Source organism: Parasteatoda tepidariorum, chromosome 8, assembly GCF_982258835.1.
Source record: "Parasteatoda tepidariorum strain Cologne lab strain chromosome 8, Ptep-v5.0, whole genome shotgun sequence".
In the NCBI taxonomy this organism is placed as follows: domain Eukaryota; kingdom Metazoa; phylum Arthropoda; class Arachnida; order Araneae; family Theridiidae; genus Parasteatoda; species Parasteatoda tepidariorum.
In genome coordinates this window covers 92,974,231-93,036,552 of record NC_141762.1, presented here as the reverse complement: position 1 = coordinate 93,036,552, position 62,322 = coordinate 92,974,231, and the positions used below count along the sequence as shown (strand labels likewise).

Here is a 62,322-nt window from a genome sequence, read left to right as displayed (position 1 = left end):
GTAATCCGTTATCGAAAAAAATAAACGAAGATTAACAATGAAATCATGCGAATCGGACTCCTCAAAAAGGGGTTACTCAAATGCGTAATAAATAATTTTAATATCGTATAAAAACATTTGATATAAAAACTATTGAGAAATCAATAGCTGCCAACAATTAGACAGAATCATTGCCTTAAAAGTAAATACTCAAATGCAAGATTCGAATTTTCCATATAGTGTGAAATAAATAGAGATATTTAAAAACCAGGTGAAAATCAGTAGTTGCTGAAAAAACAATAGAAACTTTACATTGATTTATGATACTACCGGTGTAAATTAAGCGTGTCAAAAAGTGAATATCTAAATGCATGGTTCAAATATTACGTGTAAATTTCTGTAGAAAAGAAAACTAAATTTAGTATTTACTTTTTAAAAGAAAAATCTTTTCGCAAGAACCCTAACTTTCTGTGACAATGTCGCTGTGATTCTGCAATGGGGATGACCACAATAATAATAAATTATTAAACAATTTCAGCAGCCAATATTACATATACAATATATACAAATAAAATAATGATGTATTAATATCATCAGCCTGACAAATGGCTAATGTATTCCAAATTAAAAATTTGGCTCAGCAATTTGTAAGTGGGCAAACAAAATAGAAGAATCGTATATATTTATATATATTGAACAGAATTCAACGCTAATATTAAAGGAATGATTTTGTGAGGAAAACAGGAATTCTTTGTTAAAACTTTCAATTCTACAAAGTGAAAAAAAATTAATGTATTTAGACTTGTCAATCTGAACTGCAAAGTCTAGGAAAAGGGGGCTGTTGATATTAATAAGACTTTCAGCGAGAAGAGAAAAATTAGTTCACATTAAGCGTGTTCACCTGAGGAAGATTAAGTACATTGTGAAAATTTATACAAGAACGAAACGATCCGTTTTTATTAGCAATAAGATATAAAAAGTATGAAAAATAATAAATATGTATTATGTAATATAGGTAAGAAGCTAAAAACTAATTAAAATGTAATTATTATTTTCTTTTAAGGAAAGGCATTTACATAAAATATGGTTGACATACACATAAAATAAAGAGGAATGATTCTGAGCCAAAAATATGAGATTTAGCAGGATATTCATAGCTGTGAAGATTTAGCAGGATATTCATAGCTGTGAAGATTTAGCAGGATATTCATAAACATCGACACAGCTAAAAAATTTGGTGACTACAATATTTACACTACCATCTGATATTTTAATAATATTTTTGATTAAACAAATAGATTTATCTTTTAATAAGCATACATAATTAGAAAATGAAATCTTTAAAGAAAATTTTTCAAACAGTAACTCTTCATATTGTAAGCCATAACAATTCATCAAAGTCAGACTTATATCCAAGTTCATACATTTCAAAGATATGTAAAATGCATATAGGTGAAATAAAAATGACAATATAACCAATAAGAAGAAAACAAATATTTCAATAAAAAAAAAAACTCTTACTTACTTCAACAATAAATGATTCTTATATCAAGGTTGTAAAATGAAATGAAGACGCTCGCGAAAAATGAATTCTGCGGTTTCGTATTTGGTATCAGGTTTCTGTTTTTGTTGAGTACGGTTAGAATTATAATTATCTAAGAATATTTAAAAATTCAAAATTCCGTATTAATTCAGAATAAAAAATCTGCATCAGAAAAAGAAAATTATATCAGAGTTTAGAATTGTAAATAAAAGATTATCTAAATCCAAAAACTGAAATATCGAAAACTGGATCTGCTTCAGCTATTGAGTACAATTTGAAACGTCTCTTAAGCATTCTACAGACATCCAGTGATCAATGTCTTAAACTTATCCATATCAAATATCCAAAATGTCCATATCTAGGACTTTGATATGCCTGGATATCTCTATAATAACCAAATTACCCTATCCTCCAGATATCCAAAAATGACATCTCGGAGACGTCTAAAATATCCAATTCATGGACTTAGATGTGTTTAGATATCTGTAAGAAGTCTGGAACATATCCGAATATCCACTGGATATTTGGATAGGTAACAGACGTGTTTGGATATCGGTGGCTACCCACACAGCCACAAATATCCACAACACATCTTTGAAATATCTCTTGGATAAAGAAACTGGATATTGCCATATCCATCAGAGATCCCTGAGACGTCTGAATATCCAACAGAAATCCAGGGGTCGCATCTGTGTGATGTCTAGCAGATATTTGGATATTGATGTCTGCTGCACATCCAAGAGACATCCGACAGATATCTTTGGCCTATCATATTTATCCAAGGGATATCTTAAATTAAACATTGATATCTCTCCAACATCGTTCAGATGTCTGTTATATTTAGTTTCTGGATATCCCAAGGATATTCTTTTAGATATCTCAGAGACAACCCTGAATGTCTGAGAGATATATTTCATTTTTGTTTACTAAAGTATTTAAAAAATGCTTATTTACTAAATTTGTATTATTTATTATAAAACGATACAAATTTTTAATTGAGAATTTCTTATTAAATTGATTTATCTTATATTATGAGTATATTTAGATTGTATTTCACGTAAGTTTTGAGAATATTAATAGCAAAATGTAAGGATATATGTAAAATATACTCATAATATCTGATTAACTTTATTTGACAAATTATTTCAGAATTCTAATTTGAAATATTTGTATACTTTAAATAATTTTTTGCTTTGATTGCTGCCTTAAGAAATTTGTTAAAGTTGTAAATTTTATAAAATATTGAATTTAGTAAAATTTTATTAAAATACATTTTTTTCCAAGGTGATTGTAATATTCAGAAAGAGTGTTTTAAATTAGAAACGTAATTACAATTACGGCATAAAAATTGTTATTGGAAGAAAAGAACTGGTTGTATTTGAAAAATGAAGGTTGAAGGAATAATATGAAAATATTTCAAGATTCTGAATTTCTTGAATTATGAAAAAAAAATTTGTAAAACATCAATGATTCATTTTCTAAAATAAAAATAAAAAGTTAAATTAACTTTAAGAAAAGTTTAAATTATTATTATGAGTTTTAATTTAAATTAGAAAAAAAGGATCATTTCTGAAACTGAATTTTTTTTACATTTTCACGCTTATTGAAAAGAATGTTTAATAAATAAGGGTATAAATCGAAACAATCATATATAAATAGTTTATTTACAAAAAAGTAAAATTTACAATTTAAAATTTTTTAATGAAGAAACATTTCTTGCTTTTTGCATGCCGTTTTTCATAAACTTTTCAAGTTCATGGTCTGTTGCTATGTCTTGGATCGAAGGATTTCTCCTCACAGCACCTAAAAATAGAGCAATGGCATAGCATAAGTTTTAGAAATGATTGAAATTAAATATTTATTAATGACATTCAAGAAAACTACCTATTCTTTCCTTAACAGATTTTTTTTACCCCTCAATTCTCCAGCAGAAATTTTTTTTAAATAAAAATAGTCAAAATTTTAAATTTTGTTTCTGTAGTTTAGTTTGTTTACAGAAATGAGTTAAAGTAAAAAATGTGTAAAAAAGTTAAATGTTAACTTTTTAATTGCATACAGAATGATATGATGCACTATTTTGCCACTATAAAGTACACATTAATCTTTTTTATAATCTGGTTAAAAGCAAAAAGCTTGATTTGATTGATAAAAATAGAAGGAATTATGGAGGAGTCTACCAGAAAGAGCATAAAAATCCTTTTAATTTATGCTAAGAAGAAAAAAAAATTCTAAAATGTGTGCTGGTGAAAATAAAAAGACCAGTGGTTAATTTATTGGCATATTAGTTTAAACATTTTTGCTGTAACTGTTCTCCATATTTTTGCTTCTTAAAATTATCCAATCGTACTTTATCATTTAAGGATACAGTAATAATATTTATACAGCATGCATAATCAAATTTTTCAACAAAAAGTGAGCACTCAAAAAATATTTTTTATCACTTTCCAAAAAAATACAGACACATTTTTGAAAACTTAAACTAGTTTCGATTAAATATTGCAAAGAAAATCGTGAATATCACGTTTTTTTGTTTTTGTAATTTACCACAACAATCGCTACACTAAAAAATTTCTTTTTAAAAGATAGAAAATTAAGCACTTTTTACAAACCCACAATAAAATAAAAACACCTTAAATGGCTTTTAAAATATGAAAATAAAAAATAAGCACCTTTAAGCACTTTTTAAAAATGCTAGGCACCCTGTTATGTTAGAAAACGAAGGTAGATTTCATCACATTTTATTACATACCTTGCCTGCTTATATATATCAGATAATTATGTTTCAAATTTAAAAAGTTAAATTTTCTTCTTCTACAAATGCCATGAGTTAGACAATGAACAAAATAATTAAGCAAATTTTTATGAATTGATGTAAATAAGGGCACAATTTGAAAATCAAAAATAAGCACTTTTTAAAAATGCTAGGCACCCTGTTATGATAGGAAACGAAGGTAGATTTCATCACATTCTATATTACATACCTTGCTTGCTTATATATATCAGATAATTATGTTTCAAATTTAAAAAGTTAAATTTTTTTCTTCTACAAATGCCATGAGTCAGACAATGAACAAAATAATTAAGCAAATTTTTATGAATTGATGCATTGTAAATAAGGGCGCATTATTTGAGTGATAGCTCATATGCTTTTGTAATTATTGTTAAATACTAACTCATAAAAAATTTTACTTAAGGAATACAATTTTTTCTTAAGAAAACAAATAGTAAAAAGTGACAGCTATTTTTTTCTTCTTAATTTTATGATTTTTTTTCTTCTCTTCACTTATTTTATAATTTTTTTATAAAATATGTGTGCATATGTACACATATATATATTTCTTTTTTATCACATTAAAATCAACTCATAAATAAAAATGTTTTATACTTCTTATGTCATTTTGATTTATTTAATCAAATCGGTAAATATATGAAATAAATGAAAATTTTGTTGGGAAAGATTTGTAAAATATACTATTTTTAACTTCCAAATTATTTTGTTTAGAAATGGGAGTTTTAACAGTGGTCTGGGGCTAGTATTGGGTCTGGTAACAGGTTTAGATAATATGAATAGGCTTTAACATTCCAAAATTGGTTAAGAACAATTGTATCAAATTGAATGAATGCATATTCAAACTTTACATCTAGATCTGGGCTAGATCCAGTGATGCACTGTAAAATTCTGAGTTAAAAAACTTCATAACAATAACAATATTGAACACTCAGGGTAACACAGGAAAAAACCAAAGGGGGGAAAAAAGTAAGAAAAGAGCAAGGAAGTAAATAATAAAATAGTGAAGTGTGCAGCACTCTGAGGTCGTATCTGAGAAGAACAAATTAGCAATTAAATAACAAAAATTATACATAGTTCATCACATCCTATTTAATTATATACAAACATCGTGTCTTAACTGGTGTATACATACCAGTTAAAATTTGCATTTGGACAAAAAAAAAAATTCTTTAAGTAATAAGTTATTACCATATTCACCCAAAAGTTTTGCTTCATGGCAAATCCAATCTGGAGAAGGTTTAGTTAGCTTCATAACAAGTTTCATTACTTCATACGCTTTTAAAGGAGGCCCACACACATCCCTTTGTTGACAACCAGGTCACTGGCAGAACTGCAACCTCATCAGTCAATAGAAACTTAACAATTGCAAAATTGTTCGGCATTATCTATATAAAGCAAAATTAAAAATACTTTTGAACAGTTACATATTTCAGATATATACACGAAGACAGCAATTACAATTTCAAAAAAAACAAAAAATGAAAATAAAGAAATTCTAAGTTTATGATTTTTTTAAATTAAAAGCTATATATACAATGATAATCCATTGCATTCAAGCAATCATGTCTGTGCATGGAAACATTGTTTTGATACACTTGGTCATTATCCATATAATGCAAAATTAAACATACTTTTGAACATTTACATATTTCATATATATACATGAATAAAGCAATTACAATATTATAAAAAATGAAAAGAAAAAAATTCTAAGTTAAACATTTTTAAAATTAAAAACTATATATACAATGATAATTCCTAACACTCAAGCAATCATTTCAGTGTGTATGGAAATATTGCTTAAGAATTATGATTTTTTTTAAAACATACACATTGCACAAAGATAATATAATGACCACCCCTGTGGCAGAATTTTTTCAAGCTATTTGCAACAAAACTGTCTGGCACTAATAACTTTCTGTAAGATAACTTCAATATAACAAACATATATGTTAGTAATTTAAAAATAACAAAAGAACTGTGTTTCCAAAAAAAATATAATTTTTTTAATTAAACATGTAATAATTTTTTATTCTAATATTATGGGTGTTATTTGCGCATTTTGTTGGAGGGAGGGGATGTCACACAAATTATTTCCTTCTTCGCATTTTGTAAATAATCACCACAATTTAAAAAAATAATGTAATCCGTTATCGAAAAAAATAAACGAAGATTAACAATGAAATCATGCGAATCGGACTCCTCAAAAAGGGGTTACTCAAATGCGTAATAAATAATTTTAATATCGTATAAAAACATTTGATATAAAAACTATTGAGAAATCAATAGCTGCCAACAATTAGACAGAATCATTGCCTTAAAAGTAAATACTCAAATGCAAGATTCGAATTTTCCATATAGTGTGAAATAAATAGAGATATTTAAAAACCAGGTGAAAATCAGTAGTTGCTGAAAAAACAATAGAAACTTTACATTGATTTATGATACTACCGGTGTAAATTAAGCGTGTCAAAAAGTGAATATCTAAATGCATGGTTCAAATATTACGTGTAAATTTCTGTAGAAAAGAAAACTAAATTTAGTATTTACTTTTTAAAAGAAAAATCTTTTCGCAAGAACCCTAACTTTCTGTGACAATGTCGCTGTGATTCTGCAATGGGGATGACCACAATAATAATAAATTATTAAACAATTTCAGCAGCCAATATTACATATACAATATATACAAATAAAATAATGATGTATTAATATCATCAGCCTGACAAATGGCTAATGTATTCCAAATTAAAAATTTGGCTCAGCAATTTGTAAGTGGGCAAACAAAATAGAAGAATCGTATATATTTATATATATTGAACAGAATTCAACGCTAATATTAAAGGAATGATTTTGTGAGGAAAACAGGAATTCTTTGTTAAAACTTTCAATTCTACAAAGTGAAAAAAAATTAATGTATTTAGACTTGTCAATCTGAACTGCAAAGTCTAGGAAAAGGGGGCTGTTGATATTAATAAGACTTTCAGCGAGAAGAGAAAAATTAGTTCACATTAAGCGTGTTCACCTGAGGAAGATTAAGTACATTGTGAAAATTTATACAAGAACGAAACGATCCGTTTTTATTAGCAATAAGATATAAAAAGTATGAAAAATAATAAATATGTATTATGTAATATAGGTAAGAAGCTAAAAACTAATTAAAATGTAATTATTATTTTCTTTTAAGGAAAGGCATTTACATAAAATATGGTTGACATACACATAAAATAAAGAGGAATGATTCTGAGCCAAAAATATGAGATTTAGCAGGATATTCATAGCTGTGAAGATTTAGCAGGATATTCATAAACATCGACACAGCTAAAAAATTTGGTGACTACAATATTTACACTACCATCTGATATTTTAATAATATTTTTGATTAAACAAATAGATTTATCTTTTAATAAGCATACATAATTAGAAAATGAAATCTTTAAAGAAAATTTTTCAAACAGTAACTCTTCATATTGTAAGCCATAACAATTCATCAAAGTCAGACTTATATCCAAGTTCATACATTTCAAAGATATGTAAAATGCATATAGGTGAAATAAAAATGACAATATAACCAATAAGAAGAAAACAAATATTTCAATAAAAAAAAAAACTCTTACTTACTTCAACAATAAATGATTCTTATATCAAGGTTGTAAAATGAAATGAAGACGCTCGCGAAAAATGAATTCTGCGGTTTCGTATTTGGTATCAGGTTTCTGTTTTTGTTGAGTACGGTTAGAATTATAATTATCTAAGAATATTTAAAAATTCAAAATTCCGTATTAATTCAGAATAAAAAATCTGCATCAGAAAAAGAAAATTATATCAGAGTTTAGAATTGTAAATAAAAGATTATCTAAATCCAAAAACTGAAATATCGAAAACTGGATATGCGTCAGCTATTGAGTACGATTTGAAGCATCTCTTAGGCATTCTACAGACATCCAGTGATCCATGTCTTAAACTTATCTATATTAAATATCCAAAATGTCCATATCTAGAACTTAGATATGCCTGGATATCTCTATAATAACCAAATTACCACATCCCTCAGATATCCAAAAATGATATCCCAGAGATGTCTAAAATATCCAACTCATGGACTTAGATGTGTTTAGATATCTGTAAGAAGTCTGGAACATATCCGAATATCCACTGGATATTTGGATAAGTAACAGACGTGTTTGGATATCCCTGGGATAGCGGTGGCTGTGTGGGATGTTTCATTTTAGGAAATAAGAGAAATTTCAGTAATTGTAATTACTCTATTAAATAGGGCTAGGGAAATTTAGCTTTCTCACGAGTTAGCAAAGGGAAAAATGTTAATAAATGCAAATTAAAACTAAAAATAGATTAAGAAACAGGATGTTAATTTTAAAGTGTGAGAAAGAGCATTTCGTTTTGAATAATAACTTAAGAAAAAGATTTATAGAAAAGGAATAACATAAAAAGATTAGTTGCAGCGTTTTATGTTTATATATATATATATATATATATATATATACAGTCGAACCTTGCTAACTCGAACCTCGATTTCACGAATTTTTCGATATCTCGAAGAAAAAAAAATTCCCTTCAAATTTCCTATGCACTCAATGTTTAAAAGAAACTTGATTTCACGAATTTTTTTTTTTCTAATCCCTCGATAACTTGAATTTTTTTCTCCATAAATAGAGTAGATTTTTTTTCTAAAATTAAAAAAATATTCCCTAAAAAATTTAAGAATGGCTGACAAGGCATGGAATGATGTGTCTTCCTTTACGATAATGAATGGTTTCAAGAAGTCTGGATTCATTAAAGATCACGAAAGTAGTCAAACAATCAATATCGTTAATTCCGCTGAAAACTACACCGAAAATGATTGGAACAGATTGACCTGACTCATGAAGCTTAATGGCATGGAATTTCATGACTATGTAAACGTAGATGATGCAGTAACAGTGTGTGGTCAGTGGGATGACAATGATATCATCGCTCAAACGAAAGCTTCTTGTGAACTATCAGAAGAAGAGGATAAGGAAATCGAAGATTTACCGCCGAATGTTAATAACAAACAAGCACTTTCTGCAGTGAACACTGTAAGGAGATTTATTGAGAGGCAGCCGAATATGTCAGAGGAGACATTTAAGGCTATAGTCCACTTAGAAAGTGTTATAGACAAACTTTCTTACACATCTCTAAAGCAAACAACAACTGAATCTATTTTAAATGAAAGTGTAAAAAGTGTTTTTAGAATAAATATGGAATATTAAATCGATAACATGCAATTTTCGATAATTCGAATTTTTTCTCCTCTCCCTTCAAGTTTGACTATATATATATAGTTTAAAATCTCGTGTGATTTAGCTCTTTTAACTACTCAATTATATTCTAGTTTGGCGCTGTATGCGTCTCCAATTCTAGTTCCTGAACCATTATACGTTGCTTTCAACAAATCACTTTTAAAAATATTTTTTCTCCAATCAGTTTCAGATAACATTTCTTTTCTCATTATCATTCTACATGAGAAATAACAGCTGTTTATTGTCAGTTAGTCATTAGTTGAAAAAAACAAACAAAGATTTAATAAAATCAGAAAACAGTTTTATTTCGCAAAGCATCATTGTTTCAGCTCTTTTTCCAAAGGTTTTTTTTAAAAACCATTTGAAATCGTAGAAATGATACAGACTAAACGAAAAATATTTCTACTATGCATTTTTCACACGTTCAGCAATTGCATTTCTTCAAGTAAGACAGTGCTACTAATTTAATTTTTTTAAAAGCATATTTGAATCTATTTTTATTTTACTCTCCTTCTGGCTCTTGTGTTAATCAATTTTAAGTAAATTAATAAATTATTTACTATTTGTATCCACTAACCAAAAAAAAAAAGCATCAAATAATTATTTTATAGTGCCTCTACCTTGTAATTGCTTTATTTTGACTCCTCTTTTCTATACTTGTACCCAAAATACTTTAGATACTTAATGTTTGAATGTTATTTACGTTCCAGGTATACCAGGAGATGGAGCTATGCACAATCCTGATCTTTTTGAAGGAGACATTTTAGGTTTTGATCCTTATGTGAGTTCCAACTTGTATTTTAATTCGTACTGTAATGACTGACTCCTCACTGTTTCCCAGTTAAAATATAACTATGATAATCGTGACATCGCTCAAAAGGACGTGTGCATAATGCATGTGATTTAAGCAAATCACTAAAAAAAGGGTGTAACAAATATTATATTTAAAACGTAAAGTAAAATTTGTTACACCATTCAGCGTGACTGAATTGAACTCTACATTCCATTTCTATAACAAAATATCGATGTTTTTTTCGTTTATTATATAAATATATACATAAAAACTTTTGTATTCATATTTACCACACCTTTTTACATTTTTTTTTTTACGGCCGTTGAACAGCCGACCCAATTTTTGGGCTTACGACAACTGATGTTCAACTACGTAACCTTGTAATTTTGAGCCCAATCCAAAGAAGACAGGGAAACTCCTGGATCAAGTATTGGAAGAAATTTTTTTTTGATGGAACTCCCCGCATTTGCGCTACATGGAGAGGAAGACTACGAAAACCCTTTACGGTTAGCCTGACGGCAAGGGGACTCTAATCCACCATGATCCGTCTACCACTGAGGATCTTTCACGTCAGCACTGTGGTCGGTGCAAGCCGGGTGCGAAATTCGTATCGACCAGCCATCTCTGGGATTCGAACCCGGTTTATCTTATTGGAAGGCGAACGCTCTTTCCCCTGAGCCATCGTGGCTCACCTTTTTACATTACAAAAAAAAAAAAAAAATGGAAGCATTAAAAAATTATGCGATTTTTAAAGCTTTCTATGCTGTTGCTTGGCCAGGTTCGTTGAATTGTCTGTCGCCGATCCATGGTACTAACATAGACTTTCTACTGTTCGATTAGCGAATCAGGGATTTTAACAGACATAAGGTATTCCATGTGCTGAATATGATAGTTTCCAAACATATCTGAAAAATAAATTGAGCATTTTAGGCACACTGAATCATGAAAAAACTTATTCTTGTTGCATTTTCTTGTACAGTGAACCTACGTTTCCTTTCAGGATAAAAATGCAGTTGTTGAAAAACACAGGATTTGGCCGAATGGAAAGATTCCATACATAATAGATTTCGCTTTGAGTAAGAATGATTTTTAATTCTTCATTTTTCTGACACAAAACAATTGGTGCTGTGCAAAGAATTAATAAACATTTATCATCAAGACCGGTTTACGTGACCGAGAAAAGAAATTAAAAATTAAGACCACAAGACAGACTATCAGATTCTATAAAGCTTCATTGTTTTTATGCGACTGAAACCGGTTTGCACTTGTTAACGTTCATGTATCAATTGGTTAAATTAGACGATATATTATATAAATATAGAATATTTATTATATCAGGTATTATATTAGTATATTATGATAATTAGACCAAATTATTAGATACACTGTAGTGTTTGAATAATTACATGTTTTGCAAGAGTTTAATTTGCAATATTTTTATATGTAATGGGCTTTTATTCTGGAGATTTTTTACATACTTCCTATTTGTATTTATTTTTAACGTATTGCATTGCAATGTTAAGCAACTGATACACGAACGTAAACAAGAGCAAACCGGTTTCAGCCGCGCAAAAACAAATTTGTATATTGTCACCACCTGATGATTAAGATTTTACATTGAATCTTATAGGACGTCTAATGCTTTGGCCCGGGACTGTATAGCCATTTCTGACTCTTGTGTCAATGAACTCCAACCAACTAACACAAAAATTGGGAATTTAGATGTATATTAAATTTATTTTCAAAGAAAATTTTTAAAAAAAAGAAAAATAAAGAAAACATGTGATTCTATTGTGCTGTTGCTAAAAATCTGCTGTTACTAAAAATCTAATGGTGTATGAAGAGGGTTCTGTGTCTTCTATGTTAACAATCCCCTATGTCAAGGTTAAAGGTCGGTCTGCAACAATAATCTACGCTTTCGATACGTTTCCAGGACATACTCAAAATTTACAAAAAAAAAAGATACTGATCTATCAAGGACCTTCATGACATAAGGCACGATTTCGAACATTACATTCTATTAAATCAATCCTACCCAAGTCAAAAATTTTGATGGTTTTCTATTGATGGATTAACATAATCTTGATGGTAACCATCAATAATTCCATCATGAACGATTATATTTTTGATGGTAACCAACATAATTAACTATCACCCCAATGTAGGAATTCGGACTGATTTATGAAGATCCAACATAAGAATAGAAACTTGTTTTGATGGTTTGTTCATGTTAAATCATCAGCCATCTAAGTTTCTTAGAAATCAAATATTGGAACCATCATGAACAAAATTTCGAGCTATGTTGCGCCAAATATGGCATTCATTTGCTGGCTACATAAATTGGTGTCCAGTTTTACTATATATTGGTGCTTTCACTAGCTCCAAACAACGAGAGAAGGTTGCACCAAAGATGGGTATTTTGAAAGAACCCAAAAGTTAAATATGTAGATTATTCTTTTCATACATATTACAGCATTCATAAGAAAAATACAAAATATTTACAGTTATGGAATTGGAGATTATCTGAAAATAATTTTCAATATTCTAATAAGGTAAAAATTTATTGATAATCTCCCTGATCCTTATTAAAATTTACAATTTAACTAAATTACTTTTTCAAAAACAAAATTTACTAATTAATAAAAAGAATAAAAATTCACTTAGTTGGGAAAAAAATTTTAAGATCTTGGTTAAGTTGTAAGAGCTTGGTTTCCTAGATTGGACAAATGTTCACTCAGTTGGAAGGATTTTATTTACTAAATATAGATATTGTTTTTATCTAAATATAGATATCTAAATATTGTCTTTATTTAAATATAGATATAGATGTTTTATTTACTAAATATAGATTTGATAAATATAGATAAAGTAAAATGCATAACTTGAACAAAAATTTATTAAACTGGAAATCTGTAAATAAGAAAAAACAGATGTTTTTTGATCTGAGGGTATAGACCGGAACAACATCAAAGAAACACAGTCAAAAGGCTTTTTCAGCTAATCAGTATCAGATTCTAACTATATTCCTGAAACTAAAGACTTCAGATATGAATTTTATGATTCAGATTTAAAAATGTATTAATGATCAAATAAAAGATGTTTGTTAAAGAATAATCTAAAAGATTTTCTGGCGCTATTATTTTAATTACATTACATTTTTTTAGTTGATAACCTCTTATGTGAAAAACAAAACAAGATTTATAGAGATTACACACAAATAAAACTTTGGAGCCTTTGCACAAAATAATAATAATTTTTCCAAACACACGTTCTTCATTTTCAAAACTTAAAACTACACACATTCCTTGCTATTCCTGATACTAGTACTTTTGAAGTTTGGAAAAACTGTTTAAAGCCTTCTAAAAATGCTAGTGATTTTGGCAGAATAAATATTTTCATCAATAGGTTTTGCATTGGTGACATAATTTTTTTTTACTAAGACCCTTTCTTGACTATTATAAAAGTATTGTAGCTGTTGGTGCCTTTGTGCTAATGTAAGAGGTAAATGTTTGGTATTTTTAGAAGCCTGGGCAACACGTTTAAAATACAAATGCTTTGCTTCAAATCTCTTAGACCATGAATGTACAAGAGGGCCGAATTCTAAAATAAGCCGTGGGTAGTGTGCAAAAAAATGGTTTTTAGGTTTAATCTTAGTTTCTTTAAATATTTGTGTAAACATAATCTAAGAAGGGAACACATACTGGAAGCTAGCATTTGAATTCCTTTTGCAAAGTTTACATTTAATCAATGCTTTAATTCAATTACTTCAATGATCGAATCCTTCTATTTAATAAAGGAAAACTAATAAATTTACTTTTAATTAAACTACAAATTATTAGAGCTAATTCTAATGGAACAATAACCTCAAGTAGATCGTGCATAGCATCAGGCGGAAGCATAGTACTACTATGAAAATATCTTAGATCATTCATAGGAGAGTTAAATTTTAGTCCTTACAAATTCATGTAACTATTATCTACATTTATGAGGTTAATTTGGCTTTCATGAGTTTACTTTGCACGTGATGTAAAATCCTTTTTTTAAAATTACTTACCATAGTATTATATGGGGCCATACAAAATCTACATAAACGGCAATAGTGTAATAAAATGCAGTTTACTTGTGTCTAGCTTGATTAGGATTAGTTACGAGGAAATCATTTTGTTTTAAATATGCTGCCATCTTGAATATCACAAAGAGAATTTTGAGCTTTATAAGGCATTAAAAATGTATTTTAGTGGCTCCCTGTTCTTACAAAATGCTTTTTAATTATTAATTATAGGAATATATTGAAACGATTTTTCACTACTTAATTCCTAAACTAAAACTAAACTCAGTGGCGCGACAGCCCATAGAGGGCCATGGCCTACTGTGCCCATCTCAGTTTTCTTGACCTTGGGCTCTGTGGTGCAGGAGCAGATGTTCCGATCAGGTGGTCAACCGAACGCGGAAACCCCAGTGTTTAGTTCCCAAGCATGCTTGGAACTAATTTATCGACCCACTGAAGGGATGAAAGGCTGAGTCAACCTTGCCCGGCCCGAGGATCGAACCAGGGACCTGTGGCACGACAGCGCGAGGCGCTACCGCTCAGCCACTTAATTCCTATTCAACTGGAAATATAAATCCATATCTCATTAATTTTTTACGAAGATGGGTGGATTTCATGGAATCAAGAGCAATATCTATTTCATTAATGTAAAAATCTGTTTAAAGTACTGATTCATTTATGTTATTTTCCCTTTAAATTAATAGGGCTTTGAATCGGAACTTAATATGTTAATGAATTAGTGTTAACTATTAAGTCACGAAATCAGACAACAAAAAAAAAACGCACTTTCTTCTAATTAATGAACCTTTTTTTTGTTAACGGATATAGATTTTTGACCACCAAAGTAGCCATAATTGTGGAAAATAGGGTTCCAATAATTTAGACTTACGTTTGGGTCCCTTAATATTAATTTTTCTTTTTACGTATTTCGAGGACTTATCAAGCAAGCCAAAGCATTTTTTCACACAATTATAAAATTTGATATTTTCCAAAAAAAAAAAAAATTCTTTTCATTATTTTGTTTAATAATTGTCAATTTTTTTAAAATTGTATGATGTGTAAATTTTTACATCTTTTTAAAGCATGTAACTTTAAGATACGTAATATATCAGATTTTATAAGGTCAAACTGACATTCTTGTACATCTTTTATTCCGAGAACTATCTCGTTTACTATTGAAAGTGGCAACATAAAATGTTCTTGTAATTTTAAAATAAACATTAAAACTTTGTTGTAAGTCACTTGACTGAGCGTTGAAGGATTCATCAAAATTTCTGACGTCAATTTCAGACATATTATGAGAAACTGTTTGACGGCTTATATGAGATGTAAATGAGGAAAAATTTGAGTAAGATCGATTACAATTATTGACAGGGCATTCTATTACAGAATGAGATATTGATTTCCTTTTATGGAATGAATTAAATCCACAAGTTACTCAAGTAAACTTAGTAGGTCCAGTACGCAGTTCTTCATGCTTAAACAGATGTTTTTTTTAATTCATGAAAATTTTTACAAAGAACCGGACATTCATTAAATCCACACATAAATCAAAACTTTTGCACATGACTATGAGCATTCTTTAAATGGATTAAATATGTAGTAGTACCTTTAAAGTTTAAACTGCAGTTATAACATTTAAACATACTAAAAAAAAATACAATTTTGACTTTTTTCAAAAATTGAATTAATGATAAAATTAAATTTCCTTTTTTATCACAATCACAGTAGTTACCTTAGTAAGTAATATTTAATTCAACATGAAAATAAATTATTTACAATATTTTAATCAATCTAATCACTTTGGGAGGCAAATTTTCCTCTGAAATACCTAACAGAACATGTTGGATGAATTTCATACTGTTAGTAACAGCTTTGGCATACGTAATATTCAGAGTCTAATGAAATGACATGTCACGGCCAAGAGAAAAGTTTTAACTCTGGTAGCAGCACGTCCTTCAATCACAATATCAAAATAACCCTCAAAATCAATATCACCGTAAATGACAGGAAGAATAGAACTGAAATTGGAAGTATCATCATCAGGAGAATAATCAAAAAAATAATTAAATCTGTACCAAAATTAAATCAGACATGTAACGAGTGTTGTAAAACACCAGGGATTTTATAATTTAGGGTAAATAGGTACTTACAAAATTATACAAAAATTTTGCTTGATAATAAACTTGTTTATTTGGTTAGAAGAGAAATTAATTATATTTAACATAAAAACTATTATTGAAATTGAAGTTTATTTTTTCACTGTTGGTCAGAGTTGCACGATTAAGTAGCCAATGCTTGCTGGCTTGCATTTTGCTTCGGCAGGGATGTTCTTTCCATGCATTTGTCCTTTGCTTTGCGAATGCTGCCTATCCTATGAACAGGTGACATGAGTAATATGCTCGCCTCCGCGACTTAAATTCGCAGGTGCCCGCCAGGTAACGTTAAATAAGCAATGCTTCTGGCATCTTTTGTGCTAAAAAATGTGATAGTTAAGAGAAAAAAAAAATGTGAGTATATAAAATCTTTATGGCAGCAGCAGTGGGATAACCAAGTGAGTAATAAGTTGCACGCTCATAAGTCAAATTTGGAACCCTTCCCTGTGTTGCGACTACGTAGTGCAGATGTTAAACTTACCCGTCTGCGAATCGGACACACCAGACTGACCCATCTACATCTGTTGTTTGGTGAACCACCTCCTCAATGCAACACTTGTGATGTTTTACTTTCGATTCACCATATTTTAATCATTTGCCCATGTTTTAACAGACATCGTCTTACCTTTTTTGGTAGTTCTATTTTATCTATGGGAGATTTGTTGGGTGACTCTCATCATCCTAACATTTTTGCATTTTTACGTGCTATTGGCATTTTAAACTGTATATAAGTTTTATTTTATTCATGATTTATTCACTTTTTACCATTTTACTTGTCTCACAAAATTTTACTGTGTTTTAACTTTGACATGATCTCAGCATTTTTACGCGTCGTTGGTATTTTTAACTGCATAATAAAATTTTAACACGTCTACTGTTTTATACACTTTTGTAAATATCTTATCCCCTTCGTCCACTTTGCTTACTACGTATTATACTGTACTCATGCTTTATATCTGATTTTTTCATACTTTTTATCTGATTTTATTTAAATAATTAATCTTGTCTTATTCACCTGCTAGTACTGTTTTATCAGTTATAAATGTATTACAATTAAATTTGAATGCACTTAGACTTTTAAACTATTTTACCGTACTGTTTGGCGCAGCATGTCCTCGTTTGGACCTTGTGCCACTAAACCCTACATTCAATCAACCTATGAACAGGTGACATGAGTAATATGCTCGCCTCCGCGACTTAAATTCGCAGGTGCCCGCCAGGTAACGTTAAATAAGCAATGCTTCTGGCATCTTTTGTGCTAAAAAATGTGATAGTTAAGAGAAAAAAAAAAGATTGGTTTAATAGGCTTCATAGACTGACATTTCTGTTTATATATACCAATATTATTTTCTACAATTACAATGACATATTAACGTCAGTATTGAATATTTCTTCAAAAAATGGTAACAGCTGCTGACTAAAAAAATTATTTATCTCTTATTTTAGGCACAATTTTGCAATGGGAAAAAATTAATAAGCAAAAAATAAGTATATTTACATTAATTTTAGGTTATTAAATCAAAATAAAATTTAAAACTTACTAATTCAAAAAAAGAGATTCATAGACTCCTTAAACAAAAAAAGGTAGAATCATAATTCCATATGAAATTTCAGCTTCGCATCTTTTGGGTACAATCTCTATGTTGTTCAAATGAAAGTCTATTTTATTCAGAAAAGTTTTTTGATCATCAGTTAAGCTTCTTCAGTCTGAACAGCTTGAATTACTGCATTCTTTTGTTAATAGCATTAAGCGGGAAATCTTTGTTAATATCTATTGAAGTCAATCTGAGAAATTCATCTAACTGTTCATTAACATGAAAAAAGATTGGATATTTCAACAATATATCATTTACTGAGATTTTATTGTTTATGTGCTCCCGGCGAAAAGAATAAGTTAAGGCCATTAAGTTTTTTTTTTTTTTAGTCTTGGCACCCATATTTTTTAGAAAATTCTTCTTTTAATATTTCAATGTGGAATTGAGTATTTTCATCTTCGCCAGAAAAATGGTCTGGCTCCCAATTTAATGTACTTGATGCTTGTCTTTTTACTCTTTTTGGAATTTTCTGTCCCTGTGTTGCTTTGTTCATCACTGACACTTCTATTGAGTTGTCCGCTTGTCGCAATCGTTTCAGTTTGTTCATCAGTTTAAGTTCCAAGGAACCAATTCTTTATCCTATATCATTTTTTAAATGAGGAAACAACTTAACGAGAGAAAGACAAATCTGTTGTCTTTGTAATTTACTGGGGCATTTGTTGAATTGGTGAACATAGTTTGCCAGATGGCCAATTAACTCTTTAGAATGTTCCCAATTTAAATCCATCATTTGTTCTAAGGCTACTTTTGAAGGTTTGGAAAAAATCTTCAATAGTAAGAATTCTTTTTTGGCCAGCATTTATTTTTTAAATTCAAAACGACTTCAACACTTATATTTTCCTTGGGGGTATTTTCGGAAAGAAATGCTGAAATAGTAGAACTGTGGGATGAAGGACGTTCTATCCTTTCAATGTTAAACTTGTCTTTATTAGAAATCTCACTTAAATTAGCAAGATCCAACATACTCTTCGAATTCCTTATCAAATTTTTTATAACATATGAATTGGGTGAGAGACTATACGTTCTCTCAACTAGATCATAAATGCCTTCACCTGAGTTCAAGTCTTCAATTTTTGAAGACAGTTCCTACTGCAGAAGTATCTTCATTGTCTAAATAAGAAAATATTAAATTGTAGTCTAAAAATTATTAGCAAACGTACTAAAATATTTTAAAATTTTCCATGTTCTAAATTGTTTGTAATACAATTGAATATCAATCCCAATTTTATTAGAATCAAACTATGAAGAAATAATGTAAACAAAAAATTAGCCACGAAAGAAACAAATTTTGCCCAAACACAGTCTAAAAAAAATAAAATCAGCAGTTTCTTTTATTTGGGGGGGGGAAGGGGATACCTTGCAATTTGAAAGATATAAGACTTTATATTTGTATACTACTGCCTTTCGGCTATAAAATATAATTTCTGAGAGTCAAAATATGCTACATTAAAAATATGTAGTCTATTTATAGAAATTCTGAGAAAATCATTCTAACGAATTTCGAATAATTCATTCTCAAGATTTACTGAAGTTGAGCGAAACGAGGCAACATTTTCAATATAACCGAGCATTTACAGTTCTAGAATTACAACGAGCACTCGCTAAATCCCCCAATACAAGCCCTGGCCGCGATGGTATTGCATATTGCATGCTTCGCAACTTGAATACCGCGTCCTTGCACAACATTCTAGTACTTTTCAACAGAATATGGTTGGAGCAGATCTATCCAAATAGCTGGCGTGAGGCGATAGTTATACCCATCTTGAAACCGGGTAAAGATCCGACAGAACCAACGAATTATCGTCCAATCGCGCTAACGAGTTGTTTTTGCAAAATTCTTGAGCGTATGATAAACTCTCGTCTTGTTTATTACCTCGAAAAGAAACATCTAATTCCCAACTTTCAAAGCGGTTTTCGCAAGGGTAGATCGACTATGGATAACATTGTAGCTTTAGAATCTCGTATACGTAATGCTTTCGTCCGACGTAGCCATTTTATCTCTATCTTCTTCGATATTGAGAAGGCGTACGATCGGACATGGCGCTACGGAATTCTGAAGGCTTTGTTTGACATGGGTCTCCGTGGTCATCTCCCTGCATTTATCAAAAACTTCCTGAGTGAGAGGTATTTTCGAGTCAAATTGGCTAGTACTTTCTCTGATGTCTTCATTCAATCCGAAGGTGTTCCACAGGGTAGCGTCCTAAGTGTCACACTTTTCATCGTTCATGCCTCTCTCATCTTACACATACTACCACCAACAGTTTTTGGTTCCCTTTATGTTGACGATCTTAACGTCTCGTGCTCAGGATCTGACATGAGAGTAATAGAACGTCAACTACAACTGGCAGTGAATAAAATTATGGAATGGTGTGACCAGAACGGTCATACCCTTTCACCATCCAAAAGTTCATGCATGCATTTCTGTCGGCTACGCAGACTACATAATAATCCTACCATTTACATTAATAATACTGCTATACCCATTGTAGAGGAAACAAAACTTTTGGGAGTGATTTTCGACAGGAAGTTGACGTTTGGCCCTCATATTAAACAGTTGCGAAAACGCTGTGAGAAGACTATGAACATGTTACGCGTCATTTCAAATACGCATTGGGGTGCAGATCGTATCGCATTACTACGCATATATCAGGCACTTATTCTAGCGCGTATTGATTATGCTTGTGCAGTATATGGCACTGCCTCAACTTCACACCTTAAAAGGTTGGATACAGTGCATCATACTGCCTTGCGTATATGTAGCGGCGCATTTCGTACTTCTCCAGTGGAAAGCCTGTATGCTGTGTGTCACCAATTGCCTCTAGATTTGAGACGAATGCAGCTCGGTTTAACATATTATTATCACGTAATCTCATCCTCATCACACCCTCTTAAACGGGAAACACTCCCAGTAAGTTTAGAACGAATTTATGATGCTCGACCCTCACATGTTCGCCCTCTTAATGCTCGTATGCGCTCGCTCAACCAATCATTCAATATCTGTGAATCTACTACACAATGTGTCGATCACTCGCTTATTCCACCTTGGAGCGTTTCACAGTATCATTTTCATTCTGCATTCGAAGTATATAGTAAGTCTCAAGTAGCGCCTATCATTTTTCAGCAACTATACAAAGCTCATCGTCATAAATATTGTCAACATGTTCCGGTTTTCACAGATGGCTCAAAATCTCCTGGCTATGTAGGCTGTGGTATTGTAATTTCTGACGACACCTACAGTTATAAAATACCAACTATATGTTCCATATTCACCGCTGAAGCCGTTGCAATTCTGTTGGCATTAAGGCTTATTTCAACCAGTTTGAATCGGAAATACTGCGTTTATTCGGATAGCATGAGCGTATTGCGCCAACTCAAACATTTTGACGATGAAACTCATCCCATTTTGTGTTTTATACAGCATTTACTATTTAAACTTCAGAAGAATGGTTTCGATATTTTGTTTTGCTGGGTTCCAAGTCACGTTGGAATCCCAGGCAATGATTTAGCCGATACAGCAGCGCGATCTGCCACTACTGCCCTAAACTTATCTGTACCATTCTCAGATGTAAAAGTACATATTAAAAAGTATATAAAATCTTTATGGCAGCAGCAGTGGGATAACCAAGTGAGTAATAAGTTGCACGCTCATAAGTCAAATTTGGAACCCTTCCCTGTGTTGCGACTACGTAGTGCAGATGTTAAACTTACCCGTCTGCGAATCGGACACACCAGACTGACCCATCTACATCTGTTGTTTGGTGAACCACCTCCTCAATGCAACACTTGTGATGTTTTACTTTCGATTCACCATATTTTAATCATTTGCCCATGTTTTAACAGACATCGTCTTACCTTTTTTGGTAGTTCTATTTTATCTATGGGAGATTTGTTGGGTGACTCTCATCATCCTAACATTTTTGCATTTTTACGTGCTATTGGCATTTTAAACTGTATATAAGTTTTATTTTATTCATGATTTATTCACTTTTTACCATTTTACTTGTCTCACAAAATTTTACTGTGTTTTAACTTTGACATGATCTCAGCATTTTTACGCGTCGTTGGTATTTTTAACTGCATAATAAAATTTTAACACGTCTACTGTTTTATACACTTTTGTAAATATCTTATCCCCTTCGTCCACTTTGCTTACTACGTATTATACTGTACTCATGCTTTATATCTGATTTTTTCATACTTTTTATCTGATTTTATTTAAATAATTAATCTTGTCTTATTCACCTGCTAGTACTGTTTTATCAGTTATAAATGTATTACAATTAAATTTGAATGCACTTAGACTTTTAAACTATTTTACCGTACTGTTTGGCGCAGCATGTCCTCGTTTGGACCTTGTGCCACTAAACCCTACATTCAATCAACCTATGAACAGGTGACATGAGTAATATGCTCGCCTCCGCGACTTAAATTCGCAGGTGCCCGCCAGGTAACGTTAAATAAGCAATGCTTCTGGCATCTTTTGTGCTAAAAAATGTGATAGTTAAGAGAAAAAAAAAAGATTGGTTTAATAGGCTTCATAGACTGACATTTCTGTTTATATATACCAATATTATTTTCTACAATTACAATGACATATTAACGTCAGTATTGAATATTTCTTCAAAAAATGGTAACAGCTGCTGACTAAAAAAATTATTTATCTCTTATTTTAGGCACAATTTTGCAATGGGAAAAAATTAATAAGCAAAAAATAAGTATATTTACATTAATTTTAGGTTATTAAATCAAAATAAAATTTAAAACTTACTAATTCAAAAAAAGAGATTCATAGACTCCTTAAACAAAAAAAGGTAGAATCATAATTCCATATGAAATTTCAGCTTCGCATCTTTTGGGTACAATCTCTATGTTGTTCAAATGAAAGTCTATTTTATTCAGAAAAGTTTTTTGATCATCAGTTAAGCTTCTTCAGTCTGAACAGCTTGAATTACTGCATTCTTTTGTTAATAGCATTAAGCGGGAAATCTTTGTTAATATCTATTGAAGTCAATCTGAGAAATTCATCTAACTGTTCATTAACATGAAAAAAGATTGGATATTTCAACAATATATCATTTACTGAGATTTTATTGTTTATGTGCTCCCGGCGAAAAGAATAAGTTAAGGCCATTAAGTTTTTTTTTTTTTAGTCTTGCCACCCATATTTTTTAGAAAATTCTTCTTTTAATATTTCAATTTGGAATTGAGTATTTTCATCTTCGCCAGAAAAATGGTCTGGCTCCCAATTTAATGTACTTGATGCTTGTCTTTTTACTCTTTTTGGAATTTTCTGTCCCTGTGTTGCTTTGTTCATCACTGACACTTCTATTGAGTTGTCCGCTTGTCGCAATCGTTTCAGTTTGTTCATCAGTTTAAGTTCCAAGGAACCAATTCTTTATCCTATATCATTTTTTAAATGAGGAAACAACTTAACGAGAGAAAGACAAATCTGATGTCTTTGTAATTTACTGGGGCATTTGTTGAATTGGTGAACATAGTTTGCCAGATGGCCAATTAACTCTTTAGAATGTTCCCAATTTAAATCCATCATTTGTTCTAAGGCTACTTTTGAAGGTTTGGAAAAAATCTTCAATAGTAAGAATTCTTTTTTGGCCAGCATTTATTTTTTAAATTCAAAACGACTTCAACACTTATATTTTCCTTGGGGGTATTTTCGGAAAGAAATGCTGAAATAGTAGAACTGTGGGATGAAGGACGTTCTATCCTTTCAATGTTAAACTTGTCTTTATTAGAAATCTCACTTAAATTAGCAAGATCCAACATACTCTTCGAATTCCTTATCAAATTTTTTATAACATATGAATTGGGTGAGAGACTATACGTTCTCTCAACTAGATCATAAATGCCTTCACCTGAGTTCAAGTCTTCAATTTTTGAAGACAGTTCCTACTGCAGAAGTATCTTCATTGTCTAAATAAGAAAATATTAAATTGTAGTCTAAAAATTATTAGCAAACGTACTAAAATATTTTAAAATTTTCCATGTTCTAAATTGTTTGTAATACAATTGAATATCAATCCCAATTTTATTAGAATCAAACTATGAAGAAATAATGTAAACAAAAAATTAGCCACGAAAGAAACAAATTTTGCCCAAACACAGTCTAAAACAAATAAAAACAGCAGTTTCTTTTTTTTGGGGGGGGGGGATACCTTGCAACTTGAAAGATATAAGACTTTATATTTGTATACTACTGCCTTTCGGCTATAAAATATAATTTCTGAGAGTCAAAATATGCTACATTAAAAATACGTAGTCTATTTATAGAAATTCTGAGAAAATCATTCTAACGAATTTCGAATAATGCATTCTCAAAGATTTACTGAAGTTGAGCGTTGGTTTTTCATCCAAAATTTTACAAGTAAATGCTAACTCAAGAGAAAATATTCGCTTGCCAATGGTTGGGAGAAACTGTCTAGTTTCATAAAAATCACAAATAAATTTGTTTTAGAAAGGTATCCGTATATATCTTAAAATAAGCTTGGTATTTTATCAATAATTTTTTATGCTAACGAAATATTTTTTTAACAGTGCATTTCACAAAATAATACATTTTTTAATAAATTTGAAAATAATCAGAACAAAAAAACTAATACAAGACTATTACTGTTTTTTTTTTGTCGTTTGCCTGTTCTGGCAGAGGGGGTGCGATTGTTCTTGTTTCTCAGTGGCGCCATCTATGGCCAAGAATTCGACTTCTGCCACACCATTCACACCACCGGCCAACTTAAATTGTAACCCAGTTTCCATGACAACCTGCCTTTCTCTTCTTCAGTATTAAATTGAGGTTTGAGTTTAATTTGCTTTTGAAAATTTTACTATCAAGTCTTTTAAGAATGTAAAGATAAAAATTCATGTAATTATGTGACATGACGAACAAAAATAAATGGTATAGAATGATGCCACATGGAAATCAAAACAGAAGCACAAATATTAATAAAAAGTTTTAATCTTAAAAGAAAACACTATTTTTTTGTTGCGCAAGAGAATTCAATTAAAACGCGGATTTAGAAAATTTTCACCTTCAGTAAATTTGGCGGCACGCTATGATGCTAAAATATTGCCGAATTCACCGTTTATTTGTCACTGGTATTGCACTTTCTGTGCGCATAAAATGGATTTGTCTCCTTATTTTCTGATAAAGAGCTAATACAGATTTTAAAATAGTTAATTAATACATACAACGAATATAGTTTTTGAGAAGAAATTTGAAACTAACTCTTTCAGAACAGACAACTACATTTTTAAAGATGATATGAAAAAAATGAAAAGTAATTAATGCAAATAAATAAAAAAAGTTTACTTATCTGCAAAAGAAATAGAAAATCTCAAAGAGGACTTACGTTAGATGATAACAAGCTTCGACAGCAAAATCGTCCATTAGTCCTCTCATAGTACGAAAGTTTGGTGCAATTGCTCCATGAATGTATTTATCGATCATATTTACCAATTTATGGTGCAATTAGAAATTTTGCACCAAGTATTGGCTAAACATTTACCCAGATTGTTTAAAGTGTAGCAATTTGTTTTGATGTTTGTTCATGTTAAACCATCAAAAGTTTCCATCATTGTTTTTTAGAAATCAAATGTTGGAATGATCATGAACCAATATCATCTCAGTATAAGAATTCGGACTGATTTATGATGGGCTAACATAAGAATAGCAACTTGTTTTGATGTTTGTTCATGTTAAACCATCAAAAGTTTCCATCATTGTTTTTTAGAAATCAAATGTTGGAATGATCATGAACCAATATCATCTCAGTATAAGAATTCGGACTGATTTACGATGGGCTAACATAAGAATAGCAACTTGTTTTGATGTTTGTTCATGCTAAACCATCAAAAGTTTCCATCATTGTTTTTTAGAAATCAAATGTTGGAACAATCATGAACAACCATCATCCCAATGTAGGAATTCGGTCTGATTTATGATGGTGCAACATAAATCAGACCGAAGAATTTCCATCAAGAATTTTGACTTGGATATCAGTGATGCCGAGTGGCTTAGATATCAGTGATGCTATTTAAAAATATAAAAACTCGTGTATGTGTCCTGAAGACAACAAGCAACACGTTAAAAGTTGACATTTTTGTGTACGAAGCAGGGAATATTCTCATGCTTGACGTATTCTTCTATTAAAGAGGAAAAAGATGAATGAAATGAAATTTAGATCCTTAAAGAAAGAAAGAAAGCATAGAGCTGAAGTAACATTATCAAAGATGTAAACGGTATAAATGAAAAACATGAACTTAATTATTTAAAGGTAAAACTTCAACAAACAAATCATTCACAGTTGATCAATTGAATTACGCATATTAGTTAGTTATTGAGTTAAATTATACCAACTACCTCCAGTAGATTGAAACAAATAATAAAATTAAACTTTGAATAATGCAATTTAATGCTAGCAATTTTATCATATCAATATAATACACACGAGGTAAGAAAATACTACTTCAATCTGATACTAATATGCAGTATTGCTTGCAGGAAAACAAGAGCCTCAAATCAAAGAAGCTATGCAACATTATGCAGACAAAACTTGCATCAGATTTGTACCAAGAACTGATGAAGTACAATACGTGAAGATTTTTCCTGGAAAGGGGTAAAGAATTTTTATTTACGATTTTTGGAGAGCCCTGCTTAATTTAGTGAAATTCTGTCAAAATATAACAGTGCTAGGCAGTTAGTTTAGATTTTTTTCTATATTACGTTCCATATCTAGATTTAGTTATTTCGTAATTTTTTAGTTGATCGTTAGTTTATCTTTTTCGAATTCTTCGCCGAAAGCTCAACAGCCTTCCATGCAATTTGCCTTGAATCATGGGAAAAAAGCAAAAATTTTTTATGTAATACTTAAAAAAACTAGTTTTTTTTACGACAGTTTTATAACCCAAGTCAAAATTTTTGATGGTTTATGTTCGTTTCAGTGTGAGTCATGATGGTCCAACATCATTTGATGGTCACCCTCATCCAACGTTTTCCACTGCGTGTTCATGGTTTTTGCTATGCCAACAAACTTCCAACATTCCATGATGGAAAATGGTACTTTAAATACTATGGTGGTTAACCATCAAGAGAAGTTTGACTCTCATGAACCAACAATTCATGATGATCCTTGAGCGTTCATGATGGTTCCAACTATACATTTCCATAATGGTTTAATGGGAATTCTTGTTGGTTCTCAGCAATATACCATCAAAACTATTTTGGTTTTTTTTATGTTGGACCATCATAAATCAGTTCGAATTCCTATATTGGGATGGTGGTGGTTCATGATCTTTCCAACATTTGATTTTTAAGATACAATGGGGGATATTCTTAATGATTTAATATTAGTAAACCATCAAAACAAGTTGCTATTCTTATGTTGGACCATCATAAATCAGTCAGAATTCCTACATTGAGATGATGGTTATTATCAAGATTATGTTGGTTCATCAATAAAATACCATCAAAAATTTTGACTTGGGAACGTATGGGTTTTAATGACCGATTAATAGTGATGGCATGACCAGACGATCGATGGGCATGATTTTTCATTTGAAGTCAAGTGTTTCGAAAGCATGAGCATTTTGCACTGGTTTGAAAATGTTCGCAGTGATACTCATCCAATTTTATGTTTCGTCAATCATTTGTAAAAATAGATGCTGCAAATTTACTCTTCATCAGATTTCAATCAATTGTTCGTCTCTTAACCGACATCGTATTACCTTTTTTAGTACATAGTTCTATTTTATATTTGAAGAATTTGTTAGGTGCTTTTCTACGCGCAATTAATATTTTATACTATAGACAACTGTTTTATTCTATTTTCAATATTATTCACTTTTGAGAGCGTATGTTAAGTCATTTATCAATTTCCATGTATTTCAAAAAGAAAAAAAAAATTGTAGTATAGCTGAATAAAGGGTCCAAGCTAGGGTAAAGAAGTTATTTTATTTAAAAATAAATACCCTCAGCACAAAATTTACAAATAAGAAAGGGAAAGTGGTGGCATAAGAGTCTTAAACGAATGAAATCTTAGTCTCAACTACTGAGTTCAGCAAACTGATGATAGATGGCACTGTAGGAGGAGGAGGTTATAAGTATACATTTCATTTTTGATTTGTTCTTAAAACTCATGTGTTTGGCGCAGCATGTACTTTTGTGTTCCTTTTGTCATTAAACCCTACATAAACGTAAGAATATGAATGAGGATTAAAACTTAAGATTGTGGGTAATTTTCGCAATTATGATGGAGTAGGTGTCATAATAGTGAATTATTGGAAATTAACATCAGGATAAGTAAAATATAATTCGTTTGCCCAATAATTCGTTGGCCTCACATACCTTTTAATAGGTAAAAAATGAGAGAAAACGAGCAATTTTCAGTCATCTGCCAATTTTATAATAATTATTCTAAAAATACCAAATTTTGAAACATGACACTATACATAGTCTACATTTTGAAAACAATGCAAAAAATTAAGAAATTTCTTAATTAATTGAAATTTTAATTCAATAAAATTTTTCTGTTTTTATTTGTGCGCAAGTTTCTGGAAAAAGTTTTCATAATATTTGCTTGATTTTTTTTGTGAGTATAGAAATATATGGTAAAACTAAAATGACGAAGAATGAACAAATAATTTTACTTTTTTCTCTATGCAAAATTTTTTTTAAAATTTATTAAAAAATTTTAAAAAAAAATTGCTATTTCATATTTTTAAATGTCAATACATTAATCCCACCTTCAAATGGCTTCGTTAATTTAAAGAAACAGGTATTTGGGACCTGCTGTAAAAATTTTGTGCAATTCTAATCAATAGTTTTTGAGATATTGTGCGCGCAAGGTGTAAAAATAGCATTTTGAGATAAATGAGTTTAAACACAAAACAGGACATATTTTATTAAAGAAAATATATTGTGGCTAAAATTAATATAAAAATTTGCTAAAAAATTATTGAAAACTATCACCTAATTGTTTTCAATACTTTTTTATATTACTTTTTTATATTACTGAAAAATATTAATTCATTACATAATACTTGGAATAGTAACAACCAATAATTAATAATTAAAATTCATAAATTTCACATGATATGTATTGCGAAGAATATCTCAGCTAATAGGATTTTGGAATTACATGAAATTTTCATAGTAAATCTTAACATTATGTGTTTTTGAAATAACAAACTGTTTTACATATAGAAATAACATTATTATTAAAAAATATATAACTTTAATTACTTAAAGAAAAATTGATAGTTTTCATATTAGTAAAACTTTTAACTTTATGTTTATAGAATTAGTGTTTGCTTGAGCATAATAAATTCATACTGTTTTGTTAAAATTTTTCAACATATAACTACTAAACACAAAAATAACATTAATGAAGCTGAGATGTTCAACAAAAGATTAAAATATAACAAATATACAAAACTATAAATATTTTACGCAAACTCATTATCACAAGTGTCAACTCAAAACTCACCGGCACTAGATGAAGTGCCTTCCTTTGCAAGGAAAGATTGTTGTTCAGCTGAAAGCAACATCTTTCGAGCTTGTCGACTTTCTTTAGTTCGAAGAGAAAATTGTCTTTCGGCAGTCCGAATCCTTTGCTTGTCCATATTTACAGCAAAATTAAGGGCATATTTTCCCACGTCCAAACCTAAGGACTGCATTACTTGTAATCGACCTGTATTGCCATCATTGAATAAGATAATAGCTTCATTTGTAGCTATTTCTACGATTCTCCGACCACTACTAAAAGTTTTAGGACACAATTTCCATAAAACAGAATTAAAAGATTCATTATTATTCTTGGTTTTACCCCCTAAACACCTCATAAGTAATGTCGGTTTCGAGAGATCATTGAAAATTGATTTTATGGCATCTATTACTGCCATGGGCAGGATGTTCTTATGATTATAAGTTGATTCTGAGCCTTTAGCTTCATTCACTTGATACTTAACCAAGAATTGAGTCCAACAGGACAGAAACTGTGCAAAGGCTCCTCATTAGTCGAACGAAGATGAAAATAAACAGCCCACACAGCTTCACGCATATCTTTAAGGCTTGACTTGTTTTCGCGAATTGCATTTCCATAAAATGCTGACATCTTATCGATAACCTTATCTGTCAACCTTCCTTTTCCTCCAAGTGACTTTCCATCGCTGAGTTTCGAACTTACTTGCGTCAATTTCCTTAAGCGTGTCCCCATCCTTTTCTGTATATGGCCCACACACTCTAGCTTTGTCAATGAAATATCACTACCGTAAGGTTGAGAATTAGATACTGCTGTAAATGTTTTAGCATCTCCATCACCAATGTAAGATAAATATCTTACAGAGTATTTACTCATTGACCGCTGAAAAATATTGATCTGTTTCCATCTTTCCAGCAGAACCACTGTGGTTTTTCAGGCACAGGGACTCACTTTTGTCTCGTGTTTCCCAATCCTTATACTCAGCCGTCCCTTTGCGTCGTTTCCAAGAATCGCAGCCTTTGCAAAAAGATGACAAAACTTCAGTATCAAGCACTTTACCAGTTTTATCCCCAATCACAACACACACTCCAATGCGAGAGGTATGGCCTCGAGTTTTCCAAGTGCCATCACCACTAATAATTATATCTGTAGATTCTGTTTCACTAACCTCTTTTGAAGCAGCTTTTTGCATGGACGTTTCAGCGACTTCATTAGTGCTCGACAGTAAAGAAGTAATAATGCTTTTGTAAGACTTTTGAGCAATTGGGGGAGGGAGATCCATAATTCCACAAAATGTTTCCATTGCTGCATGCCCCTGCCCTGTGCATCTCATGGCATAAACAAATCGCTTGTTAATTTCTGCACTATTTTTATGCTCTCCAAGCATTTTAGAATTTCGAAATTTAGAAAGGGTATTGCACTTAGAACAGTCAATAGAAATAATACAGGATAAGCCTCTAACACTTCTTTCAGTAAGTGTTATTTCTCCATCACACATCTTGCACTTCAAACAATTTTGAATATTTGAAAATAATATATTCTTATCTATAATAATATATCCATCAAAAGAATTGTTTTCCTCTAGAAAAGAAGTATTTGCTTCAATATCTATCTTTCTACTTGATGCATTCTCTGCATCATTTTTCATCTGCTTTGCTTTTCCATGAGTATGGTAATTTCCAGTAAACTTACGTTTCTTAGGTCTTGTTCCAGATAAACGTTTAGTACGACAATTCGTACTCATTTTTGCAGAAAAAAAGCAATGAATTTTAGAAATATTATGTAAGAAATATAAAGCAAAACAAAAATTTATCGCCAGAGATCAAACCATGCAATCAAAATCGAACAGAAATCCAAAGTTAAAGTATATAAAAGGTTTAGTGGAAGTAGTAGTTTTTTGTTTTAGACTGAAAAATATATCTGAGGCTTGTTTAATAGCAATTAAACTGAATTATACGTTATGACGTAAATTCAAAACACCCATATATTCTTTCCCCGAGAGCACGTGTTGTTTGACACGCCTGCTTCCAATGTAAACATTGCGAAACTTCAATTTCTTCCTGACTTATTTTTTCGATAACTTTTGATCTAATGTGAATTTTTTTATGCTTCTTTATGCGATTTTTTTGAAGCATTAAAAGGTATGTGAGGTCTTAAAGGGTGCAGAGCAATCTGATCATCTAAGCTTGTGTCTTTAATTTAAAAAGAACCCATATATCGTATATACTTTCTAGTTTTATCCACTTACTCATTAATTTTTCTTTACATAATAAGGAATTCATAAGTTTATTAGAGCTAATCGGTAAATCTTTAGTATAAACTTACACAGATATGTCAAGAGAAACTTTAATTAATACCTCACAATTAGGTATTCTAGAAAAATTCACCTAGCTCAATATAGTATATTTTAATTTTCCTCAGACCAAATCCTCGGGCTTAAAATTTACATCCCTCACACGTTCTCTGCTTTTTAATTTGGTAACTTTTAAGTCAGTCTTTGACCCACAGATAAAGAAGAGATTAAATTTGCTATGGTTAATACTTTACATCAATATTTTCCTCTTCATTTAGGTGCTACTCTCATGTGGGTAAGACACTGAACGAACAGCCACTCTCTTTAGGGGCAGGTTGTTTCAAGTTCGGCACAATAGTTCACGAGTTGGGACACACAGTCGGGTTTTTTCATGAACATTCCAGATCTGATAGAGATGATTTTTTGAATATTCATCGTGAAAATATTCGACAAGGTAAGATTACTAATAGTTAATGCCAAATTCAAATTTTACTTCTACTCAGTTATTAATATATTTTATTTTCAGTACTTTAACTAAAGTTGAGGATATGTTAAAAATTATACCTTTCTTTACCTATTTTAGTATTAACATTTGATTTGTATAGTTTCAATTAATCAGCATTCGGCCTAAGCAAACATATCGCTGGTTCAAAACTATAACGACACATCTGCAAGCATAATACGTTTGCAGATGTGTCGTTTTAGTTTTGAACCAGCGATATGTCCGTTTAGAGGAAGGGTACATTAATAAAGAATGCTCAAGCCATAAATTGTTTTTAGAATAATTGCAATGATTTAGAAATAATTAAATAATCTTTAACAACTATTTACATTGACATTGATTTAAACACAACAAAGTTATAATATTTATGATACTAAAAGAGAAGATCAAGAAATCTGATATATGCCTTTGTTATACTATTATCCAGTTGAAAAGAAAGATTTGATAGAAATTTGTTTTAAGCGGCTGCGACTCACCATTTCTTCATGGTAGATTTTTAAATCAATTAGTATCTTTACACCAACTTCATCATTTTTCGATTGATAAAAATGTCTCAGTTCCTCAATATAAGTTTGAGCATCACTTAAAGTTTTCACTTTTGGTTAGTATTCAGAAAGTAATTGAGTATCAGTGTCTTCATTTTTTCACTCTCGGCATCATTATTTGCAACCATTTCAACAATTTCGTCCATATTTAAATCAATTCTTTTGTACGTTCAATATTTTCGTCAATATTTACAGAATCATTACCGTTGACAATACTTTCTCCAGTCAAGCGAATTAAATTTGTTAATTCAGAAAAGGAAACACCAGAATTTGCGTCATCCACGAAATCTGTATGGATATTGCATTCCGATGTATCTTTTTTGAAGCCTGCCGTAACGACTTACTGCCTTACTTTTTTTCCACGCTGCTATTATCCACAAAGAAGCTTGTAAAACATCAATTTTTACGTTTTCTTTATTTGGCCCATTTAAACTAGTAAAAATTAGTTTCCTGTTAAACACTTCGAAGTTTTTAATAACACCATGATCAAGTGTTTGGCAAACAGACGTTACATTTGGAAGAAAGAATGCAGTTTTTACTTTCTTCAGATTATTGTTAGAGTGAAACGCTGCGTAATCAAGAAAAAGAACTTTCCTGTTTTTGCGGCCCATTTGTCTATTGAGTTCAAGCAACCACTCAGTCATTAAATCCTGGGTCATCCATGCCCGCCGATTAGCTTTCCATTGTATTCCATGCCTAAATAAATTCATTCTTTTAAAACACCTGGGCTTATTTGATTTTCCCATAATTAACGGAAACTCTTGTTCTCCTGGCATACTTGCGCAAAGTAAAATCGTCAATTTTTTGTTGTTGACATTTTACCTCCTTCACGCTTTTCACCTTTTAAAGACAAAGTTTTTTCCCGAAAAAATACCAGTCTAATCATCATTTAATATGTCTTCGGGTGCATATTCCTTCAATAAGGAAGGTAGCTTATCTAACCATTCTTTAACCATGTCAGTATCCAAAGAAGCAGACTCTCCTCTTATTGATTTAATCATACACCTCTTTCTGAACTTTTCTAAGCTTCCGTTAGAAGGTTTAAAATCCATTTGTTAAAAAAGATAACTTATTTCTTTATCTACTTCAATAGAACAGGTATCAATAAAAGGTTTCTTACCTTGTTCTTCTACCTGGGTCGGTACGTACCTAAATAAATCAAATCAGTGACCACAAACTCAATAAAAATACTCCTGGTGAATTGGTTAACATGTATATATTAACAGCACTAAACACTACAAAAACAACATGATCTCTCCAACGACAGTAACGTAATCAAACTAACTAGAAAATTGTTGTTCTTAGAGAGTTCTAAATCTCGTGGCGCCATCTATTGGTTCGTTTTATAGCAAAGGAAAATGGTATTCTGTTTTTAACACTCCCCTTTTTGAGTTTCGGGGCATGTTGAACCGAATCTCAATACTTCATTGTCCAAATCTGGATGGTGGGCGAACAATACGCCAACTCTGGTAGTAGCAGGAACTGAATCAGGAATGTCCGATGATGTTCTTTCTGGCTCATCTTTGGAAGTCACTGGCAGCTGATCTGATCAGTCCATCTTTACTCAGATATTCACTACGGAATCTTGCTCGTAAATCTGTCATCGGTCTTCATCTATACGCAAGTCTTTGATTTAATTCCGTCTTGTCAGTTAGCTTTAATCTATCCAAGTCCGTAGTACTACTAGTACGAGTGTCTTTCAGGAATAAATCAGGTGTTAAAGGACATAAATCATCGGAATCATCGTTAACATATGTTAAGGGTCTTGAATTGAGTTGGCTTTCACAATCACACAAAACAGTTTCAATTTCGTGGTAATTTAAGGATGTATGACCTTCCTCAAAATTCTTTTCAAAAGTCCTATTAACCTCTCAAAAAATCCTCCCCACCATGGAGTAGTTGGAGGTAGGAATCTCCATAAAATTGGAGAAAAAGTTGTCTTTAGTCTTTCTAGTTTGATATTCTTCAGAGAGTTGTTAGTTCCAATAAAATTAGTCCCATTGTCGGAGTAGATAATTGACGGACGTCCTCTGCGTGCGATAAATCTTCTTAAGGCAAATATGAATTTATCTGTTGAAAGTGATGTCAATAGTTCTAATTGTACTGTCCTATAAATCGCACAGGTGAAAATTGCGATTCACACTTTCTTGTTGTCCTTCGTAAGCAACGGTCCAGCAACATCCACTCCTATAACTTCAAAAATAGAAGCGTTTTTTACTCTGTCCTCCGGGAGTATTCCTTCTGGTATTTCAGGTCTTTTCACATTAAATCGTTGACAAGTTATGCAGGTTTTCAGTACCTTTTTTACAGTTCTTCTAGCTTTTAATATCCAATAATCTTCTCTCAGAGCTACCATTAAAGATTGTACTCCAGGATGTCCAAGTTCTTGGTGTTTGTGTAAAATAAGGCTCTTAACAACATGATGATCAGATGGTAAAATAATTGGAACTTAAAAGTTTTCATTGTCTTCTCGCATAATGATTTTTGTTTTAATTCTCACAAGTCCATTAGCGTCTGTTAATATCGACAGGAGTTTCAGACTCTTCAATTTTTCGCCTTGGAATGAGTCTTCTTGAACCCTTTTCAAGATTTTGAGTTCAGCTTTAATAAGCTCTTCTACAGATAATTTTCCTGTTTTCTTACTGCTTGCTCTGGAATTTTCAAAAAATCTATATATCCAGCCTGTAATTCTGATTATTTTCTTGTAGGATGATATGTTGTTGTAAAATTCGTCATCTTTCATATTTAAAGATGATACAATGATTTTCTTCTTCTTGGCATACACTATTTTTTCATCAGGAACTAGATCAAAATTAGGCCAGTTTTCTCTTGATTCTTTAAGCCAAGATGTTCCTTCGTGCCATTGTCTCTTCAATAGGATTTTAACTGTGCAACCTCTTGAAGGCAAATCCGCTGGATTTTGGGTTCCCGGAACAAACTTCCAGTCACTAGCTTTTGAAAGTCTTCTAATTTCGTCAACTCGATTGGATACGAAAATCGTCCAAGGGCCTTCTTTCCTTATCCAACAAAGAGTATCCATGGAGTCGCTCCAAAAAAATGTTTCAATATCTTCCAATCTTAAATCCTTTTTTATGTGTCAATCTAGCTCCAATGTTACATGCAAGTAATTCTAATCATTTTTTACATGCAAGTAATTCTAGACATTTTTTTCAAAGGGGCAACTCTAGATCTTGCTTGAATAAGTTGGCAAGTAACTTTTCCATTCCTTTCCGCCCTCAAAAAGATGCAAGTCGCATATGCCACCATGGAAACGTCACGAAAGATATGAAGTGTTAAGCTTGATTTAGAAAGATTTAAGTTTGAAAGTCTACGAGGAATTTTGAAGTTGCTCAATTCTTTTCATTCTTCTTTCCATTTTTTCGAATCTCTTAATTATTTCGTCGGGCAATTTTGAATCCCAAGAAATTCCAATCTTCCAGCATTCTTGTAGAAGAAGTTTCGGGATCAACGTTATAAGACAAGTGAACCCTATAGAATCGAACAGCTGGTGTGCCATAGATAGGATTTCAAACTACGGAACTATAGGACTTGTATTTTATCAAATTTTATCGATTCTAAACTTCTTATATGGATTTGTATTTTATCAAATAATTGCCGAAAAATTTTTACATCTCCAGAACGCTTTAAAGGGGTAATTTCTAATAATTGACTCATGTTTCTTTTCTTCCGAAGCCCTGTTCTAGCAAATCAATACCTTTAACATAATTTTCTGAAAAAATAGCAAAACCTCCTATCGTTTCTAAAGCTGTTCCACATAGATGAGCTTTTAAATAGTTAAATTTACTGACATCATCTAACGATTTGTTCTTATGTATCGATGTTTCGAAAGAGTTCCAGAAAGCGAGCCAATCACTTATATTTCCCGAAAACTTCGGGATTACTATCTTCGATAATTTAATATTCAGCATTTCTGGTTTCGTTTCTACTTCCACTTCCCGATTAGTAGTAAGAGCTACATGTTGGGGAAAATTGAGAGGTTCCCGAATATTTTTCTTTTGATTCAAATTACGCAAATATTTATTAGCTTTAAATCTCCACGTTACTATCTTTTCACGGTATTCTTCTGCTGTTTCTAATTCTTTATCGAAATCCTCTGGTTTAAACAGATTTTCTAATTCAGAATCAACTGTTTTGAGAGACTCGAATTTATCATTTAATTGTTCAATAATTAGATCAATTTCGGTTTCTTCATCAGTTATTTCCTTTTTTTTGAATTTCTGATTCTATCTTTGAAATTAGCTTAGTAACTGATGTTCTTAACGTAGTGCGTTTCTTTTTAAGGAGCTCAATGTTTGTGGCCATTTTAAAGCTATTATTATTCACAGTATTTTCAGTTCCAGTGTCCTTTTATTTTTATAACACTATAAATCAAATTTATAATAATAGTTCTTAATTTATTAAAATACGAATCGATAGTGCTGGCTGGGATGCCATGTTAAAAAAGATAACTTATTTCTTTGTCTACTTCAATAGAACAGGTATAAATAAAAGGTTTCTTACCTTGTTCTTCTACCCGGGTCGGTACGTACCTAAATAAATCAAATCAGTGACCACAAACTCAATAAAAATACTCCTGGTGGATTGGTTAACATGTATATATTAACAGCACTAAACACTACAAAAACAACATGATCTCTCCAACGACAGTAGTCACTGTGGCATCTTTGACATAATCAAACTAAATAAAAAATTGTTGTTCTTAGAGAGTTCTAAATCTCGTGGCGCCATCTATCGGTTCGTTTTCTAGCAAAGGAAAATGGTATTCTGTTTTTAACACCATTATCCCTAATTTCACAACTGCCTCTCGAGCCTTTTCCTGTTACATTGGTCCTGATACTTGTTATTTTTTGCTTCTAAAACCATTCAAAAACACATCTGTCAATTTTATATCCAGACCCGTTTTCCGAGGATATCCTAATTCGGTTCTTATTTACTTTTTCGCACCAAAGTTTCATAAGTTTTTTCCTATTTTTCATGATGTCTGCTGCCTGAGACGTTCCAATTTTAAAGTGTTTTGCCAATTTTCGGACACTTATGATCTTTGGAATACTCTAATAGTTAAATTTTTTCCCTACAAAGTTAGAACTTTACGAGACATTGTTGAACAAGAAGAGACTTTCTCAAGAATAAAGATGTTTTAAAAGCTTTATCTCAAATACTCCTTCAACAGATGTAGTTACGAAGAAAGGAAAATGTTTTTCATAATTACGCAGATATTCTAGTTAGTCATATAATACCGAATGGACACTTATATTCCTACGTTACTACTCCCAGTCGGTTATAATCAATACTTTTATTCCCCCCATAACTTGATCACCCCTCCCTGAAAGTAAATCTCCAGTAATGCATAGAAAAAGAAACAAGACAACGCTTACCTGTAAGACACTAGGCCCTACGGAATTGTATTCGCAATCGATCATTTGTCAAGAGTTTGAATAAACGTTTGATTTATATGAACACCTCGAATATTTATATTCTATTATTTTAACCCAGCAGGGATCAAACTGATTAGGAGTAGAGAGGAAATTTCAGTAGGGAAGAGGGATTGATAACAATTAATGTGTCAATTAAACTTTTGGGGTCTCAAGACTGAGCATGTAGGGTCACAACTGTGTCCGTCCCAATAAAAAGACCCAAAGATGCGAATGTCCGAAATATTTTACATTGAGTAGAATCATTTTTCTTTCTTTCTTACCAAAGATAAAATCGAAAAGATAAAGAAAGGGGACAGGAGAATGATGGATTCTTCTTTAGAACTGAAATAGCTTAATGTTTTTAGTTATGGATAAGACAAAAAATTTATATGTTTTAAAGATGGTGGAGCGAGGCATTTTTTCCCCTTAAATTTCATAGTAAATGTTTTGGACAGAGCCGCAAAGGCACGTTGTTTAAGGCAATGAGCTATCATTGCGAAGTATTGGGATTCTCTCCCACGAGTTTCTTTGTCTTCTTGGTTATGTAATTAAACGGACAGCGGACACAAATTTAGAAAAAGTAGTGTCCGCTCTGAAGAGAGAGAAAATAACGTTTCAGGGCAAAAATGACTGTCCGCATCAAGGAGAATGAACACAATGGTTTATTCATGGAAGATTCCCGGGGAATTAAAAACATGTCCGTATTGAGAGGCGTCCTTTTTGCAGGAGTGTCCATAGCAGGAGGTTTCACTATATATATTTTGTCCATTAAAAAAAATCAAGAACTGTTTTGCTGTTCATATTGTTGTCAATAGGAAAGTTTTTGTTCATTGTGCAGGTAGCTAGCACCTCTCTTAAACTAGTGATCACATATTGTTCATATGAATCGCTATTAGATCTATGTTCTTATAATGTAGATTTATCGGAAACTCCCATTCCGATTTTCTCTCATTACCATACATAATGGTGATTTTAATGTGTTAACGTAACCTCTCCACATTTTATTTTGGAATTTTTCTAGGAATGGAAAGCCAGTTTGTCAAGTTAAGACCGAAACAGAATCGTCTGCTATCCCCTTTTGACTTTGACTCGATCATGTTGTATGGCGAGACGGTTTTCAGTAAAAGTCATTATGATGGTCTGAAAACGATGACTGCAAAAGATGGAAGGAAATTAGAAGACGTATACGACAAGCCCGGTTTAAGTAAAGACGATATTCTTCGAATCAAAACTTTATATCAGTGTTAAAATTCTATGTTTTATATTGCAAACCTAGAATTCATTTTTATTTTGAATGCAAAATAAAATATATCTTTCATTTAAGCCTTGATCCTTTTAAATTCAATAACTACTGTATTTGTAATTTTTACATACACATAAAAAAGTAATGGATTACACACACATCTTATTCAATTAGAGCAAATTAAACAAAATTTTGAAGCTAAATATAATATTACTAGTATAATATAATATACAAACACGACAATATGGTTTTCAATACATAAATTTTACAAATCTTTTACAGTATAGTATATCCCAAAAACCCCACTAACATTTCCTTCCCTCGACTGAAGTTGTAATCGGTTAAACACTAGGACCACTAATGCCATCTATTTTGAAAATAGTAAATTAAATATCCTAATATAGAAACGAACGCTGCTCGGTCTTCACAAAATAGAAACGTTAATTTTTCTCCAGCCGAAGTCAGTTTGGGCATCACAAATAATGCGCGTAGTAGTTGCCTGAACTGGATTCTGGCAAGGGGTTAAGTAATATTTATATTAAAATTATTCGCTGTTATAAATAAATATTAATTTAATTTGCTAAAAATAAGCAAAGCAATCTGAAATAACGCTAACAATTGTTCCGGAGCGAGAGTGCAATCGTTACCTTGGCACCCACTACTGTTTATAGTAAATAGGGGGGAAAAAGAGTCTATAGTTTGTCTACGGTAAGAACTCCCCACGCCACAAAGTCTGAGGCCGCCTGCTGCTATGAAAATAAGAACTGCACATTTCAAAGAGGATAGCTTCTCTTCACTCTAGGGGTAACGCAATAGACAGGAGAAAGAAGAGTCTCCTTCTTACTCCGATCCAAGTCAAAACACCCTTACTTGAAATAGTTATACCCCGTTACTATAGTCACCACCACGGGTCCAGACGAATGGCTAGGAGAGTTCTTACTTTATGCAAACTATATCCAATACCTCCTAGAAAAGAGAGGGCGCACGGGTTACCATAAAGAAGAAATTTGATCCTTTAGTAGTCCAAACGTAATGACATCTTTCTTATTTACCACCACAGCGCAGCTTAGTAGCCCGAACGTAGTAACATCTTTCTTATTTTTAATCCACTGCGCAGTTTATGTTCGTTAAGTCGAACACTAAATTGATCCTTGCTGAGGCCTTCTTTCTTCTAGGAGGTGTTGGTCTGTCAGGATCGGATTTCCTTTTTAATTTTTTAGACCTTTTTTCCCCCTTATTTTGTAGTTCTTTGAAAACCTTTATCTGTTTCTTACGCCGAGTTATTAACCTTAGTTGGTGGGATATCACCACGTTCTACACAATAAGCAAATATTTTTTCTTCCAATAAGAGGGCATTCTTGATCAACTTGACTCTTGCATGAACCTTTTTAATTAATCTCAAAAATAAGTAGTTTAATAGATTACACAAAAAAGGTCTTTCTTGCCTTGATGATGTTTTTCCCCTCTTCAAATCCGCTGTTTACTGCCTTAGCTTTTAGAGGTTAATGAAGAGGATAACCACGAAAACCTCACACTGTTAGCCTAACGGCAGGGGGATTCTAACCCATGTTCCGTCTACCACTGAGGATACTTTACGTCAGCACTTTGGTAGGCGCAACCCGGATGCAGAATTCGGATCCACCAGCCATCGCTTGGATTCGAACCAGGTTCACCTCATTGGAAAGCGAATACTCTATCATCTGAACCATTATGGCTTTAATTCATCTATACGTTAATTTGTAATGCTATGCTCTGTAATGTTAATTCGACTTGCGCTTTTCTACAGTTTAATTTTTGAAAATGTAAATAATTAACGCTTCTTTATTAATCACTTTTAATTCCACTCACACAATGACTTAGACATTTCTCTCAAAGCAAAAGATTTATTCGCCTTTCCGTCTATCATGCACCACAATTCAATTACAGTTTTTTTTTTTTTTTTTTTTTGCAGAATTTACACAATTTTATTTGTAAAGTGTTTCTTTAAGGAAGGATTTATGTTCAGCATTATTTTCTCTTACATTTTTCTTTCTTCGTTTGTTTATTGTGTACGGCTATTTTCTAATTAAGTGCGTAAATAAAAATAAAACTTAGTTATTTTGGATATATTTCAACTCGGTCAAATACAGTGATCAAAAATAAAAAATATTAAAAAAAAAAAAACGAGCACACACACACAAAAATTAGAAATTATTTTTAAATTTTTTTCCCCAGGTACAGAAAGTCATTGATAATTTATCGTATCAGTATCTGTTTGTATCTGATAATGAAAAAGTTCTAAGGGGCCGTTCAAAAAGTACGTACATCCCGAAGGGGGGGGAGGGGATTTGCTATTATGTACGGTTTTGTACGATGGGGAGGGGGGGAGGTATTATACAAAGTACGTACTTTATAAACATACACCAAATTTAAATTTGACTTTATCCTACACACTCCTTAAGTAAATATTTAATTTTATTTAAAACATAATTATTTTAATTTTTATGAAAAAGGGGGGTAGACTAATAAAATGTACGTACTCTAAGGGGGGGGGAGTAAGACCTTATGTACGGTAATGTACGAAGGGGGGGGAGGGGTTTGAAATTTCTCCATTTTTGTGTACGTACTTTTTGAACGGCCCCTAATCCAAACTTAACTCCCTATCTTAAAGACATCAGATTTTAGAACTCGATTTAGTTCAGACTTTACTTTTGTCGTCCTATTTTTTTAACTAGTGACTTTTGCTATACCTTAGCTTACGTAACTATATTGGTTTTAATCTAGTTATTGATTTAAGCCTAGTTTTAGGTACAGCGCAGCCAAATCGTGACTGTATAAACTAACATACCTGACTTTTTGTTTTTAATTATGATTATATCAACTCATTTTTTCCTTTAATTCGTTTTTATCAAGCCTCCATCTGCCCGGCATATGGTGTGTTTTATATTCCATTAAAATCGAATTTTCTTTTGACTTTTATCTTATGGGTATACAATAGTTTTGATTTTGATCAACAGGTTCATAACAAATGGGAGTTCAGTAACAAGTTATCAATGAATGGTTGGTGAAATTATAATTCATACTGCACCATATGGTGTACAAAAGATATATTCCTGTTCGCGCATAAACCTTACTTAATATGAATCGTAGTACTTAGGCAAAAGTTTGGGTGGCAGATGTGTGTTTGTTATGGGGGTGAGGGGCCACCCTATAGAGGGGAGTCTTCCCTCTCTTCTCCATCCAATTCATTCATTGAGGAGGAAGCTCCTGAAATCAAAACGACAGGTTGATTGGAAAGGGAGGGAATGGAGTGCCCCATATGGCAGCGTAGGCCACAAAAGTTAACTGTATCTAGTGATCCACACCGCAGGTGGCATGTGGTGTTACACCTGTTCGGTATCTTAATATATATAGCCTGCATTAACTTAAGTTTCAATACGACGTTATTAATTAATTAGTGATATTAATTACTGTCCCTGGCCAAATTATTAGACACACTGTAAAATCTTAATTATCATGTGATACCATACAGCTTTATTGTTTTTACGCAACTGAAACCGGTTTGCACTTGTTTACGTTCGTGTATCGTATTGGTTAAATTAGACGATATATAATATAAATTAGACTATTGGATAAATTAGACAATATATTATGTAAATATAGAATATTTATTATATCAGGTATTATATTAGCATATTATAATAATTAGACCAAATTATTAGACGCACTGTAGTGTTTCAGAAATTACGTGTTTTGCGCTAATTTATAAGCAATACTTTTATATTTAAACATACATGTAATGGGTTTTTATAATGGAGATTTTTTATATTCTTTCTATTTGTTTTTATTTTTAACGTATTGTATTACAATGTTAACCAATTGATACATTAACGTAAGCAAGTGCTAACCGCTTTTAGTCGCGTAAAAACGATAAAGCTGTATAGTATCACATGATAATTAAGATTTTACTTGGAATCTTATTGTGCGTCTACTAATTTTGCCAACTTTCCATTTTTAAATTTAGAAGAAAAAAAAATGCAATAAAATGGAAACAAGAAAAGTTTTACGGTAAAAGTAATAAACTGTTGATATTATATAATAACTGTTAATTATGCGTAATCACCACTAAATTTTGGTAAATATGATGATTTTTTGAAAGTTTATCAAATTAACCGATTTGTTTGCATAATTCCCAATTCGTAATGGTAAATGTGATAAATATCATGACTGATTGGGCCAGTGAAATAGAGTGCAGTTTATTTTTTTTATTTATTTATTTATTTTTGAGTAGTTACGACTCAGAAAGATGTTTTTTTGTTGAACACTATGGCGCAAGAGACCACGAATTACAATATTTTCTATTAAAAAGTCAATAAATGGCTATTTTAAATCACATACATTTATTTAGCCTGAGCGAAATTTGAACAAGGAACTGCCAGGTGTTGTGAAATGAAAAAAAAAAAAAAAAAAATTTACATGAACTTGTACAAAACAGTTGCACTTAAAAAATAAAAAAAACCTGCAGTTACATATAAGAAACAAAGTAAGCACATATTCAAGAGAAGAAAAAAGAGAATTTTTTTTCTTTTCAAATAACGTTAATTGCTATTAATACAAGTTACTAAATACTTTAAGTTTACTTATTTAAGCATATTAGACTGTTATGACATTTAAAATTATAAAGTTTGTCAGATGTTTTACATTTGCACTTATCAGACTCGCATTGCCCTTACAAACTGTTATCCCTGACCTCCAGAAAGAGATGTCTTTCTAACGCATTCTCGAAGTGATATTGCTAGAACTGGAACATCGTCAAGCAAAATAAATTTTTCTTCACAAATTGTGAATTGATTTCTGGTATACAACTCTGAAAGTCTTCCTTTTTTATCACTTTATTAGGGACTTTTATCACATTTACCATTACTAGTTGGGAATTATGTACGCAAACCGGTTAATTTGATAAATTTTCAAAAATTTCATATTTACCAAATTTAGTGGTGATTATGCATAATTACCGGTTATTATACATAATCACCTTATTAATCACATTAACCGTAACATATATATATATATATATATAATCCGTCCCGCAGTGGACTGATCGTTAAGACACGGTTCCCGGCAGATCACCGAAGTCAAGCATCACTGGCTACGGTCAGTGTGCGTTTGGGTGACCACTTGGATCAGTCCGCGTAGGGACCGAGGGTGTGCGGTATGGGTCCTCGTTAAACTGTTCTACCGTAAAGTGATCGACTTCGCATGCAGGTCGTCGGGCTACCGAAGCGGGGGTGCCATACCCTCTTCAGAGGATCAAAATTGTGATGGCATGTCTTCGGATTATCCTCAGGGGTGTTTCCCAGACCGTCGCCAATAACCCATCGCGCAGCTCTAGTGCGACGTAAATTAACTACAACAGCAGCATATAATCAAATGTTTTACTTGTATTGGTTTCAACCAATCACATAAATATGCTTCATCAACATATTGGCCATCTTCGGAATAGATCATGCCAAGGTCCTTTTAAATGTTTGATTAAATTTCGGATTACTAATTCTTGAACCCTAGGTGAACCTTGTCGGATTAGTTCTTCATGAAAAAAATTATAAGAAATAATATAAGTAACGCTCACATTGAAAAAAAGTTATAAAGGAGAATATCTCTTAATTGTTTATAAAAGAAACATGCTACACAATACAGGTCATAGACTGGCCGGCATTCTTTGAAAAAGCCTAACCAAGATTTTTTTTTTAGAATTTTCTTGAAATCTTTATTTCTAAGTAAATACTGTACCTAAATTTATTATTTTTGAATAAGATATTACAGGCAAGAATTGTGTGAAAGATAAATATGTTGAAAAAACAAACAGTTGGGAACTGTTTATCTAGTATATTGTGGCATATGCAAGTGCAGTTCTTTTTTCTTTAATGCTGTTGAATACAACGCTAAACATACTATACAGACAATGCAAGTAAAAAGTATTTTTTGTCGTACAAAAAAAAAAAAAAAAAAAAAAAACATTATGGATATTAATTGCACATACAATTTGATATAACTTACCAGTAGCATTTTTCTTTAAAACTTTTAAACCTTTCTGTTTTATGCTTAGAGTAAACGGAAAATTTCCCGTAATTTCATGTAACGTTTCGTTTTCCCTGTATAACGGAACTTTTCCTTTAATAAAGTAAAAATTTATAAAAAAATCACAGAAAAACATCAGTAAATTTCTGGATTCAATTTTACAGTGTAAAATAACAAACTTAGGGTGCAGCACTTGATTTTAAATCTAGGTGTGGAAGGAATTTCAATACGAAAAAAATATAATTATTTAAGTGATGCGACCTTTATTTTTTTTTTTTAAGGTGTGGCAAAGTAAATTTTTTTCGCTGCTTAAAAAAGTTTATTATTATTATTTTTCATCATTTAAGTTTATTTTATTTATTCTTAAGTCCTGCGCCGGTAAGTTATTTATGTCGGATAGTCATCGAAATATTGATACGCTATATGGGCTTGTGCTGTTTAGAAAACAATGGTAACTTGTATCACGCTCAGTCACGATTCACCCTATTTTGATCACTCTGTTTTAATCACATCATCTATTTTAATCAACATCATCTTACCTTTTTCCGTATATGTATTTCATCTATAAAAACTTTGCAGATGAAATCTATCATCCTAACATTTTTGCATTTATACGCGCAATTGATATTTTATATTGCGTATAACTGTTTAATGGAGTTATACAATTTTATCTGATTTTAAAAAGTTCTAGTACATATCTTTTGATTTTTTTAAAAAACCGTTATATATATATATATATATATATATATATATATATACATGTAAAATTTAATTACAATTTTTAATAAGTTCTCTCTTTTTTGATTAATTTTCTTTTAATTCAACTATCAAAAAATTCTTACGTTTTAAAATTTATTTTATTTATTTTTGTTAAAAGTTACAAATTAAAATAACAGACTTTTGAGACTTAAAATAACAGACCTTTCTGAAGAACGCTGATGACATACGGTACAGCATAAAAGTTTAAAAGGAAAAAAAGTTTTTTGAATTTTAGAACAATATTGTGCGGTGAAATTGATAGCAAATGGTAGTTAATAAATGAAAAATAAATCAAGAATGAAAAAAAAGCAGTATTTACGTTAGGCGCAGTAGAAACCTGATTTAAATGTAAATCGTTTCTTCTAGCTAAACTCATTAGCTAATATTATTATCATACTATTAGTTGCGTAGTTTTTTTTTTTCATTATCACGATAGTACGTAATTAAACCTCTACCTCTTTCTTGAATTTTTCAGAATACGCCTGCCTCTGCACTTTAGAATGTATTTCATCCAAAGCTTATATTTGTCAACTGCGTGCTTTTGTAACTACGATTGCTTGTAAAAATTGTATCTCATCTTATATAGTAAATAAGGTTCAAAATTAAAGCTGTGTTGCTCCGTGCTTTATTAAAATCGATTGACACTCCTTTTTAAAACATTTCATTAGAATTTTTTTTCTTAAATGTATCTCATTGGAAAATCTGGCTCAGACAAAACATCGCAGTCACTATCAGGCTTATTGATAATTAACTAATTATTATTAATTGACTTTAGAATTTCTTAATCAGCCTAACAAGTTTGCTGCTTATAACAAAGTGCCCTTATAATTTTATGTTAATAATACATTAAATTATTAATTAGATATTTATCCCGATTTTTTTCTGACTGTTTATAAATACTACTTTGAAGGCAAATTAAATAATATCATTCATTGTTCAATCAATCTGATTCACTATGTTTCTCTGATCGAATTGTCGTCGTAATACAAGGTTCGTTCTATTAAACTTAGAAAAAATCTTCGTACATTTTTTAAGTATCCTGAGCACATATGAACTGATTTCAATAAGCCTGAAAATTATCTTACTGAATAGAAAAAAAACCAGACTTATCCTGTTAGGCAAGATAACAGTGACATAAGCATATATATATATAACACAAAGACAAAAAGGATAAAAAGAAAAGAGAAAATAACTGGAAAAATTAAGAATAATAATAAGTTTTATTTTTTCAATGTTCTTTCTGTATTTTTGACTCTAACATTTTTTCGAATTTTCTAAACATTTAAATTACTAGAAATTAATAAAGAAAACTTTTTTATAACTATATCCTACTTATCGTACATAGTTCATCAATCAAGCAATGTTTAATTTCGGAAGGGCTTTTGTCCCCCAAAACTACGCCAATGGACATGAGCAAAGATTCTAATTTTTAATTAAGTCTATGACGCATATATATATATATATATATATATATATATATATATATATATATATATATATATATATATATATATATATATATATATATATATCACTTGCATTGAATTAAGATTTTATTCAACTTATCTTGCTTATAAAATTTTAATCATCTTTGTCCTGAAATCTTTTTGAAAGCACTTCTAATCTTTTTTTTTAGTTACGATATGTATATATTTATACAAAACGTGCATTCACAAGTAACATCGTCGACTGAAGTTTCTCTTATATCTCGATTTAAATATTGAATTATGCACATTTATATTCAAGACGTAATTGAATTATCAGGATGCATTCAACTTCTCTCGCTTATAAAAATTTTAATTATCTTTTCATCTTTGCTTAAAATCCTTTTAAAAGCTCAAAGGGGGATTTAAAATAAAATTACGAATATCACGACAAAGCTTTCGCTTAAAAGCCAAGTGCATGACAAGCCCCGCCCACAACCCACCCCGGATGCTACTTTCGCAAAACCGGCCTCTCATCTGCCAGCCATTCATTCCAAGAGGAGGAGTCATCTTCAGCATCTCCGGAGCGATCCTCATCCCTGCGTAACAGAGATTTTCCTCTTGATGCTCTCCGTTAGAAATGCACGTGCCAACTTAGCAATGTGTGTTGTTTTTCGTTCTTCTGATTAATATTGTCTTGCTAATCGTGCAATTATCTCTATTAAGAATCGTGCAATTATCTCTATCAAAATGATTAAGAAAAGATTATGCGACTTTGATCCTCGATGTAGTTTTTCCGTCTTCTAATTTACGTCATCTGTAATATTTGTTAGTGTTGAATGTCAAGAGCCTCTTTCACCATAAATAATAACTCTACTACAAATAAACCGGAAGTGCTTACAAAATTAACTTGATATATTTATCACTAATAGTAGGAAAGATATAGTCACTAATAGCTAATTATAAGCAGCTTAGCTATTGAATTGTTTGAGAATTATACTTTTAAAGATTATATAAAATATCTCGTGATTCATTTGCGAGAATCCATACTTGGTAAAAAGTTAATATTCGAACATTTTCAAAATGGAATCTGCTGCTGGTTTTAGACCCATCATGAATTCGAACTTCGGTTACGGTTTACCCAGTCACCTGTTTCCACCGCCACCCGCTCTGTCCATGAGGGGTGACAGGTCCTGCTCCATGCCCCCTCAAATGATGCCGGACTTCGGAGGACCTTTTCACCTGGGCAATTACCATGAAGTGTCAGCTATACCTTGTCGGTCACCCTCTCCCACCTCAGGTATGGGGGTGGTTGGTAACTCTCCATCCTCACCTAGTGATACGGGCAATACGGATGGTCAAGATACGGCAGACGAACATCCTCCGGCCAGCACGGATGACGAATGCTCGCCTAGAGACTCGAATGGGCATGGTGGTAAGTTTATTTTTTAATCTGTTTTTGTCTTTTCTTCTTTTTTTTTTAACCGAACCCGGATGTATTTCCGTGTTAATTTAAAATGACACTGATAGACAAATGTTTACAGTCTCTGCCCAAATTATTCGACGCACTGTAAGATTCTATGTAAAATCTTAATTATCAGGCGATACTATACAGCTTTAGTGTTTTTACATGACTGAAACCGGTTTGTACTTGTTTACGTTCGTGTATAAATTAGGGAAATTAGACGATAAATAATATAAAGTCGACCATTGTATATATTAGACGATATTTTATATAAATATAACATATTTATTATATCAGGTATTATATTAATATATTATAATAATTAGACCAAATTATTAAATGCTCTGTAGTGTTTTAATAATTACATGTTTTTCACGAGTTTATATGCCATACTCTTATAATTAAACGTACATGTAATGGGTTTTTATTCAGGAGATTTTTCATATACTTCCCATTTGAATTTATTTTTAACGTATTGTATTACAATGTTCACCCCAAGTGATACAAGAACATAAACAAGTGTAAACCGGTTTCAGTCGCGTAAAAACACTAAAGTTGTAGAATAACACCTGATAATTAAGATTTTACATAGAATCTTACAGTGCGTTTAATAATTTGACCAGTGACTGTACTTTCCTGTCTCTTAACCCACTGGAGAATATTTCTCCCCTATACACTATTTATCTATCCAATAACATGGAAAAACCGGTTTTGATATGTAAAGAAAACTTCAGGTCAAAATATAATTTTTAAGAGGATGCCATACCGCCGGAGAAAATTTTAGTCGCGAATTATCTTTCCCCTTCATTACTAATTTAAAGTGTAGAAAAAGTCAGTTTAGACAAAGCGATGAAGTTTCAAATACTGAAAAGAAAATTTCAAAATATACAAATGAAAACAAATGATGAGATGATAACTTTAGGATTGCGCAAAGGAGAATTTCTCTTCTAATAATTTGTTTGCATTTTAATATTTTGAAGTATTTTTTTTTCCAGCAATTGAAACATCATGATTTACTCTATGGGGGGATCATCCTGAACTTACTTTTTCTTTCTTTTAAATTATTTATGAAGGAGAAAGAGAATTTGCGACGGAAATTTTCTCTCTCGGTATGGCATGCTCTTAAGTGCGGAATCGTCAGTAATAACTTTTTGTCATTGTAGCGCTTTTAAAAAGTGCTTTAAAGGAGCTTATTTTCGATTTTGAAAAGCCCTTAAAGGTGCTTTTTTATTGGTTGTTTTGATAAAGTGCTTAATTTTTCCCTTTTTGATTTTCCCGTGTCGATTTTCGCCACGAATTATGCAAAAGCATGGTTTTCACATTTTGCTTTTCACATGTTCTTTTCAACGCTTTCACAATTCATTCAGCCACAATCCATTTCGGCGTTCCGTTGGTCCATAGCGTATGAAAGCGTCAATCATTTTACATGTTTGATCAAATATTTGCAGGTCCACATGTGCGTATACTGAATTGGGTTCGATGAGATTCTTGCTCTCACGCGTGCAAGTCTGCTGTATTTTGCAAGATATTCTCCATTTCAGGCTTCATTTTCCACCCTTTGAAATCAAACCAAAAAAATCTCTCAATATTTTTGTGGTGGCTAATATAATCAAGAAAAAGAGTTTTTTATCTCAGAAACTAATTATTTTATCATGATCATGTAATGTCTTATTTTTGTATTTTTTTTTTTTTGCAATTTGTTATTGTATATGGAGTTTAAAAATATTTTTAGTGCATAAAAAGTACTTAAAAGGTGCTTATTTTTTGTTCTAAGATTTGGCTACGCCCCCTGAATTACTACTATATGGATGGATTCACTAAAAACTAGACATTGTCAAACTCTTTAAAACTAAAACTGTTTGAAAATATCTAAAAAAAAAAAATCAATGCTTATTCTTTAGAAGACACTTAACAAGGGGGAAAAAAATAAAGAGCTCACTTTAACAATGCTAAGTGTCTAAATATTGGGTGCTAAAATTTCAGTCACCAAGAACAAAATTAGTTGCGTTAATATTAGTTGTGTTTAGTTTTAAAACAGTAAAAAACTACTTGAAATATCTAATAAAAAAGTATATTTATTTCAAAGCGAAGACACAGCATATTTATATAATTTCAGAAAAATTAAAATTAGTAACCTGGAAGCTGATACTAGTGGGCTCTGGGAGACACTATCATAGATTGTACTTAACTGGTGCAATTTAATGCATAATTTTTTCAGTCAGATTTTCAGAAAGTCAGATTTTCTTATGTAAATTTGTTGGCGTTTGTAATGTGAGTCATTATCTTATTTCCCAGTTCATCAACAGCTCTCTTAATGGTGCTTATTACTTTATACTTTTTTTATTGCTTATAATCATTAATGAAATCCCTGTAAGTAATAATTCTTTCAGCGTTTGTCAATCGGAAGGCCACATTATTATTTATTTATTTTTTACAGCCCCAAGTTTTTATTAGTTCTTCTGTTTTTTGCGAACTACATTTATTTAAATGTAGCTCGCAGGCACTGTGTAACCATAAGTGCATTAAATTTTTTAAGAGCGTCTCTACTTTCAAGTGTAGGTTTAACACCCCATAAAGGACGCAATTTTGTTTTATAACCGTCGTTGAACAGCTAACCCAATTTTTCGGGTTTACGTCTAGCAATGTTCAACTCCGTAACCTTGTAATTTTGAACCTAATCCAGAAGACAAGGGAACTCCTAGATCAAGTATTGGGAGAAATTTGCCTTCGTGGTAGACTTTTTGATGGAACTAATCCGCATTTGCGTTACATGGAGAGGAAGACCTCCCACTGTTAGTTTGACGGCAAGGGGAACTCAAGATCCGTCTACCAATGAGGATATTTTACGTCAGCACTGTGCAAGTCGGATGCGGAATTCGTATGGACCAGCCATCGCTGGGATTCTAACCCGATTCACCTTATTGGAAGGCAAACGCTCTATCTCCTCAGCCATCACGGCTCAAAAGGACGCAATTTTCAAAAATAAGAGTTACACTTACGTTCACAAGGGTTTTTTGTTTTGAACCGCTTATGTGGTATTAGGCAAATTTAGCGGTTACCACCGATCATAGGGCAGCTAAGTACTATAATAATAAATGGTGATCGTAAAATTGTCTGTCAATCGCCTGTCGGAAGCCCCATTTTTCGCCAAAAATGCACCCCATGTATATTTTAGCATTGTTCTTTAATTTGGTAAGGAATTATGAGTATTTTAATATATTCTGAAAGTCATTTTATGACCCTAGAGGCACACGAGGGGCATTCTTTCATCATGGGTAATAAATCTCAAGATAATCTTTTCTTTTTCTTGAAGGACATTGGATTTTATTTTACTGGCATTGGATTTTATTATTTTGATTTAGTACAGACATAAAATAATTGTAAAATAAACCAAGAGTCTTGATTAATAAAATCTGAAAACCTGTAATCAATACCAAAGTAAAGGGTCCTTTATAGTTATTTTTGGCTATTGCTCCAGAATTACAAATTAGTTAACTAGATCACTTTATTTCAAGCTTGCTTTTCTATTTTTCGTCATTTTAGAAATGAACCATGTTAATCTAAAACACATTTTTGAGAAGTTTTTTTATTTGTTTAAAATTTAAAATTTTTTTTAAAAATGGCCATTGCTAAAAATGCCACAATTGGTCACTAGCCACTGGCAGAGTTTCCTAATTTTTCGTATATTATGTAGCTCTTTTACTATAGTGTTAAGCCGTCTTTTTTAAAAAAAATTTTAATACCTGGATTGAAAGTAGTATTCTCCTCATCATTAAAAAAAATACTGACCATTTTCTAAGTGTTTTCATGAATGCCCTCGCAATCTTTATTATCTTTCCGACTAAAGATTTTTTTAAGAGGATTACAGGATGAAATTGCACCTGATCAATTATTCCCACTAACAGTTTTCTTCTTTGTCAACTTCTTCTTACCCGGAAAAAAATTACTAATTTTAGTTTTTAGTGCAGAGCAACCAACCCATTGGCCAAGTCCATAGAAATCATTTTCTTTATAAAATATATATTTTTTTAATTATTCTTGATTCAGTATCTTTTATATTTTATAAGAAAATTGTATTTTTTTATAAAATTGAATTTTATATTTTTTTAATAAAAGCTCTTCTATTTATAACACGCACTAATGTAATTTTGCTAATTAAAACTTTTTAGTATATAAAGTATTAAGAATTCATTTTAAAACTAATATTCCTGAACATTTAATTTAATTTACTGGTAATATTTTTATACTTGGTATGTAGTTAGAGAAAAAAGGTAAACAGACTGGGCAACGTTCTTGTTTATTACATTAATGCCTGGTTCTAGAGCAATAACTTTTTTCACTGTAATCCCTATGTTCTCCAGTTTAAATCGTAAATTTTATGAAACAAAGTAAAATTATGTACAAAGCAGAAAAGCGAATACCTAGAGTAACTATTGATCTAATGATTTGATTTCACAATTTAGTGTTTGGACAACAAACTAGAACTCAATCTTAATGATTTTAACGTCTATCCTTGAATACGCTAATTAATTAAATATCCACCATTGGATCTTGTACTACTAAGCTTTACATTCAACTCAACATTAATTAACATGCCAATGCCAAGAATATCACTTAAGCCACTCACACGTCACAGCCCGTTTTACAGGGAGATGCCAATCATACTCCATTCATCAGAAAATCGTAATTTTGACCTGAAGTAGTGAACGATCAATCTCCAATTCAGTATTCCCTGAGGTATTGATTTGTTATGGGAACTTAATATGGAGGACTTTGTGACCCCGATAGATTTAACATACGCCAGTCACCATTTATTACATGGGAATTCTTCTGCCATCTGGATTCGAACTCACGTTCTCACGAATACGAACCCAGCGTCCTACCAACCAGGCTTTCCTGGCCTATGTTAATACTTTGATTATTTATTAGTGTTTAATGTTATTTTTTTCTCATGATTTGTAATATGGTGGAATGCGAAAGAATGGTGTTCTCCCATAGGCTTATGGCGATAGATTATATCGTTAACTTTTAACAGATACAAAAAAGTGAAAAAGACAAGTTTTTTTTTCCTTACATTTTGAAAAGTAATCAAACAACAGTTTCATAAACATTATACAGTATTAAAAAAAGTTGAAACTAAACATGTTTTAATTTTTTCAAATGTTTAAACCTGTTTGTTTATTGATTTAAAAAAAAAAATTTATAATAATTTATTCCTTTTGTAAACACCAAGAATTATTTCTTCTCTATAATGCCTAAAGCATTACCTATTTTACCTAAGGCAGGCTGAGGTTCCCAATTTTCTTTCGTCAATTGGAACCCTAATTTGCGAATTAACTAACTTCTTTCAGCGGAACCCTGACTTCCTAGATAAAGTAAATAAGACAATTATAAACGTATTTATAAAAAAAATAAATACTTTATTTTAAAATCAATTAAGAAGAACTTTTTTCCTCGTTTTATCATTAATAGTCTTAAGCCTATTTTTATGTCCGACAATTAAATTTGAAGTCACGAGACTATATCTTCTCTAATGATAAAATTGTTTTAGGTGTAATGCATGCTTGTAACTGAAAATGAATAAAACAAGTAATATTATAAAAAAATTAAAGCCAATTCATACTTAGATCAACAAAGAAATTTTTTATTTTAGTTACTTTTTATTAAGTAGTTAAAATTTTTCTCTAAATTTGATGTCATCCACTACATCAAGTGTCATCCACTACAAGTTTAAAAAATGTATTTGAATTTGAGTGGATGAATAAAACATATTTTATTAACGATTGAAAATTTGAACAAGATATATAGGAAGAGAGTGTGCTAATAGTAGCATAGCTGCCAACTCTTCCGGTTTTCGCGGAAGATTTTATTCTCATATTTAAAGTGCTAGCGAAATTCATGTTATTTCACTAAACTTTTTGAATTATAATAATAGTTTTAAATCAGTTTGACCACCACTACATATAAATAATTACAGCAAATATATAAAAGCATATTATTCCTTACAATAGCGAATTTCAACCTGATCAAAACATAAATATATTTTTGAGGAAGATAGTTTTTCGTTAATTGTTTTACTACCACTTGAAAAATCCATTCTCGAAAAGAGTGAATGTTGGCAGGTATGTAGTAGCATACCTGCCAACTTTTAATTCCTTCGATTATGATTTTTCCCAGTGGTATTAAAATTTCAATTTTAAGCAACGAAATACATTGTAATTGGAAAAACTTGAGCTGAATTAGTTGAGAGTAACGCATAATAATATATATGCGTAAGTTTTTTAAAAATAGTGGTGATCAAAATCATTTAAAAATTTAGTTTATATTTACTACCACTTTAAATGTAAAAATAAAATTTTACGCCAAATGCGTAAAAGTTGGCAGGTATGTAGTAGGAATTGGAAGAAAAAAAAGACGCGTGATATCAGATAACTATAAAAGTATAAATTTGGTGACCACACGCGCTACCACGTAATGTTCTTTATTGAATTTATCTGACACAGCGAATATAAAATATTTAAATGTGCGCAGTAAACTGTTTTTTTGTTGTGTTTGTTTTGTTACGATATAATAGAGAGCTGTAAGTTAGAAATTATCACCGATTTTATCTTTGAAATATGTAGAAAACTGAATAGCTTGTAGTAAAATTTAAAACAATGACTAACTCTTAACCAATCAGAAAATAAACTCCATTTCGTTTTTCGCTCATCCCTATTTAATGAATTAATATTTGAAAAAAACTGTATAAACATCAAGCCACTACAAGTTTTAAAAAAATCCATTTGTACTTTAGTGGATGAATAAAAAGTATTTTATTAACGATTGAAAATTTGAACAAGATAATAGGGAGAGTGTGAATTAATAGTAGGAATTGAATAAGCAGAAATTTGGTTTTCTTAGAATTAAAAAATAAAACGAAGTGCACTAAGTATTTAAGATCGTTATTAAGTAAACATATTTCTTTATGAAGATTTAAATATCTGTAAAAAAAACTAGAGTTTCCTCACATTTAAATTTATCACTACAGCCTTGCATATATATGAATAAAACGCATTTATTGATTACCGTTTCTGTTAGAACGTACTTTAACAAAAAAGAAATACGATATAATAGAGAGCTTCGCGTCAGTTTGCAAGCATCCACGATACTACGAATATTATTTTTTACTACCAGACTTAATAGAATCTCTCACTAGAATCTTACACTTAATAGAATCACTTAATAAAATCTCTCTCACTTGAACTCCGTGAGTTCACCACACTTATATTCTATTTGCATTTCTTTCACGTAGAACCGACTGAAACTCTAAGATGACTAAAACAAATAGTAAATCAAAATTTTAAGCTCATTAAAAGTCATTTTACAATTACTGCTAGCCTCACAAAGCACCAAACAAAAAAAAAGGTAGCAGATCTCATTTTTTATAACTTTTAAATTTTCTATACGTAATAAGTTTAACTTACCCGACTGTGAATCTGACATACAAGACTGACTCATCTACACATGTTGTTTGGGGAACCTCCTCCTCAATGCAACACTTGTGATGTTTTACTTTCGATTCATCACATTTTAATCATTTGCTCGCGTTTTAACCAACATCGCCTTATATATTTTAGTAGCTCTATTTTATCTATAAAGGATTCGATAGGTGATACCTATCATCCTAACATTTTTGCATATTTACGTGCTATTGGCGTTTTAAGTTGTACACCCTTGTGCAAATTAATTGAAACAAACTTTTTCTTTCGTGTTTTTTTAAAGAATATGTTTTGGGGTTGTTTTGGTTACAATGGGGTTGGACCTTTGCAGCCTATTGACGGTATGATGCGTTCTGAGCAGTACAGTACTATTCTGGGTAAAAAAGTTGTTCCAGAGTTGAAAAAACGATACCCTGATGGAACAGGGATTTTTCAACAGGATTTAGCTCCTTGCCATACGTCCAAAATTGTCAAGAAATTCATGTCTGAGAATCAAATTGAGACATTGGAATGGCTAGGGAACTCTCCGGATATCAACCCAATTGAGAATCTCTGGGCCATATGCAAGAATCGCCTATTAAATATGAACTGTACAACTATGGAGAAGCTAATCACGGCGTTAATTCATGTGTGGTACAAGGACACAAATATTATAAATGACTGTAAAATATTAGTGAAATCCATGCCGAATCGTGTCCAAATGTTAATAAAGTGTCGTGGAGATCATATTATGTACTAAGAATTTTTGAGTTTGTATAAATTTAAATAAAATAGCATTTTCTCTTAGTTTTCTGAATTTATTGAGTTTGTTTCAATTAATTTGCACAAGGGTGTATATACACCGAAGAGCCATTACATTATGACCACCCTGCTAATAACATGTAGGACAACCTTTAGCCCTCAAAACTGCTAGCACCCGCCGGGGCATTGATTCCACAAGGTGCTGATAGGTAGTCTGAGGTATCTTATTCCAAGCGCTCACCAACTGGTCCTGCAATTCCCTCACATTGTGAGGGGGTAGCGGGGCAGCACGAATTTGGTTTTCCAAGTAGGACCACAAATGCTCTATTGGATTAGGGTCAGGTGAATTCGGGGGCCAAGACATGACTTGAAAGTCACTGGAATGTTCCTCGAACCAATCCATGACGATTCGACCCCTTATGAGATGGTGCATTATCCTGTTGGTAAACACCACTCCCCGCAGGAAAAACTGTTGTCATGAATGGGTGAACCTGGTCTGCAACTATGTTCCAGTAGCTTACAGTCGTCAGGGATTGTTCTGTGAGGATTATAGGTCCTAATGTGCCCCTTGAAAACATTGTTCCTGGGCGAGAAACCATGAAAACCTGGGCGAGCCCATTGTTATAGATGGAGGGTGGTCATAATGTAATGGCTCTTCGGTGTAAATTTTAATCTATCCATGATTTTGATTACGTTTGTAAGTATATTCTTACCTTTGTACCATTTTACCTATTTCATAAAATTTTATTGAATTAACAATTTAAACTGATTTTATTTCATTATCACATTTGTTCCTGTACCATTTTGTCAATGTTTAATGAAAGTAAGTGTAGTATGCATTTTACCTTTGATCTGCAAAATGTGTTGTTTGGAACAGCATGTCCTTGTTTGGACCTTGTGACATAAAAACCAACGTTCAATCAAATTTACGCTTAATAACTGAATCAAGTGTTTGTTTAAAAGTAGTAAAAAATGTTAGTGATAATTTTATTCAATAAACGAGCCCGTCTCTTTAGTATGCATGTGTGTATCGTATCCAGTAAAGAACTCTCATGTAAGTTTTAAAGATTTTGAAGATTTATTTTGAAGATTAAAGGCTTAAAAAACTTCTTTTAAAGATTTATTTTGAGTTAAACACAATCTCTGCATACTAGATAATTGAGATTTTAATATTTTTCTAACTAAAGGAAATAAAAATAAATAAAAAAAAAAAAAGAAAAATCTTTAATGCAGTTAGTTATAAATCTGATTGGATACATTTCCTCCTTTTAATTACGTAATAAAGATAAAAAGAATCCGAATGCTTCATAAAGGAGAGTAGATTCAATTTGCAGACGAACCCTAATCCGGCAAGTCGAGCGGGTGAAGTGGGAGGTTTCGGGAGCAAGCGGTATTGCCTAATGAAATGAAAGGCATTGATTTTGTTAAGTGAGCCGCTGGTAAATAAGTTTCTACCCGAGCACTCTTACCACCCGGCAATCAGCGCCCGGGCACAAAATTAAGTTGCCCTTCCGTCGGCTTGACATTTCGCCGATCGCCCCCTACGCCCTTCGAACAAGGAAGGAGGGTTGGTTAAAGTGATTGAAGGTGGCAGACCGCTTGCTCCGAATGTCGATCGAATGTTGTTCAGCCATTTATTGTGTTTTGGGTTAATGACGTGAAAGGGAAAACAGAGATACGAAAATATTATGTTGTCATAAATAAACCGAATTCGTTCGATGAGATGTCGTTTTAGAACGCGTTAGAATGTCATGAAATTAATGGGGAGAAAATAAATAAAAAAATTCTTAAGCCTAATTTGTTAAATTTTTCATTAATGTCACAATTTTACAAGAGTTGTCTGCATATTAATATTAAATGTCATGCAATGTCAACTAAAAAATTGCCATCATTCTTTTTTCTTGGAGACTTTGTTTTGCTTTTTTTTCTTGGAAACTTTCGTTGGCAGTACTTGGAACGCGTGTTAGAATGTCATGAAATTAATGGGGGGAATTAAAATTTTTATCTTAAGCCTAATTTGTTAAATTTTTCATTAATGTCACAATTTTACTAGAATCGCCTGCATATTAATATTAAATGTCCTGCAATCTCAACTAGAAAATTGCCATAATTCTTTTTTCTTGGAAACTTTTTGTTTTACTTTTTTTCTTGGAAACTTTTGTTGGCAGTACTTGGAACGCGTGTTAGAATGTCATGAAATTAATGGGGGGAAATAAAAAAAAATTTCTTAAGCCTAGTTTGTTACATTTTTTATTAATGTCACAATTTTACTAGAATCGCCTGCATATTAATATTAAATGTCCTGCAATGTCAACTAGAAAATCGCTATAATTCTTTTTTCTTGGAAACTTTTTGTTTTACTTTTTTTCTTGGAAAATTTTGTTGGCAGTACTTGGAATGCGTGTTAGAATGTCATGAAATTAATGGGGGGAAATAAAAATTTTATCTTAAGCCTAATTTGTTACATTTTTCAGTAATGTCACAATTTTACAAGAATCGCCTGCATATTAATATTAAATGTCCTGCTATGTCAACTAGAAAATTGCCATAATTCTTTTTTCTTGGAAACTTTTTTGTTTTACTTTTTTTTCTTGGAAACTTTCGTTGGCAGTACTTGGAACGCGTGTTAGAATGTCATGAAATTAATGGGGGGGGGGGGGATTTTTATCTTAAGCCTAATTTGTAAATTTTTCATTAATGTCACAATTTTACAAGAATTGTCTACATATTAATATTAAATGTCATGCAATGCCAACTAGAAAATCACCATATTTTTTTTCTTGGAAACTTTTTGTTTCATTTTTTAAATATTCGTAAAAAATATTTACGATTAATTCAAAAATATTCGAATAGTCAAAATCTGAAATTATTCGATGTTTCAGGGAAAAAAGTATTATGATCATTGTATTTACTGAAATTTCTGCTAATTAATAATTAAATAAGTTTAACCATTTGCTCTGGCAAAAAGATTATAACTGTTTCAGTCTATGTACACTTTTAACTGATTTTTTATCCTGTTTCGTCTTGTTTAATAGTATTTTTATTTTAGCTGATTTTACTCAGTTTTGAATACTCTTGTTATGTTGTGTGAAAATCTAGTAAGAAAAATAGCAGGATGCTTTCCACCTTTAATTCGTTTTGAAACCGAATGTTTGGCGCAGCATGTCCTTTTGTGCACCTTGTGCCATCAAACCCTACATTCAATTTAATTCCGGCAAAAAGATGCGCCTACCAGTCGACTGAAACTCATTGCAAAGTGTTCGATATAAAATCCACTTTTTTTTGTGATCGAACATCCTTTTTGTTTCTGTAATATTGTCAGCTGACGTATTATACAGTACGTAGTTACAAATTTTGTGACAAAAGTATTTTGACGTTGAAGAGCATAGTTAACACTTTTTATTTTGTAGGCGTTAGCCTAATTGTTTCCCCAAACCACTCACTTTTTTTTTTCAATTTTACTTCTAAAGTGTTCTAATTCATTGAACTTCTAAAGTGTGGATAAGTATTCTTTTCTTCTTCTTGTATTTATAGGTTTTTTTTTCTTCATTTTATTCATATATCATGTTATTCGCGTTTTTATTCGTATCTGTTACCAATGCAAAAAAAAAAAAAAAAAAAAAAAAAGATAAACGTAATTATTATTAAAGTTTTTTTTATTAATGTTTTTTTTCTTCTTTTTTTTACATAATTTTAAATTTTATGATTCTTCTGATCATTTGAAAAGTTTAAACATGACATTGCAAGACAACTTTGACTTATTTCTCTGATCAACATACAAGATAGACAGGTTATGAAAATTTTGCCATTTTTTATTGTATGGGATGATTTTTGATACTAGAAGAAACTTCTTTGCCGAACCTTCCCTGGGTGCACATTTTTACCCCTCTTAACAATTAGGTACCAAACTATATGTATAAATGATTTTATTATGGTTTAATTTTAAGGGGAGATATAGGGCCATATATATACAGTATATGAGCACCAACTTCATCATTTCAATGCTATATAACACACTATTAAATATATACAGTCCCTGGCCAAATTGTTAGACGCTCTATAAGATTCTAAGTAAAATCTTAATTATCAAGTGATACTATGCAGCTTTATTTTCTTTACGAGACTAATACCGACTTGCATTTGTTTACTTTCGTGTATCAATAGATTAAATTAGGGGATATATAATATAAATATAGAATATTTATTATATCAAGTATTACATTCTTACGTTGCAATAATTAGATCAAATTATTAGACGCATTGTAGTTTTTTAATAATGACATGTTTTGCACGAGTTTATAGGCAATACTGTTTGTATTTAATTTTAACTCATTGCATTGCAATGTTAACCAATTGATACACGAACGTAAACAAGTGCAAACCGGTTTCAGCCGCGTAAAGAACAATAAAGCTGTATAATATCACCTGCTAATTAAGATTTTACATAGAATCTTATGGTGCGTTTAATAATTTGATCAGGGACTATACATACATACTTAAATATAGTGCCATGTTGTAAGCCCCTTAATTTTTCAACAAAAAAAATTTCTTTGGTATGGTACTATAGTACGTTATAGTATAATGCCTGAGCGAGATTGAATACTATGGGTTAAATATTAAGGGGAGATATAAGGCCATATACGTATGCAGTATATAAGCGAAGTGAATAAATATATTGTTTTGCATTAAATGAAAAACCTTCAT

At 31.4% G+C, this 62,322-nt stretch overlaps 2 protein-coding genes and 1 long non-coding RNA gene across 4 annotated transcripts in view; 2 read left to right on the top strand and 1 right to left on the bottom strand.

The window, feature by feature from the left end:
- Positions 1-3,166: 3,166 nt before the first annotated feature.
- Positions 3,167-5,724, bottom strand: LOC147806541 (uncharacterized). Of its 2 annotated transcripts, none has more exons than XR_015435947.1 (2): positions 5,502-5,724; positions 3,167-3,325 (listed from the first exon to the last, which is right to left on the bottom strand). It is a non-coding gene; the product is annotated as an uncharacterized LOC147806541 (long non-coding RNA). The 2 variants fall into 2 exon arrangements; XR_015435948.1 differs by having other exon boundaries at positions 5,511-5,655.
- Positions 5,725-9,834: 4,110 nt separating this feature from the next.
- On the top strand, positions 9,835-39,774 carry LOC107440678 (astacin-like metalloprotease toxin 5). Its single transcript, XM_087169410.1, has 6 exons — positions 9,835-10,037; positions 10,303-10,373; positions 11,386-11,461; positions 26,700-26,814; positions 32,248-32,423; positions 39,473-39,774. The coding sequence occupies exons 1-6, from the start codon at positions 9,968-9,970 to the stop codon at positions 39,697-39,699; spliced, it is 735 nt and encodes a 244-aa protein (XP_087025536.1). The 5' UTR covers positions 9,835-9,967; the 3' UTR covers positions 39,700-39,774.
- An 8,710-nt stretch (positions 39,775-48,484) lies between these two features.
- The window catches only part of Oli (basic helix-loop-helix family member olig), a 26,092-nt gene continuing 12,254 nt past the window's right edge, over positions 48,485-62,322 (top strand). The window contains exon 1 of the mRNA XM_016053657.4: positions 48,485-49,369. Within this exon, the coding sequence (XP_015909143.1) occupies positions 49,018-49,369 (352 nt within the window). The 5' untranslated portion in view covers positions 48,485-49,017. The remainder of the gene's footprint in view (positions 49,370-62,322) is intronic.

Coding starts and splice junctions, on each gene's coding strand:
- LOC107440678 (XM_087169410.1), top strand. CDS start 9,968: ATGATACAGACTAAACGAAAAATATTTCTACTATGCATTTTTCACACG. Junction 11,462..26,699: donor CATAATAGATTTCGCTTTGA/GTAAGAATGATT, acceptor TATTGCTTGCAG/GAAAACAAGAGCCTCAAATC. Junction 32,424..39,472: donor TCGTGAAAATATTCGACAAG/GTAAGATTACTA, acceptor GAATTTTTCTAG/GAATGGAAAGCCAGTTTGTC.